We start from the raw sequence: 72,089 nt of genomic DNA, 5'->3' as shown, positions 1-72,089 counted from the left end.
TTGGGTCTGTCTTGTTGTACCGAGTCAGTCTTATTTTGTTAGAGTCAGGTGATTCCGGGGGTGTTACCTCGGGCATCACTGTTTTGTTTTGTGTTTGTCGTTTTGCTTTCTTTTGAGTCTGTTTCTATCTTGGAGCCAGTAATGCCAACAGATTTGAATGAACAGCAGTGATTTTCACATTCTTGTGTTCGCTTCTGCCTTGTGCCAGTTGTGCCAGAAGTTCTGAATGAAACGACAGTGTTTTTCACCTGCTTTTCTGTGCTTTGAAGATCATTGCATTGACCTAAGTTTTTCAAAACCTTTTGAACATTGTGATGAAAACAAAGAGGAAGGAATTCCTTGGGATTTGTAAAACTTTGATCAAATTGAGAGAAAGAGAGGCATGCTAAGCCCTTAATGATTGAGATTATGCTTGTTAGTGTGAGTACTGGGAAGGATCCTAGCTTGATCCAGATTGGTTCTACACTGTCTTCGGCGCGAGCGACTGGTCGCTTTCTTAAAAGATTTCAAAAAATGTTTTGCGCGATCCTGCGAAGACCTGTGTAGAATCGCTCTTGAGATTGTGCAGCTTAGGATCGCTCTCAGCCTCGAGACTCGACCCCTCTGCTTTCAAAACCTTGAACTTGAATTCAGAACGTTCAACGGTCAACTACAATGTGAGGCCTGAGTGGCCAGAGTCGAGCAGCCCATGAATTAGCGGCAGGGAAGTCAGATCAAGAAGATCAAATGTCATCAAAAGAAGCTTGCAAAGCTAGATCAGAAGCACCACTCGAACTAGGGGCGAAAGATGCCAGATTGTGCTCGAAGAGCCGAAGACGGATCTTTCCACAAATCAACGAAGATCAACAAGAATGCCAAACCCCAAAAAGGAGGAAAGAAGAAGACATTGCTGAAGGACAACCAAGTTCCTATCCACAACACTTGGGGCAAATTCAGCCCCCGTTGGATGGACTCCTATATCGTCAGCAAACAGCAGCCACTCTCTTGGATTCAGACGGATTCGAGATCTCAGAACCATTTGACATGGACCAAGCTACACTTTTACCCTTGAGAGGCTCGTTGGGCCGAAAACCCGGAAGGGCGACCCATGCAAAGGTTAGAGCAAGAAAAAGAAGAAAAAGAACAAAAAAAAAGAAAAATGCAAAGAACAAAAAAAAAAAAAAAAAAGAGAAAAAGAAAAAAAATGAAAAGAAATAAAAAGAAAAACAAAGCTCGCAAGGTTGAAAACCCGGAAGGACGGCCTTGGCAAAAGTTAGAGCGCAAAATGAGAGGTTAATACCCGAGTGTACCTTAACCCCCGAACTACGTAAGGCTTGATTCCCATCTTTGGGATACGTAGGCAACTTCATTTTGAAGTCCAGCCGTAAAACAATCCAAATCGACTGTGTCCATGTAATGGTTTTGATCATCTTTGCCTTCTTTGTATCCGAGGGTTCGGTTATGATCGTCACTCTAAGGACTGATTACAATGCACTGCGGCATCATCCAAACAGGGGGTAACTTTTTGTTGCCATTCAGTATGCTGCGACGTCATTCAAACAAAGGGCAACTTTCCGTTGCCATGCAGTGTCCTTCAGGCAAGGGGCAATTTTCCTTCGGATATGAGGTTGTGCATCTCAAGAGTAGGTTCCGTGCTCGTTGAGCAGTGGTCGTTTGCAAAAATAGTTTTTGAAAATTTTTACTGAGGTTGACTAATTTCTCGAAAATTATTTCATTTTCCCAAACTAGACCATTTCTTGGACCCAAAAAAGGAAAATTTTCAGTGCTCATAACCCGACTTGCATGATTTCAAATCAAAAATCGAACAAGTGTGTTAATCTAACTCTCATGTTGGTCAAAATTGTTTTAGCAGAATGTCAAAAATAAAAAATGGTCAAAATAATGAACTAGGGGCACAGTTGAGTCAGGCTTCCTGTCTTTCTCCCCCGTTGTCAGTGCATTTGCCAGAAAGGGCACCATACTGGCCAAGAAGGGCACTCTCTCTGCCAGAAAAGGCACAGCTGAAACTGTCAACAAAGGAGCTAAAAGCTCTCTTATCCTCCAAGCAACGAGGTATCAAGCCGAGTGCGAAGCACGAACTGGAATGGATCAAGATATCCCACTCCCTCATCTGGGCAGATCTAACCACATCCAAACTCCCCGGCAGAGCATCGACAGCCGATGTCAGCTGCAGATTTGCTACATACCCAGTTGTAGCGCAATTCCTTTGTGGGAGGAATTCACTAGCTGTGCGTAGAAGAAAGAGAATCTAGCAAAATGGTAGGGGCAAGAGCCCGCAACTTCTTGTTTATCCATCAACCACCCAGGAGAGGGATAAAAAATGAGAGATTAAAGAATAGAGAGATGTGCGTTGAGAGAAAAAGTGAGGAAAAGGGTTTTGTGAGAAAAGTCGAGCCTGAGGGCCGAGTGATGTGAGAATCACAAATAAGAAAGGGTGGGAAACAATACCCGGAGAAACTGGCTCCTCGCGAACTGAGAGGTCTCTCGTCTTGGTAACAAGTCTGTGTGTCGCGTCTTTTGTTTTGTTTATCTCAATTCTTGCTTTTAGTCGTTCCGAGTGTGTCTCGATGTGTTTAGGTTGTTTACCTTTTGTTTTTCGTTGTTCAGTCTTTTTGGCTGTGGTCAGTTGTAGGCTCAATACCCGATTAAGAATTCATTTCTCAATTTCAAAATGAATCGTTTTGTGCTTAGGAGTGCCGTGTCGTTCTCTACATTTGTGCAAAACAAGATTTTGTTCTTTCAAAAAAAAAAAAAAAAAAAAAAACGCAGGGTTCTACCCAGGTCATGTGAGAACAGTAAAACCAGGACCAATCTGAAGCTATATGGGTTCCAGACTGCAAAGCAAAAGAAAAGAGGGAAAATTTGGAGCATCCGAGTTTGTTTCAACTTCTACAGGTTCCGTTTTTACAACCCGTCTTTTCAGATCGGACTGTCTATTCAGACTGAGCTGTGTGCCGAGTAAACCGAATACTGTGTTATGAGCTGTGTGTTCAGAATGAGCAGTATGCCGATATGAGCTGTGTGTTCAAATTGAACAGAATACTGTGTTGACTGTTTCACTGTTTCAAGCCAGAATGGTGATCAGAAGTGCTCTCCCTGAGTACTGTTCCCCGTCAGAGTAAAGCGGTTTACCGCCACTCACTCCATAAGGTGCTTTCTAGAGTGCCGCTTTGTCTATTCATTGCATTCCCTAAACATCATGCTCTACATTGCTTGTAACTTGTATTGTATCATCGCACTTGTTGCGTTTATTTGCATCTTGTGTTATTTTATATCCTTTTGCGCCGTGCTGCATTTAGAATCGTTGTCCTCCGGGACTTTCTCAGGTTGCGTTGTGTGCACACCTGGGCGGTTGTTGTTTGGACCTCCTCTCACGATTTCAGCGTGGTTTGAGTGTTCCATTCCTTACGCGTTTTCAGCGTGTTTGGAATTCATCTCAGGTTGCGTTGTGTATGCACCTGGGCGGTTGTTTTCGGACCTCTTCTCACGATTTTAGCGTGGTTTAAATGTCCCCTTCCTCACACGATTTCAGCGTGTTTGGATTTTATCTCAGGTTGCGTTGTGCGCGCACCTGGGCAGTTGTTGTTTGGGCCTCTTCTCACAATTTCAGCGTGGTTTGAGTGTCCCCTTCCTCACACGATTTCAGCGTGTTTGGATTTTATCTCAGGTTGCGTTGTGCGCGCACCTGGGCGGTTGTTGTTTGGGCCTCCTCTCACGATTTCAGCGTGGTTTGAGTGTCCCGTTCCTTACGCGATTTCAGCGTGTTTGGAATTTATCTCAGGTTGCGTTGTGTGCGCACCTGGGCGGTTGTTGTTTGGACCTCCTCTTACGATTTCAGCGTGGTTTGAGTGTTCCATTCCTTACGCGTTTTCAGCGTGTTTGGAATTCATCTTAGGTTGCGTTGTGTATGCACCTGGGCGGTTATTTTCGGACCTCTTCTCACGATTTCAGCGTGGTTTGAGTGTCCCCTTCCTCACACGATTTCAGCGTGTTTGGATTTTATCTCAGGTTGCATTGTGTGCGCACTTGAGCGGTTTTTCGGACCTCTTCTCACGATTTCAGCGTGGTTTGAGTGTCCCATTCCTTACACGATTTTAGCGTGTTTAGAATTTATCCCAGGTTGCGTTGTAGACGCGCTAGGCGGTTTGTGTTTGGACCTCCTCTCACGATTTCAGCGTGGTTTGAGTGTCCCGTTCCTCACACGATTTCAGCGTGTTTGGATTTTATCTCTAGTTGCGTTGTGTGCGCACTTGAGCAATTGTTTTCGGACCTCTTCTCACGATTTCAGCGTGGTTAGAGTGTTCTTTTCCCTCACACGATTTCAACGTGTTTGGAATTTATCTTAGGGTGTGTGGAACGCGCTCCTGATTTGATTTTCTTTGTTCTTCCTCCACTTATGAGTCTAGCATGGTTGGCGTGTGTTCACCCTTTGCATCTATCGCACCACATCTATTACATCGTATCTATTTTCCTGTCTGGTCTAGGAGACCTTAAATCCTCCGGTCTAAGGAGACCTTAAATCCTGCATCTTTATTCGCACTATCTTGTGCACTCCCCGGTCTAGGAGACCTTAAATCCTCTAAAGGTGCAATTCCTTTTGTGTTTGTCGTGCCCGAATGACTTTCGATGGTCTGGTATAGCCACCTGCCTGTGTTAGTAGTGAGTTCCTAGGTGACCAACTGAGACGGTGGAAACTAGAGTTCGAATGGCTCATGCCTAAAACACAAAGGTTCGGGATTTCCGAGACTAAAGTCTGGTTTAAATACCCAGGGGTATATCCTCGGCTTGAAATCTGTATGGCAGCCCCATAGATTGAGATAGCATGTGTATGCGCCTCAATTCTGGATACTGAACCAACCTAGTCTGTCACCCTGTTGGAGAATAGGGAAAACTGCGACCATAGTCAGGGAGAAAAGTAGTACCTACGGTTCAACCAAGGAGAAGCGAAAGATCCCCAGCAGCATGAGGTAAGTCATTGCCAATTACCCCTGTAAGGTACCTTTACCTCTTAGCTATTACATTGCATTTTAGCCACTACATTACAGTGCATTGCATGAATCCTCAATTTTCAAACCGGTTTCGCGTAGCGTATAAGTCCAATTATCAAACCGGCTTCGCGTAGCGTATAAGTCCAATTTTCAAACTGGCTTCGCGTAGCGTATAAGTCCAACTATCAAAATCTTCCTGTGTATCATTTTGCATCTTGCCCCATGCCTGCGGGCATGCCTGCGGGCACGCCTGCGGGCACATCTTTGTTATCTTGTCTGTTTGTCTAAGTCTTCGGCCTTGTCAAAAATGGGTCGTATCTGGGCTTTGACATTCACTCCCGTCACTTATGACTTCCGAGTTCTGTCAAAGAGGGGCCAACTGTAGACACCCCATTTTTGACCGACCTTAAGACTCAGACGTCACCGATTGAGCGCTCGGTGATGGTGCATATTGTGCTCGTTCTGAGGTTTCAGAGTCTCGACTGCGAGCCTTGTCTCCGGACTTCCGAACTCTTTCATGTTTTGTCTCGGTTTGCGAACCAGGCTCTGTTTTCTCTTCCCGAAGGGAGGGAGAGGTCTCGTAGATCATCTCTCAGTGGCCGTAGGCTACGTTTCGTGGTCGTAGGCCATTTTGCCCGTTTGGAGTCCGGTTTTCGATTTTTCAGAGCCGTTGGCCGTGTGCCTCGGTTCGGGACCGTTTAACCACCTCCGTTTGCTCCGGTTTTTTGGCATGCATCTTATTTGCTCCCTTTTGAGGGACACTGTGGCCTGAGAGACCAACTTCGTGGTCGAACACTACTTTCGGTGCCTAACAGTCAGTTTTCAGGACCTCGGGCTGCGCGTTTCGGCCTCCGAACCTTCATTTTGCATCGGTTTGGGCTCATTTTTGGCAGGGACCTCTGTTTCATTGTTATAAAGGTCGTAGAAGGGTGGGAGGCCAGTAATTGTTTTGACAACCAGTTTTATTCCTCCATCGCCCTCCGTCGTCCGTTTTTCTCACTTGAAAGCGAATGTTGACCATCCTAAGGCCACTTTTTCCAGCCCTAAACCACATATTTGTGTTGTACACACCTGGGAGGCCACCAATATCACATGGCCGGCCAATAATTGTGTGTGACCCTTTTGAACCCCTCCTAAAAGTGGCCCTTTCTCTCTCCTGGTTCACTTTCTCCAGTTTTTGACCACATGGTTGTGTTGTGCACACATGAGAGGCCCTCTTTTTGGCATGGCCGGTCACTAATACCTCTTGACCCTTTTGACCCTTGGCCGGCTGGCCATGGGAAGGGCCAGTCGGCCACCTGCAACTTCAATAATCGACCGGCCATGATCCTCTCTCCAGGTACATTACAAATGTGTATTTTGTTTCCCCCCAGATTGTGTATCCGGGGGGCTGCACTTGTTGGGAGAAACTTGAATTCATTTCCCCCCCTTTTTCCCCCCCCTCTTTTCCCACACTTTTGCCTATATATCAGGCCCTCCAGCTCCCATTTTAGGGGTTACAAATTTTGCTTTAAGGCTCTTGCATCATATCTCTCTCTCTCTCTCTCTCTCTCTCTATTCAAAGCTCCAAAACCCCAAATCCTACACCCCTTTCTACACCACCACATAGCACCACACCACCACCATCCTTTCCAACACTTGGAGCTGGTTTTCCAGAGCTTAGGAGCACATTTTCTCAAGCCAAAAGCTGCTGGAGCTTGGTCTACAAGGGTGAGTCCTCATTCTCCCTCTTTTGTGCTTTATTTTGTTCTATATATTAGCTCCTCTTGCTTGCATATTTGGGCTCCGACCTTAACTTAAAATAGCATTTTTTTGAGGTCTTTTTCATGTTTGTTTGAGGGCCTCTCCCTGTTTGAGGCTTCCTTTTTACACTTTGTTCTTTACCTCTCTTGTATGCCCTTTCTTGCATAGTATTTTAGGCCTATTTATAAACTGTTTTGAGCTTGGTTATAAACTGTAAAGTGGCTTGTTTTGAGCTCTTATTCAACATTTTTGAAGGGCTCTTCACTGTTTGAGGCTTCCTTTTGTCACTTGCCTCTTTATCCCTCTTTTGGCCTTATTTTTGCATGTTTTTTTAGCCCCTTGTGCTTGTGTTTTTGGGCTCTAGTCTGAACTGTAAATAGTCTTATTTTGACCCCCTTTTATGTTTTATCAAGGGTCTTTTGCTGTTTGAGGCTCCCTTTTTACTCTTTGTGTTTAAACCTCTTTTTAGGCCTTATTTTTCATAGTGTTTTAAGATTGCATGTGCACTGTTTTGGGTTTGGTCACTAACTGAAAAATACCATGTTTTGGGCCCCTCTTCAACTTTTTTGAAGGGCCCTTCTCTGTTTGAGGCCAACAATCATCACTTGCTTCTTTGTCCCCCTTTTGGCTCATTTCTTGCACAATGTTTTAGGCCTGTTTGTGTTTAGATCTGTGGCTTGTTGTAAACTGTAAAGTACTTCATGTTGAGCCCCTCTTAAACTTTGTTGAAGGGCTCTTGGCCATTTAGGGCCAGAAGCTGCTATTTGCTTCATTACCTCTCTTATGGGGCCATTTTTGCATGCTAGCTTAGTCCTATTTGTGTCCATTGTTTGGCCTTGCTTAAAACTGTAAATATTCTTGTTTTGGGGCTGTCTCGATTCTGTCTTCACACTTCATGATCAAATAGTGCATGCTTTGCATAGCCATAGGTCATTCCATGTACCTAATTCCATGTTTCGGGTCTCATTCTATGTATCGGGTGCCATATTGCCATGTTTCGGGGCTGTTTTGCATCATATTTTGGTACTGAAATTTGCATGCTAGTATGCCATAATCCATGCCTTGCCATGTCTTGTTAGAGTGGCATTTGTGCCTTAGGTTCGGTCCTCGGTTTGCGTGCATACATCTCGAGAGTCTCATTTTCATCTTATGGCCTCCTGTGTGAGTGTGGCTGAGGTCCACTCACGTTGGTGTAAGCCCATGTTGCATTGCATATGCCATTTCATTTTCATAGCATTGTGTATGCTAGGCCGTATGTTAGCGCATTGTGTATGCCATGTTATCTCGTGCATCGTGTATGCCATTTCCTAGCATTGTGCATGATAGGTTGTATCTTAGTTGCATTTCATGCATCTCATGTATACTGCATTGTGCTTGGGATAGGAGTTAGCCCGAGCACGGGAAATGAGGTACGTTTCATACTCCGAGTGACGGAACGTGTCTCAATTCTCGATCGCCGACACTCTGGATTATCCATGATGGAGTCTAGGCCTTGTTGTGTCCATATGTGCATTCATTTCATATTGAGTTATGCAATTCGACTCCTCGGCCATCATGTATCGAGATGCGTGATTGGTGGCACAAGGATCGAGGCATGCATACATTTGTGAAAATACATTGCCATGCCCTTTTCCTGCTCTCTGTTGGAGCAAATCAAGAATCAGTAGCCTTTCAAAGGCCTTGCACAGCATTCCGGCATCAATCGCAAACAGAGGCTAATTGGGGCATCGCAGTGGATTTCCGTGCCAAGCAACCCGAGCATGCATCATTCATCATCCGGAGCGGTGTCGAGGCAGTCCCTAGCTTGCCTGCTAGTTTACAGCTTTCTTAGTTAAATTTGTAAATTAATTAGGGTTTTGTACATATTTGGACTGTAATTATTTGGGACTGTATATTATTTATTCGGACCCTCCGCGCGAGGGCAATATTATAATAAGTGTGCGTGTGTGTGATGTATGTCTTCCAACCCCACGTCTTTCTCCCTTTTATTTACCTGCTTATGATGGTTAGATTAGGGCATGTTTCAATTAGCATACAGTATGATAGCATGTTTGCATTCATTCATCTGTTTTGCATGCACCGGGCTCGGCGCATCATACTAACTGCATTGTATTTTCAATTTCAAGTTGAATACATGTTAGCTGTAGCATTTCATATGCCATGTTTAAAATAGCCGAGCCTATCTTAGTTGCATTTTACATGTGTTGCATTAGGCATTTCTGTATAATTATGATCATGCATGGATTTCTAATAAGCTTCTGTTTTGACTTGGAGTACTCGGTAAGTTTTATGCTGTAGCATCCTTGCATGCGTGTGAGTGACTGCCATGAATAGCATGTTTACCATGAGGCTATATGCTTATGTGATATAACTGCTTGAATGCCTGTGGGTGAAGGTTGGGTTATTTGGATTGGAACAATTCATCAAATGTGTGTTTTAAGCCTACTAGATAGTGGCAAAATCATATTTTCTAAGCCTACCCGAGGGTGGCAAATCCACGTCTTAGCCTACTTGCGGGTAGCACCATCAAACCATTTTCAAAGAAACAAACATGAAATGTTTTGTTCCAATTCAGGCGATCCAGTCTATACTTGTATGCTGTGCGCATCACATAGTAAATCTAGGCTAATAACCGGAATAAGAACGCATAAAGTTTTCAAAACTAGATATCATGGTTAGTAGAGGCTGATCTTTGATCGGGCGAGCGGGGGTGCTCACGAAGTGACCTTCCCCAATCGTACCCAAGTTCCCGAGCCGAGGCAACTTTGGTAATGACGGACACGTGGCCTTAGGCAAACGAGTCAGGGTTTCCTAACTTTCCCCAAAATAAAATATTTAGGTGGCGACTCTGTATCTGGCAAAGCAGTCCATGTTTGGCACTTCTTTCAAAAATCTGTTTTCTCAAAACGATTTGTCGGATTTGGACTCTTTGGTTCAGACTTAGAACCGTGACAATTTTAGAGTCCTGAACTGTAGTGAGCCCAACATCGAACGGAACGGGGGACTCGTTTCCTCCCGGGGGCGTTCGGGGACGTCTACACATCCCAAGAGTGGTATCGTTCTCTATTGATAACAAAAACAATCTTGGAAATAGCTCTTTAAAACTTTTTTCACCAGCCCAATTGTCTTTCCAGAAACTAATTCTGCCCCCATTACCAACAGCAATTCTAATTTGTGACAAGTAAAACCTTCCCAATTGAATGTTACTAGCAGCAACTGAAAGGATATCACCCCAAACTCTTGAGACTCTACTAATATCATCCACAAATGGCTGCCAACCCCCACCCGAAGAACCATACCTAGAACAAATTACTTTTTTCCACGAGGCGTTATCTTCATTGCCAAATCTCCACCACAACTTAGCAAGTAAGCAGTCATTAAACTCCCTGATTCTCTTGACTCCCAACCCTCATTGAGACTTACTTTTGGTAATCTCTGCCCACCTAATCATATGAATTTTCTTCTTAATATCTGCACCACCCCACAAGAATGTAGCTTGCACTTTATCAATAATTTTTTCCACACTCTCTGGCATTTTAAATAATGAAATATAATACACAGGCAAGCTTGAGAGTACTAACTTAATCAAGGTGAGTTTTCCCTCAAAGGACAAAAACTTTCTTTTTGAAGGGGCTAACTTGCGCTTAAACCTCTCAATTACCGGCTTCCATGTGGCTACTCTTCGGGGACTCGCACCCAATGGCAACCCAAGATAAGTAAAATGAAGCTTCTGCCTTCTACAATGAAAAGGATCTGCAAATTCAGATACCTTCGCATCAGTCACTCCAACACCACACACACTACTCTTATGAAAATTAATCTTAAGCCCAGATATAATCTCGAAACATCGGAGAATTCTTTTGATGGTTAACAGTTCCCCCCTTTCAGCTTCACAAAAAATAATAGTGTCGTCTGCAAACTATAGGTGGGTGATAGCTTCATCATAATCTCTAAATGTTATTCCTTTGACCAAACCCAAAGACTGTGCTCTTACCAACAACAAATTTAGTGCTTCAGCCACTAAATTAAACAAGAATAGGGACAGAGGGTCACCTTGCCTGAGCCCTTTTTCAGGACAAAACTCCTGGGTAAGGGATCCATTAACTAGAACTGAAATCCTTGCTGAGGACACGTATTCCTTGATCCAGCTAACATATCTATCCCCAAAACCAAAGCCCCTCATCATATGCAACAAAAAACCCCAGTTCACTGAATCATAGGCCTTTTCAAAATCAATTTTTAGTATCACCCCCTTCTTATGCTTCTTTTTCCATCAATCCACAAATTCGTTAGCAACCAAAACTCCATCTAGAATATTTCTTCCTTTTAGAAACGCGGATTGTACATTGCTAACCACCTTAGGAAAAACTTTCTTCACTTTATTTGCTAGCACCTTAGATAGTACTTTGTACAAAGAACCAATCAAGCTAATAGGGCGATAATCTGCTAAGGACTTAGGACAGTCCTTCTTAGGAATTAAAGTAATGAAGGAGTTAATAATACCTTTTGTTAACTTCCCATGCATATGGAACTCCTTGAAAAATTGCAGAATATTTGGTTTAAACATATTCCAACATTTTTGAAAACATAACAAGTTGAACCCATCAGGGCCTGGGGCCTTATTGCCATCACACCCCCTTATTGTAGTCTATATTTCATCATTTGAAAACTCAGATTCAAGTTCGGCCACTGTAGCTACAGCCCCAATAGACTTAAAGGGCCCATCCAATGAAGGCCTAACCTTCCAATCATCTGTGAACAATGTTTTGAAAAACCTATGTACCTCCCTTCTGATACTTGCTAGCTCTTCATACTGAACTTCATCTATGCATAAAGTGTTGTTCAAATTCTTACTTTGCCGACTGGATGCCATAATATGAAAAAATCTAGTGTTTTTATCCCCCTTCAAAGCCCATGACATCCTTGACTTTTGTAACCACAACCATTCATCTATTTTCCTCCAGAGCCACACCTCTCCCTTCAATGCTTGTCTTCTACTTTTTTTACCGTTATCTAGATCTTTGTACTCAGCACATAAATCAAGAGAATGGAGTTCCTCCTCAGCTTCTTTCAAGTTATGCTTCACATTTCCAAAGACTTCCAAATTCCAAATCTATAACGCTATTCTGAGTGCTTTCAACTTAGAATAAATTACATAACCAGCCCATCTAGTCATTGCAGCTTCCTCTCAAGAATAATTAACAACTGATAGAAACTGAGGATGCAAGGTCCATGCATTAATGAACCTAAACGGTCTAGGCCTCCAATCCTTAATATTCTCCATTAAGATAATTGGGCAATGGTCAGACACAGACCGTGGGAGCCCCTATTGTTTGAGTTTAAACACCTCTAACCATTTAAGTGAAATGAGAAACTGGTCTATTCTACTCCACTTATCCCCATCTGTTGCATTACACCAGGTAAATCTCCTTCCTAACATGACAAGGTTTGTAACTTCCATAGATTCAATAAAAGAATTAAAATCTCACATTCCCCTATCCCTTCTCAAACGCCCTTTTCTTTCCCCGATAGATTTGATTTCATTGAAATCACTACCTAAAATCCAAGGGTAGGCAAAATCTAATTTCAGTCGAAGTATAGCTTCCCACAATCTACCTCTTTTGGCCACGTCATTAGGGGCATACACATTCATCAAAACACACTCAACAGAGGGAATAATAGTACCTGATAGCAAGATAAAGCTTCTACTGCTGCAACAACTCCTCATTTTGAACACTCCAGGATTCCAAACACAGAGTAACCCACTTGCTCTCCCTTCAGGATCGACAACCATAAAATCAAACTCCTCTCCAAGCCAAATTGCTCGAATAAACTCCCCAATCACTCTAACCTTCTTAGATTCTTGGAAAAATGCTATATCAACACTTCTATCTTTGAGCACAACTTTAATCTTCCTTCACTTCCTACACCTACCAAAACCTTTGATATTCCATGATAAAATCTTCATTAAACAATGCTTAAACTCCCAAGCCTTTTACTTATGGTGCTCAAGGATGAACACCCACCCGTCGAATTGCTTCCCGATCTACATCATTCTGTTCTAATTCCACACATCTCTGAATTACTTTTTGCTCCATCCTATTACAATTAAGACCTAATATCCTTCCAACTCCAATAGTTTCTTGAGCCTTGGACACTAACTGCTTCTCTTTGTCATTATCATGGCGATCCGACAAAGATGAAGATACCGTATTCAATGCTGCCCGAAAGAGAACTCCCCTATGCCAACTCCCAATTGGCATTGACCCTCGAATCTTCGAGATTTTTATGCACCTAGCAAGCCTCCTAATCACATTCATCTCTGTCTTGCTCATCTTTTTCCTTTTTCTGGTTCTCCTTACTATATTCTGCAAGTTAGGGCTCACAAATTTGTCCCTCATACGTTCTACCCCAGTACCTGACTTCACAGCAACTCTGTCATGGATTTGGGCTGAAGTGCTAATAATATCATGGTTGTCCACTTCATTGCTTCCTTGTGGGCTTCTATATAATTGATACAAAGGCCCAGTATGTAGAGGCCCACTTGTTTGGGCTATACCCAGTGAAACTTCCACATTAATTTGAGATCTATCCACCTCAAGTCCATTAGCATTTGTAATGAACCCAGGTGTGATAATTTCATCCTCCACCTCCCTAACTGACTGTTGCACATTAATTCCCGTGATTACGGCTGTTTTAAGAGCATCACTGTACGCCAACTTGTTATTTGGATTTTTAAGATCACAACATGCTGTCTCAGCCACCACTGATAGAGTAGCCGAACCATCAACTCCATCCTCCTCAGCACAGCCTCCACCATTATGCCGGTCATTGACTGCCACCTCGTTCGAGTGCTCCACTTCACGGTCCACAGAGGCTTCCACCTCACTTGTCTTCTCAGAACTCTATTCTCTATTCACAGTACTGTGAAGCTCTTAACCGATAGAGCTGCCATCATCGTCACGAATATGTAATAAACATTTACAGACTTCCTTAATCAATTTTGACACCACCACTTGCTCCTCACAGACTCGCATTGGGTACAATGACCCCTTACAATTCAAATTAACCATTTGGTTGATAGGATGCATGTGCTTTGTGACAATATGAATCTTGCCACTCCCAAAGGACTCCATTCTCAATGTTGCCTTATCAATTTGAATCACATCACCCCATACCTTACCAATATTTCTAAACGTGTTATAGTTCCATACATTGAGCGGCGCACCATAACAGGTAATCCACACACTTAGCTTCTGGGCCAAATAAACACCTTTGTTCCACTCCGTAACATAATCACACCACTCCTTAAGAGTATCAACAAGTTGGACAAGCATTTCCCTCATGATGGCCACCGACTTGAACGTTAGCACCGCACACTTACCTCATCCATTTCTTACCACTATATCATCCGCTCCTCTGAGATGAATCACACTCTCAAACTCTGTAAACGTATAATGGCTTTTGATTTGGACAATGATACTTTCATACAGCCACCCATTGCCTTCCTTATGTGCTACCACAGTCCTTTCACCCATAGTCCTAGCTCGCACTACTTCTGCAAAAGACATCCTGTCTCCATCATCAAATGATTGATGATTTTACGCCCTGATACACTCTTTGGGGGGACCATTAGCAAGACCATTCGCAGTACCTTTCCTCACATTTACAGCAGCACCATCCTGACCTTCCACTTGATCTTTTTCATACTCTGCCATCTTTACTTTGATTTGTTTATCATCACACCATAACCTATTAGCTTTTTGGATTGCTACCTTTTCCGCCTCTGTACAATCAAATCTGATAAATCCAAATCTTGTCCTTGTAAATTTCTTGACCTTATTGGGGATGAAAATGTCTTTAACCACTCCAAACTTTGAGAACAAGAGGAAGAGTCCCTTGGGGTTCATGGACACAGGCAGATTGTCCACAAAAATTGTGACAATCTCAGCCCCAACTCTTGCAGAAACAATCCTTTGTGCTTTGATGACTTTTCCCATAAATTACTGGCTTCCAACCTCCTTGTTCAAGAGTCTTTGTAGCTGCCATCCCAAACCCTTTGTGTTTCCCTACATAAATTCCCTTATGCTGGTTGTAGCAACAAGCACAGTTTTTCCCTACATAAGATTGAGTCCTAATAATTGTATATGGAGGTGTGTACCATTGCATTTAATGGGCAATATTTGAACCATAGGAAAATAAAGTAGTTTGGTCTCAAACTATGACCAAACAAAATAAAATTTTCACTTCGTAATATTTTGGATTAATTACAGTCGGAGTCCCTCAACTATTTGTGAGCATCACTTTACTCCCCCCATCTAAGAACCTGTTCATTTTAATATCCTCAACTATGAAAATATATCACTTTTATCCTAAACTATCTTCAAAAGGGGTGTATTTTTATTAATTTCATAATTGAGGGGATTAATATGTACACTAATAATTAAGGAGTCTTGGTATAATGAATCTATTTTTTTTCTTAAGCATAATTAATCCAGTTTTCAACGTATACCAAAAAAGAAGTCAAAGATACTTTTCAATTCACTAGACTTTTTACACATAACTTTATAAAAATTAATACATCATTTCTAAAATTAATAATTAAATTTATAAGCGCCTTCATTAATCTGTAAATATTTTGTACAACTTTCATTGACGTGTAATTTTTCCATATTGTAGTTAAAAAATAAAAAAAAATTATTAAAAAATTCACATCCCAAACTACCCCTAAATTGAGTTTTTGAATGTTTGCTTGGCGGTTTATATTTTGTTTTAGGATAAATTATAAATGTATCTTTTGAGATTTTCTTAAAATACAAATTACCTCATATGATTTTAAAAATTACATCCCACCCTTCAAGTTTCTAATCACATAAAAAATTATATTTTTTATTAATAAATTATGAAGTCAATTAACAGTTTTTAATGATATTACAAATATATTTTAATTAATAATTCAAGTAATTTTATAATTATATAGGAGAACAAATAGAAAATTTATTTTTTTTTTGCAAATTTAGCTAAATAAAAATTTTGACAAAAAAAATTTTAATTTTCAAAATCACACGAGATAATTCATATTTTAAGAAAATCTCAACATGTGTATTTGTAATTTACTCTTTATTTTATTAATATTTATTTTATGATTGGATTAAGGATAAATTACAATATGATTTATTCTTGTAATTTTGAAAATTACATTCTGTCCCTTAAAATTTCTAATTCATAACAAATGGTCATTTTTATTAATAAATTATCAAGTCAATTAACAGTTTTTAATAATATCATAAATATAGCTTAATTAATAATTCAAGTAATTTTATTATTGTAGAGGAGAGCAATTATGAATTTTATTTTTCAGTCAATTATGTTAAATAAATTTTTTTAATAAAAAGATATTTATAATTTTTTAAATTATAAATAACAATTTATATTTTTAAAAAATGTGTATATTTGTAATTTATCCTTTGGAAAAATTGGAGAGGAGAATTTGGGATTTTTTTTTAAATATTCTAAAAAAAAATATTTAAAGAATTGATTCACTTTTTAAACTATTTGGGATACTAGTCTGCTTTTCTAAAATTACATTTTAAAAATACAATTTTAAATTAAAATTGCATTTGAAATCGTATGTTGAAAATATAATTTATGATGAGATAGATTTCACTATTTGAAATTGCATTTTTAACATGCGATTTCAAGGTGAAATTGCATGTTGAAAATACAATTTTAATTTTAAATCACATTTTAAAAATGTGATTTTAAAAAGTAGGTTAATTTCTTAAATAGTTTGAAAAGTAAGTCAATTCTTTAAATTGTTTTTTTTATTTGTTTTTTATTTATTTTAAGAATATTAAAAAAAAACTCGGGAATTTGGGTGAACAAGGTCAACCCCACGCGCCATAGAAAGAGAGTGGGAACGGAGGATGAGAGAGAGAGAGAGAGAGCATGAGCATGTGAAGTGGGGTCTGCAATGCAATCCCCATTCGGAGAAAAGCCTCATGTATACCTGTTCGGTTTCTCATTGGTCCATCGTGTACGACTGATGGAACGTCTTTCTAACATCGTACGGACCACTCCCCCCATTTTTAACAACTCATTTATGCTGCCACAATGATTTAAATCATTAAAAAATATATCATTAACAACACTAATATATTGTGAATGGTAAAAAAAAAGAAAAAAAGAAACAAGACATAGAAAGTAGAGGGGCTTACTGTCACATCATTAGTGCTCATTCTAGTATTCCATTTATAGTGCCCCAAGCATTTTTTTTATGTTATTTTTATTTGGCAGATTAGGTTTGATATAGTGCCGTTTTGGGAACCAAAATAAAAAAGTTATGTTTTCGTCAAAATGTCCAAAAATGTAAGTGGTAAAAACATAACAAAATTGGTTTGGGAAGTACCAAAAACGCAAGTGTGAAATTACAAATTGGGGTCTATGACAAAAAAATTAAAAAAAAAATTTCTTATGTTGGGTAAGGCTATTTTGGTCATTTTAATTTGATTTGACACCATAAACAAATATGAAAAATGTTTGGGGGCCCTAATTCTGTGGCTCAAATGTGGCTCAAATGGCCAAAACGACGTCGTTTTGGCCATTTGAGCCACATTTGAGCCACAGAATTTGGGCCCTCTACCATTGCTCAACAAATATTAAACTAAAAAGTCAAAAGTTAGATTTTTACCAACTTCCCAAATCACTTTTTAAAAAGCTAAAAAGTTTGGTAAAAAGTCAAAAGTCAACTTTTTACCAACTTCCCAAAATGAAAGAATAGTTAGTGAAAATATTATTAATGTAAAAATTATTAATGAGGGAATTAAATAAAAATGTATTCACCTTGCTTGTTTCCACTTTTCAAAAAACACTTTTCAGAAAATTTTATTTTCTTATTTTTTGTGTTTTTTTGTTTTTATTGATTTTTTTAATATTTTAAGCAATTTTTTTACTTTTTAGACACATTTAACATAAATGCATTTAAAAAGTAAAAAAATTGTAAAAAAAATCTTTTTAAAATTCACTAAATACCAAAAATACAAGAATTCAGTACATTTTTTTATATTTTTATGTATTTATTGATTTTTTAAAATATTTTTTCAAATTTTTTTTACTTTTTAGAGACATCTAAGTAAGGTGCATTTAAAAAGTAAAAAAAATGTTTAAAATTTTAAAAATATTCACTAAAAATAAAAAAATACGAAAACCAAAAAAGTTAGTTTTCAAAAAACTTAATTTAGAAAACTCAAACTAAACACACTGATTTGTTTTGATGATAATATAAGAAATAGTTAGTTATGAAATTATTAAATTATTTTTACATAAAATAAATAAATAAATTATTTTCATATTAAAAAAAATAAAATAAATATTAAAATAAGCGAGTGTAATTGGTAAAAAAAAATAATATTTTATATAAAATAGACTCAATCTTATTCCTATTTCTTAATCCTACATAAAACCAACCAAATTAATCTCCTTACTGAGGGGGAGTAATAAGCCCATTGGATTATCAATTCGTCTCTCATTTCACTACCAAACATGTCGTGGGTGGGACCCACCGCCATGATAGTCCAATCCGATCACTCAAACAAACCACGAAACAAACATGGCCTTCATACATATATTCCTTTTTCATTTAATAATAATAACTAATATCTCCTCTCAGATTTAATTAAAAAAATAACAAATCAATGATATTTTGAAAAATAATTATAAATTCATAAATTTTAATTATTAAAATTATAATTTTTTTATAAATTTGTAATTTTTTTGACAAAGTACCATTATCTTACAATTTCCCTTTAATAAAAGGGGAAATTACCTTTAAATGGTAATCTATAACAATTATTACACATTAGTTAAAAATTTATAATTTTAATTATTAATATTTACTTTTTTTTGTAATTGTTATTATTTTTAAAAATTTCACTGACAAGTTATTTCCCCTTAATAAAATTATAGAAATTATTATGTGAATTTAGAAATTTGTACAATTTTATGAAACTTAAGAAAAATTCAGTGTAATTATAATTAATTTAAAATTTTATTAAACCGAGGAAGGTCAATGTATTTTATCTTTTTTTTTTAAAGTAGTTTTTTTTTTTTTTTTTGGGTGATAAATTACACTAATCATTCTTAATGTAAAAGAAAAAATTACAGTAAATTCTATAAATTAATATTATTGTACTAAACTTTTTTTAGTTGGTTAAAGATTATTTTGGATATGACTTATAAATTATTTTTATTACTTGTTACGAAAATACGTATAAAAAGTACAGAGATGATTTATGATGGAAATAAACTAATAAGTCAATAAGAAATTTATTTTTATTGTCTCCAAAATGCAAATAGTGTATCGTTTTGAGAATTGGCTATTTTATTTAGTTTTTTTTAATTTTTTATGAAAAGACAGACAAAAAAGTAAAAAAGAATAATTGACTTTTTGTCTATATAAGGCCTCGTTTGGGAATAAGTTATTTTAGTAGCTTTTTGATTTTCTAACTAAAATATAAGGTAAAAAAAAGTATGTTTGGTTTGTGTTTGAGAGATGTGTTTTAGAGATAAAAAGTACGAAAAGTTGTTTGGTTTGGTTTTTTTCCAAAGATGTTTTGGAAAATTATTTTGAGAGAGAGTTTTAGAAAAAGTGATTGATTTGATGTGTGTGAGAGAGAGATTTGTTTGGAAAACTTGTTTGATTTACAAGTTTTGAGAAATTTTTTTGGGAAAATTTGTTTGGTTTAATTACTTTTAAAAACTTATTTGTAGAGAAAATTTCTCAAAAATTTTTCAGAAATACAAACCAAACGAACCCATTATATTTGGATTGAATTTTTGATTTTTTACGAAAAAATGTGCAAAAAGTAGAAAGAAAAGAGAATTTTTTTTATATATATAATTGATTTGTTTTTTTGGCTTTTTAAATATTTTTTTGACTTTCAAATTAAAATTAAAAGTTGTCAAACGAGACCTAAGTGATTGCCAGACCAACTCTTAACATATACATTTGAGTGTGATAAAGATGTTAGCATAATTTTTTCCCCCCGTTTATATGACTGATCAATTACTCATTAAAATGAATTAAAATTATGTGGATTAAAACTTTAAAAGTACTCATTATAATTATGCTAATTTAAAGGGACTCAATATCTGTGTATATATATATATATATTTGAATGGGAAGGAAAGTTGAATTCGTGTAATTTATTTATTTTTATTGGACTCTTTATCAACTTGAAGGGTTGAGTTAAGTCTTGGTGCTTCCAAAAGTCCCTACATAATATCACTCAAACTTTTATTATTATTATTTTATTTTAAAAATTAGGCCGCACCTTTTTTAAAATTAAAATTGGCTAAATATACTCTTGAAAGACTCATTTTGATCAAAGTACTTTTAACAATGTGTAGAATATCAAAATGACAGACCATAAAGTTATTTATTTATTTTATTACAATATCTAGAATATCAAAATTTAACAAGTATTTTTTCCCAAATATCAAATACAACTGAAATTTGAACTGCATCAGAGAGAAGAAAGAAGATTTTTATAAAAAAATTGATAATAATATGCGTAAGAGACTTCTACATTTGTAGGGAAAGACATATTAATTTTTGAATTTTTTTGATTTTTTTTGTGAGAGAGGGAAATAAATTAAAAGTTGAAAAGTGACTTTTAACCCACTTCCCAAAATAGGCCTAAATACAGGTTGGACAGCTACATTTGTACCTAATTATGACTACAAAAAATTAAAATTTTAGAAACTAAAATTTAGAAATAAAATTATTTTTTAGGGACGGAATATTTTTGTTACAAAAATTGTTGTTATTATATTTTTAACAACAAAAATTAGATATTAGTGATGAATTATTATCCTTTTAAGACCAAATTTTTTTTCTAAAAAAATAAATCTTTTTGAGACTAAATTATTTTGTTCCTAAAAGTCTATTTATTAATGACATTTTCAAAATTTTATCAGTATAAGTCTTATTTTTGACTTTTCGGGACGACCTTTTAACGACTATCGTCCTGACGATGAAAATTGATCCTAAATGTCTTTTGCAACAAAATTTTCACTTTTAAAAACTAAAATATTTGGTTTTTAAAACTTTTTATATGTTGTAGTGTATATAAAAAAATCAAATAATAAATTTAATTATGTATAGCATTTTTTTTGTGTATTACATTTCTGTTTTACTTTTTTCACAAAATAATTACATACCAAAACACAAGTACATAGACTGCAAATATCATTACAAGGGAAAATTATACCTCAATAGTATCAGGATTTTTTTTTAAGAAAATAATAAATATTATAAATACAAATAATTCAAATTAATTTATTTTTTATTTTTTATTAATGTGGAATAATTTTTCAAAATCTAACCTTAATGGTAAGTTTCCCTTATTACAACAACAACAAAACCTTGACCCAACTTTGGAAACATTTTTACCCCCTCCAATTGGACAGTAGCCAAAGTCTCTCTCTCCTTAATTTTTCCTTTTACATCTAATATTTCTCTTTTGGCTTTGTTCGTTGCGCTTACCAAAACAAGCAATGGATGAGGTTTTCCTCCCAAAACGATATATTATTATTTCTTTCCCTTTTCCTAGTGGGATCTTTTTTTTTAAGAAGTTAAGAAAAGTTAGTGAGAGAGAGAGAGAGAGAGAAAAAGAGAGGGAGAGAACAAGATAGAGAGAGATTGTGTAGATGAAAAAGGAAAGTTGGGTGTGTCATGTGCTTGTGAAGTCTTTACCCTTCCACTGATTGTAAGCCAAAAAAAGACTGAAGAATCATTCTATCCCCACTTCACCTACTGTCCAACACCCTTTCTGTATAGAACCTTTTTTTTGGTATTCTTGGTAGAGTCTTGTTCTCACCAGATCAGACCTAAAATCACTTTTTCCCCATATTTAGCCCTATTGTCCTCACCTCGACTCACCCCTATTATCCCTAAAACCTTTTCTGGGTTTTTTTGCCTATTTTGTAAGATCTCCTTCTTTCGTTACATACACATACACACACACACACACATATATATATATATATACAGTATTGTTTTTCTTGATGTTCTTCACTGTTTATGTTGTGGGTGTTGAAGATTTTTGACGGGTTTTTTTTTGTTTTCTTGATGATTTCTTGAAAGGTGTGTTTGTGTGTGTGGAGATATGGTGAGAGGGAAGACTCAGATGAGGAGGATAGAGAACGCTACAAGCAGGCAAGTCACCTTTTCCAAAAGGAGAAATGGGCTTCTGAAGAAGGCATTTGAGCTCTCGGTTCTCTGCGATGCTGAGGTTGCTCTCATCATCTTCTCTCCTAGGGGAAAGCTCTATGAATTTGCTAGTTCAAGGTATGATTTATATACATACATATATACATATATATCTATGTGTTGAATTGTTTTTTTGATGGTATGTATTTCTGTTTGTGTGTTGATTTTTGGTGATTCCTAGGTTGTGAGAGCATTTTTCAATATTTATTTATTTATTTTTGTAAAAAGATTGAAATTGTTTAGCTAAATGTTGTTGGTTTAGCGAACAATTTCATAGATGAACTCTCACCTCTAGTTTGCATCAATATAATCTTTATTTTGCCCATAAAAAATTTTACAAAAAATGTTGTGGGTAATATCATGCTTTTGAACTGAAGTTATGCATCTGGTTCAAAAAAAAAAAAAAAAAGAACTGAAGTTATGCATATTTAATCCCAAGGGTTACATGATCTGTGACAATCTCTCTCTCTCCCTCTCTCTCGTGTTGAATCAGATCTACTTTTGTTTCTGAGAAGTATATCTTTGTTCACTGGGGAACTGACAATCTTACAACTATTTTTCGCATTTCTAAGACAACCTCATCAATATGTTTTGCTGTTCTTCTTTCTTTCTCTCTTTCTTGCCTTTTCTTTCTAATTCACTTTGATGTGAAAGAAAATTAGTGATATCTGTTAGAAACTACTTACGACCTTAATCAACAATAAGCTTTGATTGATTTTCATGAAATGGGTCCAATGTCATTCATGGGTTTTGTGTCTTTTTTTGTGCTCATTTCGTAACGCCTTGCGATCTTTGTAATGATGCGATATAGTCAAAATTATAATAACAATCACATTGAATCGTTAGGATCATGATTTTAAATATCGACTGTTATGTAACAGGGTTTTAAGATCATGATTTTAAATATCGACCGTTATGTAACAGGGTTTTGAACTTTTGATGTTATTCACTGATATATATTGTTTGATATTCATTGATATATGACCGTATCTTGATATCAATATTTAAAACGATGATTACAAATTTATGGCTCAATATGATTCAGTTATACTTTTGAACACATTGCGTCATAATTTGAAGTACATCACATCATAATCGAGGAATGTACACTAAAAAATTTTGCTTTACATTTGTTCAGGGGTATACTGTGGATTCATACATTGAGTTTAAAACTTTGGCTTTTATGTTTGTGGGGGTTCAAAATATTGTACATGTGAGAAGAGACTTGAACTTGATACATAGGTTTGTGAGTGAAAAAAGTAGGCAAAAGAAAATTGTACTCCAATTTGAGTATATGGTGGAGCTAAGTGTGAATAAAGTGGGACACTGACATATGGGTCAGTTGGCAATGGTAACTGAGCCATTAGTTACATTTTAATTGTACTAATCTTCTGTTCAGTTTTATGCTTTTCAAAGTCCATGCTCTTCAACTTCTCAATTTTCAGATTCTCTCTATTTTTAGGTGAAATAGAGATCTACATTTCATGATCAATAGTAGTAAAAAAAAAAAAATCACATAGTTAAATCTTTATTTTAAGTAAAAAAAGGGAAGATTTTGAACTTACAATGATGTGATAGACGATGTTGATTTTAAATTTTGATAATCTATTGCAACATCATAAAATGAAATGAAATCTCTATTAATCTATAATATGGAGAAGGTCAAAATCCCATACCCATGGAAACATTTGGTGGAATTAGACATACAACCATTGCAGTCCCAAATCACCATTGCAGTCCCAAATCACAGTTCCTCGTGACATTTTCAGTGAGTTAAGACCCATGTCCTTTCACTTGAATAATTGTCTTTCCAAACAGTTCCCTAGAGAGAGAGAGAGAAGTCATGGAACTCTAGGTTAAAACTCCGTCCTTTTTGGTGTAATCTAGATTAACTATTTCTTCCCTTGGTTAACTGTTGTAGTCCAACTCAAAAATCATGAAGATTTGGTTAAATCCTTTGAGCTTGATTTCCTAATTCTTCTCTCCCCTTTTTGGAGAGATTGCTTATATTCAAAGGCTAAGGTTTTCTGGTTAGCATTTTGGTGATGTGGGTTTGAGTAACGAAAACAATCTTTTAAAAAATAGAGTAAGACTTTGTATATATTGTACTCCATTAATAAAAAAATTCTTTTACTGATAAAAAAATAATTATTGTACTCCACAATCTCATATTAGCAGAAATCTCGTGCATTAAATTGTTTTTATTATGTCATTACTTGACCCCTCTTGTTCATGCAATGCATTCAAATTAAATCAACTAGCTCTTCCTTAATTACTAGGGTTGTGTTTGGCATTCGCCATTATTGCTACATTCCGATTAAGGTGGGGTTATTTGGTGGTATTAGAGTATTGTTACACACTATTCTTTGTTGAAAATATGTCCATTTGTCTCCCAAGAAGAAACATAAAAGTGTTAGGACACATTGTTTCAACCAATACCAATCAAATTGGGGCACCAAATGTACTTGCACCAGGAGCACAATATAATTTTCCCAAGACACAACCGATGAATAGAATTTACTAGAGCATCATACAAGCTTTCCTTTTATGTATTTATTTATTAATTTTAAGGTTTCCTTTTTGTTTATTTGAATTGTACCTTGATTGTTTTCTGTGTCAAAATGCAACTTATGTGTTACATATTTTCAATTGAAACTGTGTTTTAGGATGAGTTATGAGGAATACATATTCTCATGTTGTAGGCATACATAATTTTCATATATAGAATACCTAAACAAACTTTTAATTAGTGGGTTCCAACATTAGGTTTTTGAATTGGAACTTTGAATATCTGAAGTTACAACATGTTTCCAACTTAATGTGGATCAAAATGATGCATGACCACATTTTTAAGACCTAAATATATGTTAGTTTTATGTTATAGGCATTTTTTTTTTATATAGAAAATCTATTTTAGAAGATTTCTCGCAAAAATTTAAAACAACAAACTATGAAATCCATTATGGATGAATGAGATAAGTGGAGGTAGTAAAACATTATAACAAATCTAGTGCAATAGGTATCGTTAGATTTGCAAGTGGTGTTTGGAACATCAATGGTAGTTGGCCACCATGACTCTCCTAAGGGTTAGTCCTAAGGGAGAGGTCGTGAGTTCAACTCTCTCCAAGGATGAATTAGGAGACAAGCACTTAGTACTTTGCAAGGATGGAGAGGCTAACTCTCATAGGTGTTAATTTAACAACGAATAGCTGACTTTTGCCGATCAAAACAAAAATGTTGGTAGTTAGAGAAATGCTATATGTCGCCAATTTTGTATCACCCATTCTGCACTGTTGCCTACATGGATACTTATGATTAGTTCCCCTTGTTTGAATATAATATTAAGTAATTAATGCAAACAAATGATATCTTTTCATGTAGGACGATGATCTAAAATGGTGAAAAATAGGTGATATGTTGCAGTCTTGTGGTAGTTATTATTGGAACTAACTAAATTCAACTTTGCATTGTCTAAACTGCTTAGGACCAGTTAGATGAATCTTGTTTCGCCAAGATTTCATAAGCTAACACTTCTTTTATCTAACCCATTTAATTTCAGTGTTTCTTGTCTCTTATTATTACCCTCTGTTAGGTCCCTACTTGTTGTCAATTCTGCGAACAAACTCAGTTTTATAGAGTTGTAATTTTTCCTTGGTTTTGGTCTGCCAGCTCGAGCGGGAACATTTGCGCTCGAGCGGAGGATGCACCTTCTCAATAGTTTGGCTTGTCTGCACAAATAGTGGGAGGCGTGTTTTTACGCTCGAGTGTGAGTTCTAGCGCTTGAGCAGAGACCTGTTTTATTCGCACGCGTTTTAGTGACTCCGCTCAAGCAGCAAGTTCTGCGCTCGAGCGTGGTACGCGGCCTTGTTTTCTATATATATGTGTTTAAGTCATTTTTTAGGGTTAATGCTTCTAGATTTGCTTTGGGGGGCTCTAGGGATTTCTTTTGAGACTAGTTTTCTAGTTTTTCTTTGATGCTTGCTTGAGTATTAAACTCACATGGTCGGATAATACACATCAAAGGGTTGTTTGAGTGATCATCTTCAAGAGTGTGTTTCTTTGGTGGAATCCGGAGATTCAAAGCGTTCGAAGGAGTTCGAAGCTATGCGCGGTCATTGAGTTGACGTGGATGTTGTGGAATCAACATCAATCAAATCAATCATGAGACGAAGGTTGCGGTGGAAGATATACAAAGCGTTGAAGACAAATTGACAGAATTTGGATAATTTGTTTTAGTATTTTGTATTCTTTGTTTCCTTCATAGTGGATTGTTTTGAGTTGTTTCACCCGTGGTTTTTTAATCACAATTGGAGGTGCTCTAATAGTGATTTTTTCCACGTAAAAATCGTTTGTATCTATTTATTGTTTCTGAAATAACAATCTAAATCACTTTCCTACGTGCCTAATAATTAAAATTGTTAGTTTTAATAGTTTGGGAATTGATACAATTAATTCTTGATCTAATCATGAATCACTTAGGTTTTTCAATTGGTATCAGAGCAGGTCACTCTTTATTTTTATCAAAACTATAGGAGTATGATTTTGTGTGATTGGTAATATGGATTCAATTCGTGAAAGTAACTCGACCCATAGACCTCCGTTACTTGATGGTACAAACTATTCTTATTGGAAAGCTCGTATGAGAGCGTTTTTAAAATCTATCGATGAGAAAGTTTGGCACTGTGTGATCTATGGGTGGAGTGAACCTGTTGTCACCATTGATGGTGTTGATATTCCCAAACCTCTTGATAAATGAGACGCATTCGATTATCAAAATTTGAGTTGGAATAGTAAGGCTCTCAACTCCTTTTGTTCCGTCACACCTAAAGAGTTTCGACGTATTTGTACTTGTGATGTAGTAAAAGAGGCTTACGATATCCTTGAAACTACTCATGAGGGTAGTACTTCTGTTAAAAGGTCAAAATTTCAACGTCTCACATCTGTTTTTGAAACTCTTTTTATGCGTGATGATGAGATGTTTAATGATTTTTATGCAAAACTTAGTGACATCGTGAATTTCTGTTTTACACTCGATGAAAAAATCCCTGAAGCTATGGTTGTTGGGAAAATTTTGAGGTCTTTACTCGTGAGGTTTCAATCAAAAGTTACAGCTATCGATGAGGCTTAGGATGTTGATACCCTCAAGCTTGACCAGTTGGTTGGAAACTTGTAAACTTATGAAGTCCACCAGATTTCTAAGAAAAAAAATAAAATGTTAGTGTGGCTTTTATCAGTGCTCATGAGACTGCAAAAGCTTCTGAGATTGAGTTTGATCTAGAGTCCGAGATGACGGCTATGTTTACTAAACAGTTCAAAAAAAATTTAAAGAAAAAAAAGCTTAATTTCAAGGACCCTATTTCAAAAGAGAACAGTAATAAAAAATCTAAAATTTTTCCACCAAAAATTGCTTTGAAAACTAAAAAGAAAACTATGAAGGGGCAATGAGTCAAGTGTTATGAATGTCAAGAGTTTGGACATGCTGCTCTTGAATGTCCATCGAAAAAGGACCAGAAGAAAGTTTATACAGTGACTTGAGATGATGAAAGCGAGTCAGAGCAAGAACCCGAAGAAATCGAATCCAGTGAAGACGGAGATAGTACTTACATGGCATTCTAGTCTACTGTCACTCAACCTTCTCCAAAGCCAGTGGAATTTGCTCGTGGTCATAATCTGCACCGTGCTCCTACCTTTGATGGGAGTAATTACTTGTTTTGGAAGATCAGAATGAGGATGTTTCTAAGAGCTAATGACCTTGAGGGCTAGGAAGCCATTGAAGAGGATGTTGAGAGCACTAACAATCCGAGCAATCATAGAGTTCTATCTACAAGTTGTGAAGCAATTCTTGACGAAGAACAGCAACAGATTGCTCATTGCGCAAAGGCCAAAGATGCATGGGACATTATGAGTCAATTTCATGAAAGAGAAGAGTCATCTTCACCACCATCTATTTATCTTCATGCTTTAGTTGCTTGACTAGATGAGGTCCAGGAGAAAGATGAGCAAAAAGAAGATGATGAGACCTCGGAAGACAATGATGAGATTGATAGTGATGACCTACAACAAGCTTATGAAAAGCTTTACGATAAATCTATGAATTTGTCCAAGATTAATGACAAACTCACTCTCAAGCTCAAAGCATGTGAAAGCGAGAATGTCAAGCTAAAAGGAGAAATTGCAACAGCAAAGCAGAATGTCATCAAGATCTCTAATGACAGGCAAGACCTATGTGGGAAACTTATATCTTGTGAAACCGAAAGGAATGAACTTCTGAAAATATATGCCACATGTGAAGAGAAGATTGAAAATCTTGAGATGTCACAAGCTACATTGGAAGAGATGGTTGGTCAAAAAGATGATGAACTCAGAGATGCTAGAGCCACAATTGCCATGTGGAACAAAGGTTCCAACACATCAGAAGACATCCTTGGGTCTCAACAAATGGGTTGTGACAAAAGTGGTCTAAGCTATGGTAATGCGACAGTTCACAAGGGACAGGCCCCTACATCACATGACCTGAAGACTCAAACAAAGGGAAAGGTGAAGGTGCAACAGGGTGATCTCTCTCTTCATCTGCCTAACGGGGTAAGATCAACAAAAGGGAGGTAAAACCTGCTTTTGTTTGTCATCATTGTGGTAGGTATGGCCACATTCGTTCTTATTGCTTTGATTTGTTTGGTAAGGTGTCTCAAAAACGTAGAGATTCTAATACTTTTTGGGTTATGAGACAACCTTACATGTCTAGGCGGAACACCAAGATTCATGAGGGTGTTCACAACGCTAAGACATTTACTAAGACCGCCAATCCTGATTTTGTTAAGACCAAAAAGATATGGGTGAGAAAGGGTGACTTGACTTGTTTTGTTGTTCATATTGCTCTAAAAACATGTGACTCACACATGTGGTACCTTGATAGTGGGTGCTCTCGTCACATGTTAGGTGACAAATCGTACTTCACCTCCCTTGAAAAATATGAAGGAAGAATTGTTCCTTTTGGCGATGGTAGCACTTCTAGAGTCATTGGTAAGGGTCTAAAAGTGTGACCGGTCTTCCCAAGCTCGAAAATGCATTACTTGTTGATGGTCTTAAAACAAATCTTTTGAGCATCAGTCAAATGTGTGATTCTCACCATGAAGTATTATTTTCAAAAAATAAATGTGAAATTTTAGATAAAAAGGGAAATATTGTCATGCATGGCGTTCACACATTTGATAACTGCTATGGGATTATTACGACTAATGATCTCACTTGCCACTCAGCCATCATAAATAATATTGATTTGTGGCATTAAAGATTAGGTTACATGAATTTCAAAGACCTAACTAAGATAGCCAACAAAGAGCTTGTGAGAGAAGTACTTAAATTGGATAAGAATATGAACCATGTGTGTGGATCATGTTAACTTGGGAAGCAAACCCGTGCCCCTCATAAAAAGGTGAACAACTTTATTATAACCAAATGTCCTCTTGAATTGGTTCATATGGATCTTATGGGACCTACTCGCACTGAAAGCATTAGAGGTAAAAGATACATTTTTTTAACCGTTGATTTTACTCGTTTTTCATGGGTAAATTTTTTAAGAATCTGATATGTTTGATACTTTCCAGGCCTTAGTCCTTAAAATCCAAATTGAATAGGGTGTTTCTATTGGGCGTATCATAAGAATTTGAACTAATCATGGTTGTGAGTTTGAAAATAGTTCGTTTTCGGATTTTTGTGATATGCATGGAATTAAGCATGATCGATTACTCCACAACAAAATGGAGTTGTTGAGAGGAAGAATAGAGTTGTTCAAGAGATGGCTAGGGTCATACTCCTTAGTAAGAAAGTTCCTCCAAAGTTTTGGGTTGAAATCTTAAATACTATTGTTTATGTCATAAATCGTGTGTATTTAAAGCCCGACACTTTACAAACTCCATATAAATTGTGGAAGGGATTGAAACTTAATGTAAAATACTTCAAAACTTTTGGGAGTAAATGTTACATTTTCAAAGATAGAGAGCCTTTGGGCAAATTTGACTCCTAAAGTGATGGAAGTATTTTTTTAGGGTATTCAACCACTAGTAAAGCTTTTCGTGTCTATAACCTGCGAGCTTTATCTTTAATGAAAGGGTAAATTACACTGACACCCCTTGAGGTTTATGTTTATTATAGTTCCTCCTTTCATATTTGGAAAATTACACTAACCCCCCTTTTAATTTAATTTTATGTATGATGATCATTACGGTGAGGGGGAGAACTGTTATGAAACTTTAAACCTGAGGGGGCAATTTGTAATGAAACTTTAAACCTCAAGGAGGGGGATGTAATTTCCAAAAGGTGAGGGGGGAACTATAATAAATATAAACTTATCAATGTGGTTATAGATCACACAGGTTCTCCTACTTCAGCAATAAATGAGGAAGAAAATGATGAGTCTCCAAGCCTGGATACTGAACCACAAAGTTAAAGAGAAGTTGAGGTCCAAGCACAAGAATGTGAGACAGCACCAACTTCTCAGGTAAGTCAGAGTCCAAAGAGTACACAAAGAGACACCACTCCTGATGCCTCTGTCACCACAAGTCCAGAGTTCAAACCATCAACAAGGGTGAAACTGAATCATCCGGCTCAACAGGTGATTGGAAGTGTCTCAGATGAAAACCCGAAGACAAATTCGGGAGGAGGTATCTCATATGTGTTATGTTTCATTAATTGAACTTAAGAATATAAAAGATGCTTTACTAGATGATAGTTGGGTCAATGCTATGCATGAAGAATTAGGTCAATTTGAACGTAACAATGCCTGGACTTTTGTTCCCAGACCTAGAGACATGAATGTGATAGGTACCAAGTGGATCTTTAAGAATAAATCTGATGAGAATGGTACTGTAGTTAGAAATAAAGCTTGGTTGGTTGCTCAAGGCTATACACAAGTAGAGGGTGTTGACTATGATGGGACGTTTGCCCCAATTGCACGTATCGAATCTATTCGTATTTTACTTGGTGTTGCATGTTTTCTTGGTTTCAAATTGTTTCAAATGGACGTGACAAGTGCCTTTTTGAATGAGTACTTGAAAGAAGAGGCTTATGTTGAGCAACCAAAGGGGTTTGAGGACCCTGAATGTCCAAACCATGTCTACAAGTTAGACAAGGCTTTGTATGGGTTGAAACAAGACCCTCGGGCTTGGTATGATAGACTTACTACATTTCTTGTTGATAATGATTTTCAAAAGGGTAGTGTGGACAAGACTTTATTTTTGAAACATACTAAGTCTCATATCCTTGTTGCGCAAATTTATGTTGATAATATTGTGTTTGGATCTACTGCTGATCATCTTGTTAAATACTTTTCGGATTGCATGACACATGAGTTTGAGATAAGCATGATGGGAGAGTTGTCTTATTTCTTAGGTCTTCAAATTAAACAGCCTTCTTCAGGTATGTTTGTTTCTCAAACTAAGAATGCCAAAAATCTTGTGTTAAAGTTCGGTCTTGAGTCGGCCAAACATGCACGCACTCCTATGAGCACCAGTCTTCACCTTTCTAAAGATTCCTTTGGTACTGATGTTGATCTTACCCTTTATAGGAGTATGATAGGGAGTCTCTTGTACGTCAGCGCCAGTCGTCCTGACATTGCATTTAGTGTAGATGCTTGTGCCCATTACCAAGCTTGTCCTAAAGAGTCTCATCTGATTGCAGTCAAACGTATCATTAAGTATGTTAATGGGACATTGGGTTATGGGATTTGGTTCTCGACCGACACTACAGGTAAAATCACTGGTTTTTTTTATGTCGACTGGGCAGGTTGTGTTGATGATCGTAAGAGCACATCTGGGGGGGTGTTTTTCCCTTGGGAATAATTTGGTTGCCTGGCATAGCAAAAAGCAAAATGCCATTTCTCTTTCGACTGCTAAGGCTGAGTACATTGCTGGAGGGAGTTGTTGTGCACAAATGCTGTGAATGAAGCAAATGCTTCATGATTATGGAATAGACCATAACACTCTCACTCTTTTCTATGATTACACAAGTGCCATTAACATTTCTAAAAATCCTGTCCAACACTCTCGCACCAAACACATTAACATTCGTCATCATTTTATTCGGGAGTTAGTGAAAGAAGGCCTTGTTCTTGAACATGTACCCACTGAGCATCAAAAACTGATATTTTTACAAAACTCTTTGATCTTCTTAGGTTTGAGTTCCTTAGAAAGACCTTGGGTGTCGTGCTCAGTCACTAGAGTGTTACTTGTTACTTGAGTAAGTGAGTGTGATTGGCTTTATGTGTGGTTGGATGCTATAATCTCTATAATTGATTTCTGTCTTTTCTGCATTTAGATTCATATGAACACTTCTCATGCTGCTTGCAAGATTTCATTCTTCTTTGTTCATAACTCATTCTGAATGCCCATGCTTATTGACTTTATGATCTCATTCTGTGCACATCCCTGAGTCAAACTGTTGCAGAGGTTTCCGCACAAGTGATCAAAGTTCTCTATGGACCACTAATAGTGTTTCTTATACATTTTTAAGAGGAATTGACCTAAACTGGCATATTATGGGTGATGTTGAGTCTTTTAACCATCTACCATTGTTTTTCACTTTCACGGTTCCTCTCTCAGTTCATTGAAGTCTGGGCATTAGGAAAAGGCTACCTTAAAGGCACCAACCAGGCCATTGTTATTGATTTCATGTTTCTCTGGTTTGGTCTCCATACTCTTGAACATGCATGCCACCAGTGAGTGCCCACAAGAAAGAAAAGTCAAAAATAAAAACAATAATAAGGGACTGATTGATTGAGGGGGAGCCTCTGCATTTACTTAACAAATGCTCCGTGATTCCTAGTCGTTTGACTTTTCTCTATGATGTTTAGTTACTCTTGCCGGAGGTCCAGCCATCCGATCACTATGAGGATTAACTCTAGCTCTGTGGCCTCTCAAGGATTGCACACACACTTTCATTATGTGAGTTCTCATGTTTGTTTTTGAGTTGTGCATTCTCATGTTGCTTATACTCATTGATCAATTTTTATCGGATTTGCTCATGATTTTGTGGCTCATAATGTCAAAATTTGTGAGTTTGTAGGCTTCATGGTTTGTGGATTATCTCATCTTAGTGTCACATACTTGATATTGTGCTCACTTCTTTTTGTTTCAGGTCCCATTTGGTAGTGTGAGCTGGTTTTAACTGCTCAGAAGGGTGTTTTTTGGCCTTTGATTTTTTTTTTATCCGCTCGAGCGAACCTCTTAGCGCTCGAGCGTGTTTTCACTTCATCTAGCACTTTTGTAGCATGCGCGAGATTCTGAGAGCAGTTTCTTAACGCTCAAGTGTCCTTTACTTAGCTCGAGCGGAGGGACGCGCATAAGTGAATCCGCTCAAGCGTTGAGTCTCCCGCTCGAGCGGCATGCCCTAGTATAAATTTCTTCCCCGTCGTTTTAGACTCATTTTTTTCCCTCTTTTTGCGATTGTCTCTCTCTCTCTCTCTCTCTCTCTCCTAGGGCTTCTCTTGCGACTCGTGTGGACTGTGATTTGGGGTTTTTCTTCTTTTTCTTCTTCGATTCACCTTTGGTAAGTTTTCTCACCCTAAATTTCTGTTTTTTTCTCTCTTTGCTCTCTCTTTCTTTCGGTCTGTGATAGGGGTTGTGTGTTTCTTGTGCTTTGATTAGTTTGTGTTCTTCATTAGTGGTTTGGTCATGTGCTCATATGTTTACACAGTAGGTTTTTTTTGATCTAAGCAATGCCATTATGTTCTATTGGTGAGATTGGTCTTGTTTTTTTGATCCATGATCAGCTTGTTTCATACTTGTGCTTTTATTTTTTTTTCTGTCGCGTGTGACTTGATCATGTGGTTTTATCTTATTCACTTGATGCACACACATTCATAGAGGTGCTTGAAGCTTGTTGGTAGGTCACACACTTTATTCACTTGGTTCAATTCTTTCTCAGTTGTGGTATTCTCTTTTACCTAGGGGTGGGCGCGGGTCGGTTGCGGCCACGGAACCTCCAATCCGCCATCCGTTTGCCAGATTGGCGGATTGGAGAAAATCAATCCGCATCCGTCTGCCAATCCGACGGATGTGGATTGAGTGGATTGACGGTTTGGCGGATGGATGCGAATCGGTTTGGCGGTTTGAAATTTTATTAATTTTTAACATAGTACAACTTGTGCACTTCTTTAAAAAAAAAGAAAAAAAAGAAGAAAGTATTACAGTCAATGACTTAAAAAAGTATTACAATTACTGCATGCCACATCCAAAGAAAGAAAAGTTTGAAACTTTAGAATATCACAATCACTGCATGCCTCATCCACATATTATAATCATAGCATGCTTCATCTACATAAAATATTACAATCTGTGATTCTTAAAATATAAAAATAATTCAAACCACCAAAACTATGAACAGAGCAATAGTAGAGATTGTATGTCTCTGTATTGTTACATTTATATATGTTTATGAAAACAAAAACTAACCAGCATATATCATATTTTCTATTCATTACTTTTAGAGTTAGATTTAAAAACCAAAAAATATAGATAAATAATACGTTTATTTTTTTCATTTCAAAAAATATATTCAAGTTGAAAACTTCTTTTCAACAGAATATTTGAACTCTTTTTCAATTGAAAACACAAACAAAATATTTAAACAAATTGAAAACACAAAGTCTTAGAAATTACTAAGGGTGTTCGCGGTTTGGCGGTTCTGTTGCGGCCAAAGGAATCTCAAATCCGCCATCTGTCTGCCAAATTGGCGGATTGGAGAAAATCAATCCGCAACCGTCCGCTGGTCATCATGCATCCGTCCAAAATGCGGCGGATCGATTCGGTTCGGTCGGTTTTGACGGATCAGTATATCCGCTGCTCACCCCTACTTTTACCTATGTGCATCTCTTATTCTACTGCCTTGGTCTCTATTTGTTGGTCTTATTTTTGGTTATAGATTTTATTTCATTGTTTTTCTATCTAACTTGGTTTTTGGTTACTAATGTTTTTTTTTTCTTAACTGTTTTGGGTTTGGTTTGGGCGGTGTTCAATTTGGTTAGTGTACTTTTTGACCCTATGTTAGCCATGTCCACTGCCAAACGTAGGAAGTCCACAGTGTCTCGCCCCTCGTTTAACACCGATAGATTTCCATCTGATAATAAAGCCAAGTCTTTTAGAGAGTCCTCCTCTAGGACAGTTCATCTAGAACGCCATGTCCAGCCAAACGCTTTCGAGTTCATTCCCATTCGCCAATTGTTTGATCCATTAGGAGGTGACATAGTTTTGTCCTTCTCTGGCCGCCAAAACCTTGATTGGGTCCGCGAGTTTTATTGTAACATTGAGGGTATTGATGATATTGGCCCTTCCTTCCAGACATGGGTCTGTTCTAAGTCTTATCTCTATTACACTTGATCTTATTAGAGAGCTCTTAGGCATTGATTGTGTTTTTCCGGAGCACTATCCTTTTCCTGCCCGCCCCACATATGATTTCAACGAAGTGGCCATTGCCTTGTGTGGTACATTTCGTAATTGGGTCAAGGGCACTTTGATTAAATAGTTTTAACTCCTTCCCTAGTTTCGTCTGCTTAATCTTATTATTTGTGCAAATATCATAGTCACCACTCATTCTTCTGAAATTAATTAAGAACAAGGGTTTATTCTCTTCTGCATCGCTTGCCATCTCTCCATTAATCTTGCCACCCTTATCCTTTGTAAAATGATTGCCGTTTTTGGGAACAAACAGCCAGGGTTGCCTTATGGCTGTTTGATCAACCGACTTCTGTCTTGCCTTGAGGTCCCGATCTTTGAGGACGATGAGTATGCCACCCCTGTTAAACCCTTCACTAAGAAGACTATTCCTCAGAGTCGGGCACATGTTAAGGGGGAGTTTTCTCAGGCTGGTCCTTCTACAGGTGCTGAGGATATTCTAGTCGAGGAGGCGGAGATTGATGCAGCGACAGCTGGTTCAGAGGAGGCTGATGTTCATCCCCAAACCTTTTGTGGCCAACTTCACCGTTTTGAGAAGTCCGTGAATCAGCGGTTGGATCGCGTGGATGCTCCCCTTGATGCCTTTGATGGCCGTCTTGGCCATTTGGAGCAGCCCGCCGTCCAGACTACTCTTTAGCTTGCTCAAATTATCTCCTTGCTTCAGCTACAGCAGCCTCATCCACTTCTAGGTGATCCTTGATTGTGATTTTACTTGCATTTGGTACAATTGGCTATATTTTTGATGTACAGTTGGGGAGTTGGCTATTTTGCTATTTTGTTTTAGAACTGCTTCGGTTAGTGTTTTGGAATTGATACCATGTTTCATCTATTTTAGAATTGCTGCAGTTATTTTGTTTGTTTCATATCTGTTGCGTTTTATTATCTTATTGAGTTCCATAGTTTTGTTTTTATGTGGTATGTTGGAAATTGTTTCACAAGTGGATGGTGGATTCTAAATTGTTCAAGTTCAAACTATTTGTCCACCAAATCGGTTTTTGTAGTTTTTGCGAATTCTGTTTTGCGTCTGATAGGTTGTGTTCATGAGTGTGTCTAGTGCATGTGTTTTTAGGAAAAATTGTCAGAAAAGTTTTGTCCAGGAATCTACAAAGGGGGAGATTGTTAGGTCCCTACTTGTTGCCCATTCCGCGAGCAAACTCAGCTTTATAGAGTTGTAATTTTTCCTTGGTTTTGGTTTTCCCGCTCGAGCGGAGAATGCACCTTCTCAATAGTTTGGCTTGTCTGCACAAATACTGGGAGGTGTGTTTTTGCGCTCGAGGATGAGTTCTAGCGCTCGAGCGGAGACCTGTTTTATTTGCATGCATTTTAGTGACTTTGCTCGAGCGGGGTACGCGGCCCTGTTTTCTATATATATGTGTTTAAGTCATTTTTTAGGGTTAATGCTTCTAGATTTGCTTTGGGGGCTCTAGGGTTTTCTTTTGAGACTAGTTTGCTAGTTTTCCTTTGATGCTTGCTTGAGTATTAAACTCACATGGTCGGATAATACACATCAAAGGGTTGTTTGAGTGATCATCTTCAAGAGTGTGTTTCTTTGGTGGAATTCGGAGATCAAGCGTGAAGCGTTCGAAGGAGTTCGAAGCTATGCGCGGTCATTGAGTCGACATGGATGTTTTGGAATCAACATCAATCAAATCAACCATGAGACGAAGGTTGCGGTGGAAGATATACAAAGCGTTGAAGACAAATTGATAGAATTTGGATAATTTGTTTGAGTATTTTGTATTCTTTGTTTCCTTCATAGTGGATTGTTTTGTGGCGTTTCGCCCGTGGTTTTTTAATCACAATTGGAGGTGCTCCAATAGTGATTTTTTCCATGTAAAAATTGTTTGTGTCCATTTATTGTTTTTGAAACAACAATCTAAATTACTTTTGTACGTGCCTGATGATTTAGATTGTTAGTTTTAATTGTTTGGGAATTTGTACAATTAATTCTTGATCTAATCACGAATCACTTAGGTTTTTCACCCTCAATGTGGAGTATGTAGCTCATGCTATTTGGTTCACATCTTCGTTGTACATGATCTTACTATCTTAATCTTCTCATTTTATCTTCAATAGTTGATATCTCTACCATCTCACTAATTTTTTCATATCTAATCTTATCTTGCCTAGTTTTTCACATTTCCACTTTAGTATCTTCATCTTGGCTACACTCATTTTGTAAACATATTATTATTTTTATTGCACAACATACTGTACTATAAAACACGTCAAGGCATCATAACTTTGTTTTGTTAATGATATTTTCTAATGAATAAGCAAAGAGTGAGCTTAATGAGGATTTTTTTTTTAAAATTGTCAATGAGGAGTATAAAGGTTTTTACATACGTATACTCTAGGTGGGAAATGCAGATTACTATGAATAAGGAAATATATATGGTGAATATTCTTTCTTTCACTTTGATAGTGTAAATGGTCATTTATTTGTAAAGCATCTTTCTTTAATTGTCTTTCCCATACCATTTGCATTTCACCATTGTATTAACATTATAATTTCCTTTGTCTACTTGCATTGAGAAGATGACTTGGTTAATTATTTGTTTTGTGTAAATAAGTTAGTTCTCAATATTTCTAGTGCATGCAAATGTGTCCATTCATTGTAGATTGTCATAATACTGATCAATGTGGTGGTTCTATAGGTTGTAAACAACAATAATTAGGTTCTTCTCATTTTTGCATCATAGCAATCTTTGTTGTCCATGGATATTGGCTCTTAATGCAACATATTGGATTTATTATTGATTGTAATCTTACTTTATCTGGTACTAAAACATCTTCTAGACCATTCCCAAGTTCCATATGCACCTAAATAGATGGATTGTAATACATGAAATGTCATAATTGGAGAACATAGTGATATAAATTTATTCAAATTTTTGGATTACCATATTGCAAATGATCGGGAATCTTCTGCAGTGAATTCAAAATTATCTTGGGCATATTTTGAAAAGATTGTGAATTAAGGAGGGTATTAGAAAAAGGTCATCTACAATTTTCTACAATATAATTAATTTAGGTGAATGCATGTAAGTATTTAATATAGATGCATAGGAATATGAAATGCTCATCTAGGAGTGTGAGATACAATTAGTTGAATATTTTACATAGTCCTATATAATGACATTCTATGATGATTATTGCAAGTGAAAGAAAGAGGCTTAGGAGTCATGCTAAGAAAAAGGCACAATTCAAAATAAAATAAAATAAAAAGTTTCTCCCACACCTCTAGCCATGAGATTTAGTCTATTTATACAAAGCTTGCTTTACAAACAAGGATTAGGAGTCATGCTAAGGATCTACATTATTACGTATATTGGGGATATACATTAGCAAGTGTAACAAGATGTTGTTAGTGATAAACACGAGTTGACATATGCTTCAATAAGCCCCCTTAAGCTAAAGGAAACTAGAGTGTTAACTTAAGCTTGCTATGGAGAAAAATGATGTGGAGGTGAGACCTCTTGTCATGATATCAATAATTTTATCATTAGATGACATGTAGTTTTAAATCCTTATGCACGATCTTATCGTAGACAAAAAGAAAGTCAATTTTGGCATGTTTAGTGCATGCATGAAATATCGGATTCGCTAAGAGGTTAGTGGCCCCAACATTGTCGCACTACATAATAGGAGCTTTAGGAAGAAAGATGCTAAGCTCAAATAAAAAAATATTGAATCCAAGACAACTCGGTGGCAATGTCGGCAAAAGCTTTATACTCTGACTTAGTAGACAAGCGAGGAATAGTTCGTTGCTTAAGAGAAGAGAAGGATATGAGATACATTGTCTTTCTTACACAATCATCCAATCTCTAGTTATGGAAAAAAAGAAGAGAGAGAATACCACTATCTTTTTGTGCCAACCTAATTAGGATGAGGGGGGTAACACTTTGATGCTTATAGAACCTCGTAGGCTTTTGTCTTTATTGATGTAAGATGTAAGGATTTTCCTTAATTCTTATTCGATAAAGTTCTTTTTTCGTCGATCAAAAGAAAAGAGGACTGACCAGCTTCCCATTATTGTGAAAATGTTTCATGAACTGCATCAGGTGACCTTTAATTATGTTCCAATACTTCGTAAGGAAAAAAAAAGTTGAATCCATCTGGTCCCAAAGATTCATTCCCATCACAATTCTTAATTGCTTCGCATATTTTTGCTTCAAAGAATTCCATCTCCAATGACATTGAGTCATGTGGGCTAAGCACCACTTCCAATGAACCTCAGATTTTTGGCCTATCCTTTCAAGATTTGTTGAAACCAATTTTCTATATATATATATATATTTTTTTTTTTGGGGGTGTCTCCCTTATGCCGTGAGTTGAGATCACTATGATGCAGTTTCTTTCCTTTCCTTCCCTATATTGATGTTATTTTTATGTCATTAATAAAGGGCCTCTTCTTTTGCTGATCAAAAAAAGGTTCCTAGAATCCTGCAAATTTTGTACTACACTGGTCGAATGGACACATGGAGAGCTAGTGAGAAGTCCTTTTTGAAAGAAGAATCCGTGTTTTCATTTGAATTAAATATGATTTCAGACAACTCCACTTAGAGCACTATTACCCGTACATGGACTATTATGATTTCATTTGTTTTAGATTTCATAAATAAATAGCACCATTACTACTCATTTTTGAAACCTTTGTTCCCTTTTTCATCACAACTTTGAATAAAATAGAAAAATTGAAACACGCAAATAATTGAAAATTTGAAATTGAATCCAAATTGATCAAATGCAAGAGAAAGCAGAGATATCATGTCATGTTCATCATCAAATGGGTTGAATGAGGAAGATCAATGAGGGAATAAACTCTTACAAGAAATGAGGCAATTAGTAAGGATTGACAATTCATCGTGAGAAGTACATTTCCTAGAGTGAGGTCGATTGGGACTGTTCATCGTCCAACTCACTTACGACAACCAATCTATAATTGTTCATGAGATGGGATGCAATGACAAATCAATCTCAAAAAATTATAATTGTGGAATGCGGACTTTACACATCAAAATTTAGAAAGTAAAGGACTTTATTCGTTAAAAATTATTGAAGTATCCTTCTTCAATGATAAAACTAACATAGATTTAAAAGACTTGATGTTTATAAGATGTTAGACTATATATAACAACACTAGCTTAACTACAACTTCTTGTTTTCTCTAAAAAAGCACATAATAATACCATAATGTAATTGGTCCAAATTATAACCATAGATCACTAATACAACCCATTCCTACAAGTCTTAAGATTTCTCAAATAAGAAGTTTAAAGAGAAAATTTCATTTTAACCCTATACTTTACCTTGATTTTCAATTACACCCCCAGATTTCTAATAATTTCAATTTTACCCTTAAAGTTTTTGAAATCGTATCAATTTTGCCCCTGTGGTCACATTTGAAACTGAAAAAATTAAAAAAATTACATTTGGGCCCCAAATTGCAAAAGAAAGATGCAAATCCACCGCTCCTACCCAAACTCACCCCCTCTCTCTCTCTCTCTCTCTCTCTCTCTCTCTCTCTAACTCTTTGAAAATGTGAAGCTGAACCAGTAAAGATGCAAACCCACCCACGAAGCTGAACCAGTAGAGAGAGAAAGAGAGACGAACTCACATCATACACTCTCTCTCTAGAACTCTATGAAAATGTGACGACCTTCAACGCCATTAATGTGGCTTTGATTCCTTTTCCTTCGCTCCTCTTCATTATCATCTTCAATACAACAACGTCATCGTCTTCTTCATCCTCACCTCTCTCCAAAACCTCATTTCTCTCTTCTCCACAACCACCCATTTCGCCACCTACTTTCTCTTTCAACCCTTCTTTCCCTCCTTTTCTAGACCTTTATCATCCACCTCTGACAACGATCCAAAAAACCCAGAAATAGAGATCGCTCAATCTCTCTCCTCCGAGTTTCTGTCTCGTTCTTAGAGTGTGTTTGCTATGGAAGTCTCCAAAGCTATCTCCCTTGCTCAGATGTTATCCAAGACCTTTAGTGCCAGACTTCAAGGCTGTGGCAACGGTGGTGGTGAATCCAACCCTAAGGACATCGTTGGAGAAGTGGAGAAGGCAGCCACTATCTCCGGCAATCCTTTCTCGTTTGCTTCTTTTAAGACTACTTAGCACATAATGGAACGCATAATGTCACAGTCTGTGAGTATATTAACAGAATCATTAAAGCCATGTATATATAGACAAATTGTGAGTGTTTTGTTTGTTGGGTTTGTGCCAAACTATCTCTCTTTCTAAAATGGTTCCTATTTATGGGCAATCAAATGTTAATTTGGTGATTTCATTGCATATTTCATTGTATTTGCTTGTGGGTTCTTCAAATCTTCTGAAAATTTTGAAGTTTAAAAATAGGCAGTTGCACTATCGTATTTTTTTTATTTTGTGTTTTTGGGGTTGAAGTTCATGGAAAAGCCAAAGTGTTTCATAAACACACTGGTAATCTTGGCAATTTCTCTCTCTTCAAAACCCAATTGCTACTCTGTTTTCTCAATAATTTATTTACTTTTAAGTAATCCACAAGCCTCAATGAAGTCTATTTGCATCTACAGTGCATATATATAATAACATGAAATGATAGGTGGTGTACAGCAGGATGTAGAATCGAGTGAGTGAATTTGGGTTTGAGAGAAGTTGGGTTGGAAAATTAGAGGAAGAGGAAAGAGGGTGAATTTGGGTAGGACATGGTGTGTTTGCATCTTTCTTTTGAAATTTGGGGCTAAAATGTAAATCTCTTTACTTTCTCTGTTTCAAATGTGACGGCAGGGGCAAAATTGATACGATTTCAAAAATGTTGGGGGTAAAATTGAAATTATTCAAAGTCTGAAGGTATAATTGAAAATCGAGGCACAGTATAGGAGTAAAAATAAAATTCTCTCAAGTTTAAATGTATATAAAGATTTCACTGAATGGGACACAAAAGAAAGATAGATGGTATGTGAGTCTCACCATTTGTCTCTCATATGTGAAATCTTTCTATACCCTTTGTGTCTTCTTTGTGTCCCATTATGTGAAATCTTTGTGTGCCTAATACAAATGTTTTTAAAACTGACCAGCAGGATACTAATATCCTTTTTTCCCAAAATGAAAAGTTGAAAGCTAAACATCGCTAATATGCAAATGTGTTCTGAAATTATTTTTCATTTTTTCCTATCATTATTAATGAGATGTTAGTAATGCACTATATTGATAATGCACCCATTTTATGACTATTTACTTTGATATTAAGCTATAATTCATCTTCATGGCACTCAATAACATAATTCATCTCCGTGCTTTTTGCTCTTTTTTCCCCTTTATTGATGTATCCTCAATACTTTGTATGCTTCATTTCATCAATAAAGTTTTTATTTTGTTGATCAAAAAAAAAAAAAAAAAAAACACAATTTTCACCTTCCTTATTATAATTATGAATCTGGCTTCTCTCCAGTCTTTTATCGAACTGAAGAGGTACTGTTGGGCCTAGTGGGTCCACCTTTAGGTCTCGTTTCGATAATTTGAACCGTTTACATCTTAAGATTTATTGAGTACATCATCCTTGCAAAAAATCAAGTCAATCGAGTAATGACAACCTTGTATTCGGATCAGTTTTGTATGAAAAAAATGGACAGTGAGAATAAACGATTCATACAAATTTGATTCAAACACGTGATTTTTGTTATTCAATTCACTTGATTTTACGCTGGGATGATATACTCGATGAATCTTGAAATGTGAACAGTTTGGATCATTGAAATGGGCCCAAAAATGGGCACACTAGGCCCAACAATACCTCTCTAGTCTAATAAAGGACTAGAGAAAAGCCAATTCTATAATTATCCATGACTTTTGTTAACATATGCCTTAAGAGCATATGTTAAGAAAACATTAAATGAGCACATTTATATCAACTTTTGTAGAAAAATAACACAACTTTAAAAGTTGTCTTAATTATTATTTTTTATATATTTATAATGAGACCAAAATACCTTTTTTGCTTTGCACCCTTCTCGTCCTTTATTTTTTATTGAGTTTTTTTTTAATGTTTTTCTAAAAAAAATTAAAATTTAGTTTGGTGATTTTTTTTTTTTTTTTAAATCAAACACTTATTTTCATATGATTTTTTCTTAACATAAATAATATTTAAAAATTCAAATATATATTTATATTTAGTTTTGTCAAACTTATTTATAATTTTTTAAAATAAATTCTAAATACAAATTCTAAAAATTCAATCGAATAAAAATATTTTCCAACTAAAGTTTTCCAATAGTACCTTGATAAATGTTGGTTGGATTCTCACCATATTAAAACCATTTTAAAAAAATATACATACAGGATAGTTTTTATTTTTTTAATTACACTATGTAGTAGTAGCAGTTAAAGAATTTTTTTCTTACAAAAACAACGGTACTTATGTCCATATATGAATAAAAAATTTAACTCTTCCTTTACATTCCTGTACAAGTGGAAGAAGTTGAAATTCATTTATTGCTTAACAAGACCCATTATTCACTTAGGGTTTTGTTATGCATTGCATTAAATCCACTTTACAACCTCTACTACCATAGAAAATAGAAAACATTATAAATAAATTTTGCTTGTAGATTACACTACTCTTTTTTTCAATTTCATATATTTTAGGGCAAATTACAAACACCCTCTCGAGGTTTGGTGAAAATATAGATTTCCCCCTGAAGTTTGAGAAATTACATCCTGCCCTTTGAGGTTTATATTTTCATAACAAATTGCCTCATGAGGTTTTAATTTTCATATAGATTTTTTCCTAATTTTCCCTAATTTGTTATGAAAATTTGACCCTCAGGGAGCAATTTGTAATTTCTCAAACTTCAGGGGGAAATTTGTATTTTTACCAAACCTTGCGGGGGGTGTTTGTAATTTGCCCTATATTTTAACATTCTATACTTTTCAAAATAGAGTTTTTTTAAAAAAATATTTTTTTAATATTTTTCCTTTTGGTGACTACCATGTTTAGTTGTGGAATGTGACAATTGGTGACTAAATTTTTGGTCATGGAATGTGATAATTGGCGACCAAACTTGTTGATCACGGAATGTGACAATTGGCGACCAAATTTTGTGGTCATGGAATGTGACAATTGGCAACTAACATGTTTGGTTAGGAAAATATCACTTTTTGCAGCTAAAGTGTTTTAGCTACTAAATGGATTAGTTGCAGTAATGATATATTTAGCGACTAAAAATTTAGTCGGCAAAAGTGCAATTTCTTGTAGTGAATGTCCGTTATTTTTAAGTAAAATTTCATAGTTTTTTATTTTTATTTTAAATATTATATATTTTCAATCATAAATAAATTATATGGTAAAAAAATGAATTTAAAAATTATAACAAATATAAAAAGAAATTTATAAGATCAATCAACAAATGAATATGAATTTATTTAAAAATAAATGTTACAACATTGTCATTCAATATCACCATTTTATATTAAGGTTCTAAGGATTCAAAATAAAGAATATTTATTAAAAAAACAAATCTACAAAATGTCATTTAAAAATAAAAGAAATTTACCTTTATGATAAAAAAATATTCAAAAAAAAAAAACTCTATTTTGAAAAGTATATAATGTTAAAATATATGATATTGAAAAAAATGGTAGTTTAGTCTACAAGCAAAATGCATTTATAGTATTTTATATTTTCTATGATAATGGAAGTTGTTGAGTAGATTTAATGCATCTTAACAAGTGCTTGTTAACAAAATCATTCATTTAAAAGTTATGCTATGACCTAAATAATTTATCAAATTTTTTACTAAATCTCTCACATGGGTATGAGACCCACACACCTATGAGTTTGTATGGGTTCCACACCCGTGTGAGAGATTCGATAGATTATTTGAGGTTCATAACATTTTCCTTCATTTAAACACTTAGTAGGCATAAAGTTACTAGCATGAATTTGTTAAAGACTTAATTAATCATGACATATGAAAAGAATTAGTTGGCTTACCAATCAATGAGGTAGAGGCTATGAACATATAATATATTCATGATACAATTTAGGAATCATTTTACACAAGGTAAGATTCCTATAATCAAAATAATTTCTTATTCTAATTCCTATTATAATTTCCATATTCAAACATAACATTTTGATTTCTATATTCAACACTCACTCTCAAGCTGGCGTGAAAATATTCAACAAACGTAGCTTGTCAATGGAAGACTGGAGCAAAGTTGGTTCTATAGATTTTGTGAATGTATTTGCCAACTGCTGAGAAGAAGAGACAAATGGTGGAGGCACAATGCAGTCTAAATCTTTTCTCAAATGAAATGTATGTCAACCTCGATATACTTGGTACGCTTATGAAGTACAGGATCAGAGGATAACATAATGGTACATTTGTTATCACAAAATAAAGAGGAAGGAACAGTCTCCTTAAAACCCAACTCTGCCATAATAGAGCGAATTCAAAGAATCTGACATGTCCCATATGCCATAGCCCGATACTCAAACCTCTACAAAAGAACTAGAAACCACTGCTTGGTTCTTACCTATGAAGCACGGGTACTCCAAAAATGGTGCCGTACTCGTACCGGGTACTTACCGGGTGCTGGTACGCGTACCGGTACGGCTGCACGCGTACCGGATACGGCAAACAGTGTCTCGGTACGTTTGGGAGAACTGGTACGGCTTGGGTACGCCGTAGGTACGCCGGGGTACGGCAGAACTTAGCTGTTCCAAACACGGAAGAGAAGAAACAGAGAAGAGAGGAGAGAAGAGAGGAGTACCTGGTTTGAAGCTCCGATGGCTCCGACGACCTTCGATCGACCTCGACGACCTTCGATCGACCTTTGACGACCTCCGACGACCTTCGCCTTCTCTTTCTCTCTCTCTCTCTCTCTCTCTCTCTCTCTCACTTCGCCTATTTCTCTCCTCTCTCTTCGACTTTGTTTTTCTCTTCGACTTTGTTTGAAACCTAGATATAGATATTATATATAGATATATATATATATATAGTATAAATTATAATTTATATTATATTATTATAACTTTTTATTTTTTTATTATATATTTTTATTTATGTTTTTATAAATTATACTTATATATGTGTATGATATGTTTTTATTTATATATTATATATATAGCCTTTATAAATTATTTTAAAAAATAGATCAAAAAAATTAATAAATTAGAACACAAAAATTAATAATCAATCATACTTATATAATGTTAATAATCAAAAAAATTAATTAGATCAAAATTATAAAAATTAATTAGAACAAAATTAATAATCAATCATACTTTTTAGTTTTGATATTTAATTTCAATTTGTAGGTTGGATCTTTTAAACATAATTATAAAAAAAATAAAAAAATAAAAAAATATCGGCGTACCGCAGCCGTACCCGTATCCTACTTTTTTGAGGTTTTGCCGTATCGGCGTACCCGCACTCGTACCCGTACCGTACTCGTACCCGCACCCGTGCTTCTTTGGTTCTTACTTTTCCATGAGATAAGATGATTACCATAGAAAGTACAGAAACCAGAAGTGGAACGCCGATCAATCCTAGATCCTGCATAGTCTGCATCGGTGAAACAGGAGAGCCTAGATTGGAGACTAACAGTAAAGAACAATCCCAAGCCAGGACAAGTTTTTAAACACCTCAAAATATGATGAACCGCGTCAAGGTGCTTTTTAAGAGGTGCATGCATGAACTGCCTCACAACTCTAACTGCAAATGTCAAATCAGGTTTAGTGTTGGTTAAATAAATGAGGCATCCAACAAGACGCTGATATATGTCTGGGTCATCTTATAACTCACCAGACTTTGATGTGAGTTTGACAATAGGATCCATAGGAGTAGAAGTAGGTTTATACCCTAACATATTAGTATCTTGAAGCAAGTCAAGGGTGTACTTTCTTTGAGATAAGGAGACACCCTCCCTTGCCCAAGCCACTTCAATTCTTAGAAAATATTTGAGACATCTCAGATCCTTAATATCAAAAGTTTGGCCCAAGTTCTTCTTTACTTGACCAATGTCGACAGAGTCAACACTTGTGAGAATAATATCATCCACATAAATTAACAAGACTATAAACAGACCTACAGAATTTCGGCGAATGAAACAAGTGTGATCAGAGTGGCACTAAAACAATCTCATAGATATAATAACAGAACTAAAGCGACCAAACCATGCTCGTGGAGATTGTTTTAGACCATATAAGGATTTGCGTAATTGGCACACTTTCCCTGAATACTCCCCCTTAGCCCAAAAACTGGGTGGAGGGGCCATATAAATCATCTCAATAAGATCTCGATGGAGAAATGCATTCTTGACATCAAGCTGATGAAGAGGCCAAGAATGAGATGTTGCAAGGGAGATAAGAAAACATACAGAAGTAAGCTTGGCGACAAGGGCAAAAGTGGCACCAAAATCCTTGCTAGGAATCTGTGTGAAACCTTTGGCCATCAAGCTAGCTTTGTAATGGTCAACTGAACCATCAGTGAGGTGCTTTATAGTGAACACCCATTTGCAGCCAACTGTGCTTTCCTAAGGAGGTAAAGGTACAGGATTTCAAGTGTGATTCTGTTCTAAGGCCACCATCTTAGTCTGCACGGCCGCTACCTATTTGGGATTCTGAGAAACCTCTGATACAAAATGAGGAATGGACTCCGACTCAAGCTTGCCAAGAAAAGAATGATAAGAAGGGAAAATCCTCTCATAGGAAAAATACTAGGAAATAGGATGATAAGTACTACTCAAATAACTCAAACAATTTGGAAGATGTCGATCCCGATGTGGGGTTACGACGATGAGATAGAGGAGAAGCTAAAGGAGAAGAGTTACTTGACCAAATACCGAAGAGGCGACAGGAGGGGCTGAGTGCGTAGGTGACGAGAGTATACTTGCAATAGAGGAGGCGAAGGTTGAAAAGAAGGAAGGGGAACAACCTCATTCTCAACCTCGTCCAAAATGGTCACTAGGAGAACAGTGGAAATAACAGGAGAAGCCTGCAAGGAAGGGTCAGTACCCAAGAAAGGAAGATCCTCACAAAAAGTAACATTCAAAGTGTGGTGAAAGTGACGAGACACCAGGTCATAGTACTTATACCCTTTGGACATGGAAGAGTACCCTAAGAAGATACAACGAATAGATTTGTCATCTAACTTTGTGTGAGTGAGACTCTAATTTTGAAGAAATATGTACACCCAAAGACACAAGGTAAGAGTGGAAACATAGTGGTGGTAGGCATAAGGGTATGAAACGGAGTGAGTCCATGCAACACATGACTAGGGGTCTTATTAATGAGGTAAACAACAGGCACCCTCTTGGACCACAACATACAGTAGCCGGACAAACAACACACCAATCACAGGTCTAACCAAACTTTGATACCAAAAAGAATGAAAAGAATTAATTGGCTTACCAATCAATGAGGTAGTGGCCATGTATATATAATATATTTATGATACAATTTAGGAAACAATATACATAAGGTAAGATTCCTATAATCAAAATAATTCATATTCTAATTTCCATATTCAAACAAAATTTTTTGATTTCTATATTCAGAGTTATAGGTTAAGCTCTTGGTGTTTTTTTCCTTACCAGTAGGCGGCAACCTTGCCTTGACCGTCTGCGGGACCTCAACCTATTTCGCTGCTATATTTTCCTTTCAGTATTGCATTATGGTGATCTCTTCCTTTGTCCACTGGTTTATTCATATCCCAAATATCTCAATTACATATTTTTTTACTTGCAATCCATTTTTTTTTTGTGCTTCTGCTCCACTCTATCTTTCCCTCTGCTTCAACCTGAAATAGGTTTCTATCTTCAAACCTATTTGAGTTTGTGGGGGAATTATACCTATATCATGGTGAGCATGGTTATACACCATGTGAACCACCCAAGCCGATCCATTAGCGCACTATCTCAGCCACCCCCTATCGCACTTTCTCATAAGCAACCCCCTGGCGCACCAAAGTTATACACCATGTGAGCCACCCAAGCCAATCCCTTGGTACACTATGTAAGCTGCCCCCTAGCGCACTTTCTCATAAGCCACCCATCACCACCGACTGCCTTTTTTCTTCTCTCCAGCCTTCGACAACCCTTTCTAAATCCTTTTCTCCTTCCGACAGCCTCAGCCCAGCCTTCGCAGCTCCTATCCTTCCTTGTCTTCACCTTGGTAGGCCTTCTTTATCCTTATCAAGGCTCTGGTTATTGCCAACCAAACTTGGTTCTGGTCTTATGTGCTTCGGTTGCCTCTTTAGGTGGTCTGTGGTTGTTTTTTTCCCCTTCTTGGGGTGATTGGATTAAGCCCCTTTGTCTGTCCTTTTATTCTTTTAGGTTACTGGGTTTATTCGGTAGCATCAATTTAGATAAGCCATTGAGTTTTTTCCGTCTTCTTAATACACCCTCCTGAACCACAACATATAGTAACCAGACAAACGACACACCAATCACGGGCCTAACGAAGCTCTGATACCAAATTGAAAAGCCCAACCCATATGGAGTCCCATTGAACTTGTGGAGTAACACTACATTCAGTAGCATTGGGAAGGTTTGGAGAGTAGTGATTGGTATGGATGATGCTACTAGTAGACTATCTTCTCTCAATCGTGGAAAAGTGAAGATAGCCACAAGATGTACGGAGGCCATTAACCAAGTCATCAAGTTAGGGTGCAAAGGTATAATAATATACCCAGTTAGGGTATGTGAAGATCAAATCATAGTTTCTAATGCTACGAAGGAGCAGTGTGTAGAAGAAGGGAAGTTTGTGACTACTCGGAAATTGGGGGAATCATCACTAAATTTGAGAAAGGGAGCTATTTTTAGGTCAGCTGTAGCTGCCATTTCATTATCAATGACTAGTGGAACCAGCAGAGGAAGGAGAGTGCTATCGGAGGATGAAACTTCACTTCAAATTGGCAAAGCTCTTGGTCTTGATTGTGTAGGAAAAGAAGATGAGGTGATTAGCAAATTGAATGAATTTGAAGCCAAGGACAAAAGAAAGTAAGGCAGAGGGAGGGTGATGCTATCTAGACTAGCAATCCGGGGTGAGTAAGAGTGTTTTGGTGTGATAATGTAGATACAATCATGGAATGTGAGGGGGTTAGGTAGATCAGAGAAAAGAAGGAAGTTAAAGAAATGCATTGCTGATAGAAAAGTGGACATTATTCTCCTTCAAGAAACTAAGATCTCTGCAATCAATTCTGATTTGGTTAAATCTATGTGGCTTGGGGATCAAATTGATTTCATGGCCGTAGATGCAGTCGGTAGAGTTGGAGGATTGCTATGTATTTGGAAACCTGAGGTGTTTCAGTTGCAGGCTTGTTGCTGTAATCACAATTTCATCGTACTTTCAGGTACATTGTTCTATAGTTTTGATTGTGTTATTATTAATGTATATGGTCCTAATGAGGTGGTGAAAAGAAAAGAGTTGTGGGATGTTCTAGTAAGACTGAAGTCCAATTTTCTAGGGCCATGGTGCTTGGGGGTGATTTTAATGAAATTAAGATTATATTGGAAAGAATTGGGTGCTCCAGAAGGGATAGAGGGATGAAAGACTTTAATGATATAATTGAAGAACTTGAGCTGATAGACATGCCTATGCTTGGGAGAAAGTTTACTTGGTGTAATTCCCAAGATAGGGAGAAATGAAGTAGACTGGATAGATTTCTTCTTAATCATGCGTGGGTGCAAAATTTAATTTCAAATTATGGGGCTTTCCCAGATTGTTTTCTGATCATAGTCCTATCATCTTAATGGAGGAAAATAAGGACTGGGGGCCCAGGCCTTTTAAGTTCCTCAATGCTTGGCTACTTCATCCTAATTTCTTACCTTTTGTGAAGCAATGTTGGTTTGGTTTTGTAGTGGAGGGTTGGGCTGGTTATAAGTGTCACATGAAACTTAAAACCCTGAAGCAAGCTTTAAAACAGTGGAATGTGAAGGTTTTTGGAAAGGTGGAAAATAATCTGAAGAGTGTTGAAGAAGCTCATGCTCTTGATCTGTTAGTTGAGGTCAGACCTTTTCTTCATACAAAACTGATTAGAAGAAAGGAAGTGAGGGGTGAAGCTTGGAGGTTAAGTAAGATGTTGGAGTGGATCTGGCTGCAGAAATCCAGAGTGAATTGGGAACTTAAAGGGGATAAAAATACAAGGTATTTTCACATTATGGCTTCTAGCAGGAATAGTAGGAACTCTCTGTGCTCCATTGTTGTGAATGGCTCAATGACTGGGGAGCTTATGGTAATAAAAGTTGAGGTGAAGGCTTACTTTCTATAGTATTTCTCTGAGTCTTGGAAAGACCGACCTAAAATATCTGGTCATTTCAAGAACATTGGTGGGCCTCATGCTGTGGAACAATTGGAGGCAGAGTTTACTGAGGCTAAGATTAGTAATGTAATCAAGTAGTACGACGGTAATAAGGCACATGGGCCTGATGGTTTCAACATGGCTTTTTTCAAGAAATGTTGGAAATTTGTGAAATCTGATGTGCTACAATTTATGAGGGAATTTCATCAGAATGCAATTTTAGTTGGTGGGATTAATAGCTCCTTCATTACTTTAATCCCGAAAACTAATAGCCCCTCTTGTTTGGATGAGTATAGGCTCATTAGTCTGGTTGGTTCCTTGTATAAAATTCTAGCAAAGGTGTTATCAAACAAGATGAAGCAGGTGATGCCCAAGATTATTAGTGAGGTTCAGTTAACTTTTCTGGGTGGAAGGAATATTTTGAATGGGATTCTAATAGCTAATTAAATTGTTGATGGGTGGAAAAGATCCAATAAGAAAGGTTTGATACTTAAATTGGATTTTGAATAGGCCTATGACTCAATTAATTGTGAATTTCTTTTTAACATGTTATCAAAATTTGGTTTTTGATCTAGATGGGTGCGTTGGATGAAAAGCTTGTGTATCTTCTGCTAAGATCTCTATTGTAGTAAATGGGTCACCAACATCTGAATTTTGCCCACAAAGGGGCTTTAGACAAGGAGATACATTGTCACCATTTGTATTCAACATTATAGCAGAGGGACTCAATATCTTGGTTAGCCCAAGGAGTTAAACTTATTTAATGGGACATAGGTGGGGTCAAATGGCCTTAGAGTAACTCATTTGCAGTTTGCGGATGACACGATTTTGTTCTGTGAAGCCAAGAGGGAGAAAGTGTGTAATATTAAACGAATTTTAAGATGTTTTGAGATTGCTTCACAAGAAGCTACCTATTATGTATTTGGGACTGCCATTGGGGGTCAACCTGAGTAGGAGAAGTACTTGGAAACCCGTTCTTGTCAAATTCAAGCAAAAACTGGCTACCTGGAAGAGAAGATTGCTTTCTTTTGCTGGGAGATTAACCTTAATCAAGTCTATTATGTCTAACCTGCCTATTTACTATTTGTCATTGTTCAAGATACCTGTAGGGGTGGCTAAGGAGATTGAGAAAATGCAATTAGCTTTCCTGTGGGGTGGATCAGATCTCAGAAGAAAAGTGCAATTGGTTCGTGGGGATTTGATTGCAAAGAATAAGAATCTAGGTGGTTTGGGCTTGAGGAGGATTAGAACATTCAATGAATGCATTTCGCTAAAATGGTGGTGGAGGTTTGGAGCTGAGAATAAAACCTTTTGGAGAGAAGTGATCTGCTCAAAATATAATGTTGAGAATGGGAAATGGTTTCCAAGATTGGAAGGCAGAGGATTTAAGCTCTGGACTGATATAATTAATGTAGTTTTGGTTAATCCTGACTTGCATAATTTCTATATTCATAATTCTCAGATTGCTTTGGGGGATAGAAGAGGAGCACACTTTTGGCTGGACAAGTGGACTGGTAATGTCTGCTTTAAGGAGGAATTCCCTAGATTTTTCTCTCTATCTAATGACAAGCATGGGGTGGTAAGGGTGTTTTTTGAGAGAAAGGGTGCAGCTGGTGATTGGAACCTAGAGTTTTAGAAGAAATCTTTTGGCCTAGGAGGAGGAGGAAGTCCATCGTTTAGTCTGTTTGCTTCGGAGGTCACCAGCTCTTTGTATTGATAAACCAGATGAATTGAAGTGGGCTGCAGATTCATCTAGACTGTTTAGTGTAGCATCAATTTATAAATAGAGTGAATCACTTCTTGGTCCTGCTCTGGAAATGCCAGGCTCTATTTGGAATAATTTTGCTCCTCCCAAAGTGTAATTTTTTGGGTTGTTGTCATGGCTTGGTAAGGTTAAAACTTCTTGTTTCCTCCACTGAATTGGCATACTTGATGGGAGTGTTAATCTTTACTGTGTTCTCTGTCATAATGAAGTGGAAACTGTAGAACATATTCTTCTTTTCTGTCTTTTTGTTTGGAGGCTGTGGTCAAACATTGTAAGATGCTAGGGTTCTCAGTGGGTCTTGCCAGGTTCTATAGATGGGCTGCTGCAGTGGTGGTATTGATGCAGAATGAAAAAATTGGAGAAGAAAATCTGGATGGTCTTCCCTTTGGCAACTCTTTGGTCTACATAAAGGCATAGAAATAAGTGTGTTTTCAATGGATCTTAACTAGACTTTGAAGCTTTATGTGAAATTGTGAAAGTTAGAGTAGCTTTGTGGGTCAAGGCCTCCCCAATACTTGTGGAGGTTTCTGTGAATGACAATCTGCAGCAGGTCAAGTTTTGTCTCAGGAATGGTGTGTATGATCTGTTATCTGTCTCTAGGAATGATCTGGTTTACAAAACAGATTAAGTTACGGCTGATCTTTTGCATCAGGAAGAGTGGCACATTGTGTTCTGTTAATCTTTCTTGGCTAGTGTGTCCTCCCTTTGTGTTCAATTGTTCTTCTCTGTGTGGTCTTTCTTGGTTGTTGCTCCCTTTTGGGGGTGCTTAGCATATGATAGGATGGGTTTTTTGGTACCAACCTAGTTAGGATGATCTATTTCATTGTGATGCTTTGTGCACCATCTTCTCTTAATTGATTTTTTTTGTGTGTACAACGTAATATTTTTGTGTACAACTTGTACTTTTTATCGTCATCAATAAAGTTTCCTTTTTGGCCGATAAAAAAAAAGGAAAGCCTAACCCATATGTCTCCTTAAAACCTAAGTATTAAGGAGAGGGAAACTGGAGCTTTATAACCAGCACAGATGGGGCAACAACAGGCGATGTGGGACACATTCCAACAATATGCGTCTTTGTAGACTGTAAGCATCAAAATCTCTTCCCGATGGAAAATGGTTTGGGTGTCCCAAGACACTTATTAAGGTGTAATTAATGACTTAATTTATGTCAAAAAGTTAGTGAAACAACATTTTAACTTTTAATGATCATTAAAGGAGTTAGATATGATAAGCTAAGAAGTATATATATATATATATTTTTTTTTTTTGTTGTTGACAAAATAAAATTTATTGATGTGCGAAAATACAAGGGGTACAAAGAAGCACATATACTTAATATGATAAGCTAAGAAGCATATATACCTTTTTTGTTTTTATTGGTGAAATAAAATTTATTGATATGCGAAAGAACAAGGGGTACAAAGAAGCACATATACTTGAGGTGTGTGTTTGTGTCGTGTCTGTGTTTGTGTCCATGTCCGACACTTAGGTCTCGTTTGGGAAAAGGTTATTTTAGTAACTTTTTGATTATTTGGTTAAAATATGAGGTAAAAAAAAATTAGTATGTTTGGGATGATTTTTTGATTTTTTACGAAACAATATGCAAAAAGTAGGGAGAAAAGAGAATATTTGACTTTTTTGTGTAGTTTGTTGGATTTTTGATTTTTTTAATGACTATAATTTTTAAGCTAAAATGTGATGTTGTCAAACGAGGCCTCAATAGACACCTCCTAACATGTATCGAACACGCATTCAAATGTGTCATTATTTTTTAAACTTTTTTTTTTTTACTCAAACACGTTTCTAACACTTTAAGCACTTGGAGATACACATGTCTATTGCTAAGACATACATAATACACATTTTAAGTTTAAACAAAATAATTTAAAGGATATAATGATAATAAATAAACAAATAAAGATTTATACTTATTAATTCCTATTCCTTTAACCTTTTGGAATTACTGTTATGATGTAATTTTTATTATCTTTAATGAAATAGTCATATCTATAACATATAATAAATATATAAAATTAGATGTCGTGTTCTACACTTTTTGAAAATTGACGTATCTACTTGTCCGTATCCTGTTATATATCCACATACATGCTTCTTAGATGATAAATTTCCCCAATCACTTGTATTTATTGTAGAAATAATAAATAAATAAAAATTAGTATCAAATTTACCCTTTCTTAGATTTTTTATATATATTTATAGTGATGATGAATACTTCAATTATAGATGAAAGGGTTTTGGGTTTTTAAAGAATAAATCGTAAGGGCATGGGTTTTATTTTAACATAGTAGAAGAGTAATATTGAAAACTACAAGAATTTCTAACATTTTAATTAAGAGTTGTTAATTTTGTTTTGAAAAATTGATTGACATTATTAGATACAAATATATTGCATTAATTGTTGCTAAACAAGTGTTGCTAGAGCATTTGTTAGCATGACCAATTCATCAATAAAGTTCATTTTCTTTGTTGACCAAAAAAAAAAAAAAGATTCACTTAGGAAATTAGCAATAGAAATCATTCCAAATAGGTTGTACTTTATTGGGATTTTCCAATAGTCTATCAAATGAGATCAAAATGATTAAGTTACTTGGCTTTCAATGTATAATAAACTTGTTAATTAGGTTAATTGAAAATCAAGGGTGATTAGAAGGAGCGATAAATATCTTTTAGTGTTGCTAAAAAAGAAAATTGGCAATGTTTGATATAGGAAAGCCTTAGAAAACTTGGATTAAATTTAAGACTGCGTACTATCAAAATTGTAATAATGGGTAATGGTTATGGAAAAGTTTCCTAGGTTATTAAAAGATAGAAGAAAATTTCTAAGATTTGAAGATGAATAAATGTGAGATTTGGCTTGAATTGCAAAAGGGCAAGTTTCAGAATTTTCATAATAGTAGTTGATGAAAAGTCTAGACAAAATCCAATTAGTGTTAAATGGTTCAATTGAAACCTAGTAGGTGGATAAGGTTAGGTATGATTTATGTTTGAAAAGTTGACTTCTTTATGTTGGGTGGTAAATTTATCTTTTACAAAAATGCGTCATGTTAAATATATTTGCATAGGAATATGAAATGGTTATCTTGGGGTGTGACCTAGAATCTTCTATGCAGTCCTATATAAGGGACATGGTAATGTGATTATTATAAGCTAAGAGAGGAAAGATTAGTAACATAGAAAATATTTTGATTGTGCTCCAAGCCTATATTGAAAGAGTCTTCTACTGCTCCTATAGTTGTACATCTCCATATATTTGCATCATTTACCATACATTTTTGTTTTTTTATCTTCTGCCACCCCTAACAAATTTGGTATCAAAGCCAACATACAAGTCAAGATTACTTTCTGAGCAACCCTAAAAAAAGTCAAGACTACTTTCTGAACACCCTCAAATTTTTCGAAACCTCCCAAATGTCTTGTCAAAGCCATTTTTTAAAACAAGTCAAAAAATGTATCCATGATCCAAAATCAAATTCTTGGAGGCTCGTAAGTGTTATCCATTGATCGAAGAAGCAAAGCTAGGAGGCAAGAAACAAATCAGGAAACAAATCGGCTATCTCAGTGCCTTGTTTTGAAACTTTTCATATCATAGTCAAACCATAGTGACTGTGTACGTAACCTTAGTTTTTTGTGAATCACATAAATCTTGTGCTCTTGTATATGTGATTTACAATTCTTGTTTGTTGTTATTCTATGTTCATGTCTCACCAATCCTGATTAAGTGTTTTGTAATTTTTAACAATAAATTCCTCATCATCTTTCCTACCAGTGACCCTAATAGGATTGCAAAATATCACTCAAACCGACAAAAGGACTACACAAATTTTCTATAATTCGATTTTAAGGCTACATGATTCTCTTAATTCTGCTAAGGTTATGACTAAGGAACTATGTACTATTTTCCTACCTAGAATGTTCAAAACATAGCAAAGACTATATAAGACTAAAAACAATATTTGACATGTAATACAACTTATGGGCAACTACTATAGTTTTGTAGTAAAGTTTAAAATTATCATAGTACTGTTAGCTTTTGATAGGAATTTTCTCAAGATTCAAATATTATTTTTTGTTGTATTGATTTACTTTGGCAATAGGCTTACAACAATTTATATAGAGCGTCATAAATAAGATACATGAACAAAGAATCACAAACATAAACGACCTTCAAAGAACTAGGTACATGAATAGAATCTAGATAATGTATCTAATATTATGTATCTAACATTAGAGACATGAATACAAAGAATGCAATGTATCCAGAGTATCCAATGCATGGCATTAATTTTACAATCCCCCCTTAATGCCATATTGTTGACACTCAAAACTTCTTCCTTGGTACAGCTTTGGTGAAGATGTCCGCAACTTAATCTTCAGTCTTGCTTTGTTCTTTTGAATAGAGCCATATCCGAGTTGAACTTTGTTTTGAAAATCCAATTCACACCCATTATTTCTTTTTCTTCCAGTTTCTCCACTAACTCCCAAGTCTTGTTCTTCTCAATTACATGAATTTCATCTTCCATCGCTTTCTTCCATGCTTCATCTTTAATTGCCTCTTCTAAGTTCTCAAGTTCAATAATGCATAAATTGCATCTTGCATACACATCATTTAGATTCCTCATTCTTCTTGGAGTTGAGCTTTGAGATGAAGAGCTTGAACTCAAAGTTGGAGAAGATTGTGAACTAGCAATGGGTGACAATCTTTGTGGAGATCCAAATGCTTCAACATCTTCAATTTGTTGACTTTTTGAATTTTCATTGGAAATAATGCCTTGATTTTGAACTTTCTTTTATTTCCAATCAAAAGATGCATTCTCACCAAAGAGAGCATCTCTAGAAATAATCACTTTCTTCTTGTCCACACTATAGAGTCTATAGCCTTTAGATTTATCAAGTAAACTGCCGTATACATAGCCTCAGCCCCAAAAAGTTTTGGGTATCTCCTTTTCATGTAGCATAGATTTGGACATCTCCACTATGGTTTTATTCTTCCTTTCCGCCACTCTATTTTGTTGTGGAGTGTACCCAACGGGAAGTTGCCTTTTCATGTCAGTATCCTCACAAAATTTCATAAATTCATTTGAGTTGTATTCTCTGCCTCTATCACTTTTCAAAACTTTCATTAAGTAACTACTTTGCCTTTCCACAAGACTTTGAATTTTTTTAAGATAAAGAAAACTTCACTCGTCTCATAAAATACACCCAAGTTGTTCTAGTAAATGATAAAGTACTTGTTATCTCCATAAGTTGGTGTATCCATGGGCCAGAACAACATCCGTATGAACAAGTCTAGGAAGCACGGATACAGGATACGAGTACGAACAAGTCTAGGAAGCACGAATACAGGATACGAGTACGATACGATATGGATATGACGATATGGCAACACTTAAAAAAGTATGATGCGGGTATGGTGATGATATGTTTGTAAAAAAAAATTTAAAATAATTTTTAGTAATGTAGTATGTATAAAATAAAACATGATGCAAGAGTACATTCATAAAATATTTAGTACTAAATTCCTTAATATCAAAAAGAGAATTTTATTTTCATCAAAGAGCAATCAATTAATAACCAGGCATACTGACAAAGAATTAACAACAAAAATAACAGAGGATTCGATCAAATATTCAAGGAAATTTAAAGAACAACAATAAGCTAACAAAATTAAGCAATAATAACAATAGCACTAAGTCATAATATCTAAAATTTAAAAATAAAATAAAACAACAATAGAAAGAAAATAAAAAATAGAAACAATGTGATTTTTTTAACACATGAGTGAGTAGCCCTTATAGCAAAGCTAACAAGGTAGAAATTGGTTTATCACAAGGGAATAAATAATGACAATATAAGCCCCATAGAATATGAAGAGACATAGAGAGGAAGAAACAAGGAGAGAGCATTGACCTTTGAAAGAATATAAATATAAAATAAGAAAAAAATTGAAAAAAAATTTAGATACTCATTTGGCGTGTTAAAATATAAAATATAAAAAATAAGAAAAAAATTAATTTGGATCCTTATTTGGCAAATCCCTTGCGTATCCCTCAGGTATCCTGTCGTATCTCTCAAGTATCCTTCGTGTATCTCTCCTATATCCAAAATTTTAAAAAATAAATCGGATATTTATTTGCCATATCCAATACGTATCCTGCCATATCAAACTTGTATCTGTATTTGATAAGTATCTGATATTCATACAATACCTTTTTTGGAGTATAGGTGCTTCATAGGAACAAGTTCTATTGGTTCTTTTGCTCTCCATGCTTTCTTCCTTGGAAATGACTCTCAGTGATGCTTTCCAAGAGCACAACCTTCACAAACTTGTTGCACTTCTAAAATAGTCAGCAACGCAAAAACGATATTCTTTTGTTGTAGATTCTTTAAGCCTTGAAAATTCAAGTGCCCAAATCTTTTATGCCAAAACCATGAGTTATCAACCACATCCATCTTCAAGGCCACATTTTTGTTATATCGAAAATGAGAGGAAAACTTATATTCTTCTCCATCTTAATTTTTGTAACAACTTGACTTCTTCTCTATTTTTTATAAATCTTGCAAGAGTCTTCTTTAAAATGAACAAAGTACCCATGCTCCATAAGTTATTTAACACTTATCAAATTTGCTCCAAATTTGGAACTAGGAAAACATCGGAGATGTATTTGGTACCCATCTTGGTCTCTATGGCAATAGTACCATTTCTTTTTGTTTGGACTAAGGCGTCATTCCCCATTTTTACTTGAGAATTGAAGGAAGCATCCATCTTCACAAAAATGCTCTCATCTATGGTTATGTGATTACTACATCCACTATCAAGAAACCATGTATCATTCTTTTGTTCGAATGCCGAATGACAAGCATAGAACATGTGCCCTTCACTTTCTTGCTCCTCAGAGAAATTGGCTTGTTGATTGGTCTTGACTTGGCAATCCTTTTTTACATGCCCAAATTTGTTGCAATTGAAACATTATGGCTTTCCTCGAATCCAACAATCTTTATCAACATGATTGCTTCAGTTACAAATTCCACACTTATGTGAGTGGACTCTTCATTTTCCCTTCTTCGAGAATTATACCTTCCTCTTCCTTGGAAATTAGAAGTGCCAACATTGAGCTTGGATTGAAAAGCACTTTCAATTGACTTTTCAAATTGGTTACTCAACCTTTGCTCAAATGTTTTAATTGAATCTATCAATTCTTCAATACTCAAATTAGTAAGATCTTTAGTTTCCTCAATGACAACAATAATAGGATTATATTTTTTCAACAAATTTATCAAAATTTTCTCAAGAACTCTTTGATTAGAAATATCATCCTTATAAATTTTCATTTAATTCACAAATATCATAACTCTAGAAAAGAAATCTTTCAACAATTCCATATCTCTTATCTTTAAATTTTTAAAATCTCTTTATAATTATTGAAGTTGATTGTTCTTACCTTCAAGTTGCCTCTATACTCCTTTTGAAGAATATCCCATGCCTCTTTTGCTTTTGTAGAATTGATAATCCTTGAAAAGATTGCTTTTCGAAACTCCTTGTTGAATCAATAAGAGAGCCTTTGAATCCTTCTTCCTTTTTTTTTTTTTTTTTTTTTTTTTTTTTTTTGATTGACAAATCTTAGTTGCTAGTTGTTAGATTAGCACCTATGGGAGAAAATCTCTCCACCCTCCGCAAAGCTCCTAAGTGCTTGCATTCCTTTAATTCAACCCCCCTAAGGGGAATTGAACCTATGACCTCCTTGGGACTAAGCCCTAAGGAAGGCATGGTGGCCAACTAGGTTAGGCCTAGTTGGTTTGCATCCTTCTTCCTTTGTTCTTTCAGTTGTCCCTTTTGAGCATTTGTCAAAGCTGCTCATCTTCAGGTTCACCAAATCCATTTTCAACTAGATCCAAAGATCCATATAAATAAAAATAGTTCCCATTTTCACAGACCAAAAATCAAAGTTTTCACCATCAAAGGCAGGAATAGGCACATTTTGGTTGTTGGAATTCTCCATGGTAGTTGTCCTTTTTGGGGATTGTTTTTCCGTATCCGATCTCTACGCCTAGCTTGTTCTTGACCCAACCAAGCCCTGATACCACTTTTGCTAGCTTTCGATGGGAATTTTCTCAAGGAGGAATTATTATATTTTATTGTATTGATCTTGTATTGAGAGGGTCATAAATAAGATACATGAACAAGAATCATGAACCTAAACAACCTTAAAAAACTTGGTACATAAATATAATCTAGGCAATGTATCCAATATTATATATCTAACATTAGAGACATGAATACAAATAATGCAATGTATCCAAAGTATCCAATGTATGGCATTAATTTTAACAAGTACAACTAAGTAATAAAAACTACTTAATGTGCCCAACACCATTATACCTTATGAAATACAAAAAAATAAGATATTAATGTCAAATTAACCATAAACATGATTATATAAAGCTATTGGCATACTCCGTATAAAGTTCTAGATTTGTCTGTTTTCTTCTTGGCTTGATTTAAAGCAAATTAGTTTAATTGTTGCTAAACAGGACTAAAATAATGAAGAATCATCAACTTTTATTATCTGTCATTATTTCTAGTTACTAACTTTAGTGTCACCTTATTTTGTAATGTGCTTCAGAAACTTTGATAATTTCTTTTGATGATCCATGAAAGTCCAGCTTATAACTCTTCCTTGGTTAAAAGGCCAGCATGTAAAATTAGTTGTCAAATTCTTCACTGTATTATCTTTCCATTTCTTTTTTGGCAGATTGTCTTCAAATTTTTGTTTAGAAAATATAACGGAGACTGTGTTGTGAGGTACCTTGAATTTTTACTATACACTTAAATTTACTGTAAGGGGTTTTTTAAGGAGGTGGGATTCCAAGTGCAACAGGCTTGGCCTGAAGTTTTTGCAATATTTATTGTTATTGTATTTTTCAGCTAGGGTTTAGTGTGAGATTGTGACAGCACTGTAGAGTGATAGAAGTGAGATTCAAATTTCTGTAATCTGTATTATGCATAGTGGATTTGATCTCCTCCCCTTTGTAGACTTAGACACATTGCCAAACCACATATATCTTGTATTTAGTGTAATTATTTGTTTATGTTAATTGTTTTTTAATTGGAACCGTTTATTTTTTGCATAACACTTTGAATAGTATAGGCTCTAGTCTGCTGGTTTGGTTGTTTGATTGGAGTCATGGCAGCATTGCTTCTGAATGCAGCATTGCCGCTGTTCAGAGGCCTAGTTTGTTATTTTTTCTGCTCTGTCTCTGGCTTGGCTTCTCGCCAACGATGATATTGCTTCCTTATCGGTGCCAACCTAGTTGGGATTGCTGAGGTTAGCGGTGATGCTTTTTGCACTTCCCTCTTTGTTGATGTAAGTTTTATGCTTGTATTGCTTTCTTCATCAATAAAGTTCTTTTGCTTATCAAAAAAAAAAACACTTTGAATAGCATGACAAATTTGATTGAAGAAACATTCTCAAATTCAAAAAAACTGAGTAATTCAATGACTTGGTTATTGGCATTATGCTGCATTGGCCATTTCTTTAACGTCATATACATCAAAATATATATATATTATTTTCATCTTTATTATCATCCTTATGGTTTTGACTCTTTTGAGTTAATTCTTTTTGTTATTTGATAATTGAGGGTAAAAATAGTGACTTCATTTGCGTTGTGTTCAATTTTGAAATTACTCAGCATGCAGGAGACGACACAGCGCTATCAGAGGCATACAAAAGATGTTCAAACTGACAACTCATCAGTGGAAGAAAACATGCAGGTTATACCCCCCTCTCAAACTAACTTCCTCTTCACAATTGTTGACGATTTTAGATAATTAACTGGAATAATTTTATTTATTTATTCATCTATTTTTACTTCATGTAACTTCAGTACTTATATTAAGACACATATATATAGCTTAATTTTGTCGCTCCATATTCATCAAATCACATGGCAGATGTCATTCTATTAAGGCATTTTTGCTGCCTTCCCTGGGGACAGCTGATTTTATGTTGGAAAAAATAATCGACAATCTTCTAAAAGTTTTATGGTACATTTAGATGTTAGTAAAACGCATGAAAGTAGTTAATAAAATTGCATACGAATCTGAAAAGTTCTTTTAAGAGTGTGATTCGGAAATATATATCTAGAATGTTATATGAAGCAAGAGTTATTCTGATTTCTCAAAGCAGCTCTGCTCGGTTTCTATAGCCATATATCTCCATAGATTCTTATGTGCACTAACCTTTTTTTTATGTTACGCTTCCACTATCCAACAATTTGTTTTGTACCTAACAAATGTTTTCATGTTGTGTTTGTTCGTTTGTTCTTTCTTCCCTTTGGTAGAGCATTATTAATGAAACAACTCTCTCTCCTTTTTGTCCATCCTCTTGTGGGAACCAATTAATCTTCTTTTTTTCTTTTTATCGGAAGATGAAACCTTATGTTAACTATTAAAACCTTAATAACTAAATTTTCTGGCAATTATTGATCCGGACTGGCAGCATTTGAAGCATGAGGCAGCAGACATGGCAAAGCAGATAGAACTTCTTGAAGTTGCAAAAAGGTTGGATGGAAGGCCTAGCTAGTTCGAATTTGTTTGGCACACTAAACATATGAACTTTTTTTTATTTATTTATTTTTAATTTGAAGCATTTCTAAACTCTGAAATTGGAAAATTTGTATTAGGAAACTCTTGGGAGAGGATCTGGGGTCATGCACCATGGAAGAACTGCAGCAAATTGAACAACAGTTGGAGTGGAGTGTAAGCAGAGTCCGGGCTAAAAAGGTAGTTATTATTATGTAGTACAAAATGTAATTATTTCCTAAAATTTTGTAATTACTTGGAAGTCTAATTTCTTTGATTATTGTCTGTGCTTCAGATGGAGGTTTTCATGGAACAGATTGATCAACTTAAGGAAAAGGTAAACTATTAAAATTTGTGATATTAGGTTGAGTGTAACACGTTGTTCCACTAAAAGTCATTTTTTACAACTGCTTCAAAATTTTGAAATACCTATGTCAGACACTTGATACCTTTGTATGAGCTGATTAAGTGTCTGATGACATTTCTAGTCGGATATGCACCCAACAAATATGCATAAATAGTCAAGTTACTAAATTCCATAAGACTTCCATTTTATGGATAACATGCTCTATATTAGTTTGTAAATAACATTTACCCTAAAAATATAAAATAATTATTTAAAAATTTGACTTTAGATTGTAAATACCATTTTACTTAAATTATCTCACTAATTGCTGATGGTGTATGTCTTTTGGCTTCAATTTAATTTAGGAGAAAGTCCTAACAGCTGAAAATGCAAAGCTCTGTGAGAAGGTGATTCTCTCTTTCCCCCTTTTTGGGCTTTATTTCTATTGTTACCTTTATTATTATTTTTTAAAATATTTCTTGAGTTTTTTTTTTTTTTTTTTTTTTTTTTTTTTTTTTTTTTAATGCTAAATATGATCTTTATTATTTTGTGATTACCCAAATTTTGATTGTTTGTTGTTTGTACTTTACATGCAACGCGATGTGATTTAATTATACGATATGTTTATTTTTATATCATAATATATCTTCTAGGATTATTATGTGAATTGGTTTGCTTTATAATTTGGGGTTTTACTATATTCCAAGGTTGTGATCATATGGTATGGCAAAACCACTAACACATTTTTTAGAGTCGCATTCAAATATAAGAAATTTTTTTTGAAGTTTTTGACAAAACAAATTAAGTGTAAATTTTGCAACCACATCAGTCTTATAGACGTGTATGTATTTTTTCTAGTATGGCTTGTTACCGCGACAAGAATCAAACGAAGAGAGAGAAGTTGTGCCATACACAGAAAGCAGTGAGATTTCAGACGTAGAGACTGATCTGTTTATCGGACCCCCAGAAGGGAGAATCAAGCGTGCTTCGCCTCAGAAGTAAACAACGACTTGCAATTGTGCAGCATATATACATCTACATATTTATGATCATAGTCATTTCCATAATAACTGTAAAATTGTTGCTGCCACTGAAGTATTTTGGCGTTGCTCAAGCAATAATGTGCTTTATATTGAGTGCAGCATTTTGCTCATTGCAACTTTAATCTATCTATGTATCTATGTCATTGGATATGGTCCAAGAATAATACTGCAATATCATATCCTGATGTATATTTTGCAGCACTATGCTTCCTCAATAATCTTTTATTTTTATTTTATTTTACTTATTTATGTATTTATTTTTTTGTGGGAAGCATGCAAAAATATGTTGTAAATGGAATATATAGGTAAATTGCAACTAAATTTGATGGTTCATGGTTATATATATACAAGACAGCCACTAAATCATGGTTGATGGCATGGAAGAGACTTGATCGGGGTAGAATGTTTGAATTCTATTGTTTGTGTCTTTGTTTTCTGTGTTTCTATACAATATATAAGCTATTTGATACAAAAATGTACCTTCAAGGATCTGAATACAGAGAAAGGCTTCTTCCAATAGATTTCTTCGTTTGCTTTTATTTCCCGAGGGAACAACAACAAATGGAAGACTTCGCATTTCTTTCCAACTTAGTGCATTTATCCCTGGATATCCTGTCCAGCCAGTGATTGTTCACTATCCCCATGTACACTTCGACCAATCCTGGTAGGAGTTATCTTTACTTGAATCCAGTTTGGTTTAATCTTTTGACATATCTTACCAAACTGCTTTGTATGGCCTGCCATTTTGTGTGGGGGGAATGTTACTTTGGCAATGCTCATGTTTAGAATGGTCACGCAATTTCACAATTTCACGGAGGTATACTGTAGCTGAAGGCGTCCCCCATTGCCCCTGTGGCTGAGTGATTAATTTATTTATTTTTCTGTAGTTGCATATTCTGAAAATGTAGTTTAGCGTGTATTTGATTTCTTGTTAGATTTTTGTATAATAAGGTCTGAGGTGGCAAATCATTTATTGTAATGCCCCAATTTGCCATATTTTTTTGGAAAATTAGTAAGCATATGAAATTTAAAAAGGAAAAAAAAAAAAGGAAAGAAGTTCATATATGATTCTCTTTATGTTTTTCCTTATATTTCTGTGTCATGTTAATAATTTATATATATATATGTATATATATTTTTGGTAAATGAGGAAATATTATTAATAAAGATTTAGAGAGGCACCGAGGGAGTGCAACCTGTATGCAAAGGAATACCTATCTCATCCATACATATAAAGCCTATTCAAAGGCCTTTACAAAATAAAAAAGTTGCTTCAAGGATGGATTGACCATCACTGAAAGTAATTATACAAAAAAAGACAATACCTATCTCATCTATACATATAAAGCCTATTCAAAGGCCTCTACAAAATAAAAAAGTTGGTTCAAGGATGGATTGACCATCACTGAAATTAACTATACAAAAAAAGACAATATTCTAGTCTTGATGCCCAAAATAGCTCTTCCCTTCCTTCAGAAGTTCTTCTATTCCGTTCCTCCCTTACTAACTGTAGACGTCCCCGAACGCCCCGGGAGGGAGAGTCCCCCCCCTGGTTCTGTTCATTCGGGGTCACTATAGTTCGGACTCTCAAATGTCACGGTTCTAAATCTGAACCAAAGAGTCTAAATCCGACAAATCGTTTTAAGAAAACAGATTTTGAAAGAAGTGCCAAACATGGATTGCTTTGCCAGATACAGAGTCGCCACCTAAATATTTTATTTTGAAAAATTTAGGAAACCCTGACTCGTTGCCTAAGGCCACGTGTCCGTCATCACCAAAGTTGCCTCGGCTCGGGAACTTGGGTACGATTGGGGAAGGTCACTTCGTGAGCACCCCCGCTCGCTCAATCAAAGATCGGCCTCTTGTAGACGTCCCCGAATGTCCCCGGGAGGAACGAGTCCCCCGTTCCATTCGATATTGGGCTCACTACAGTTCAGGACTCTAAAATTGTCGCGGTTCTAAATCTGAACCAAAGAGTCTAAATCCGGCAAATCGTTTTGAGAAAACAGATTTTGAAAGAAGTGCCAAATATGGACTATTTTGCCAGATACAGAGTCGCCACCTAAATGTTTTATTTTGGAAAAATTTAGGAAACCCTGACTCGTTTGCCTAAGGCCACGTGTCCGTCATCACCAAAGTTGTCTCGGCTTGGGAACTTGGGTACGATTGGGGAAGGTCACTTCGTGAGCACCCCCGCTCGCCCGATCAAAGATCGGCTTCTACTAACCATGATATCTATTTTTGAAAACATTATGCGTTCTTATTCCGGTTATTAGCCTAGATTTACTATGTGATGCGCACAGCATACAAGTATAGACTGGATCGTCTGAATTGGGACAAAACATTTCATGTTTGTTTATTTTGAAAATGGTTTGATGGTGCTACCCGCAAGTAGGCTAAGACGTGGATTTGCCACCCTCGGGTGGGCTTAGAAAATATGATTTTGCCACTATCTAGTGGACTTAAAACACACATTTGATGAATGGTTCCAATCCAAATAACCCAACCTTCACCTACAGGCATTCAGGCAGTTATATCATATAAGCACATAGCCTCATGGTAAGCATGCTATTCATGGCAGTCACTCACACGCATGCAAGGATGCTAAAGCATAAAACTTACCGAGTACTCCAAGCCAAAACAGAAACTAATTAGAAATCCATGCATGATCCTAATTATATAGAAATGCCTAATGCAACACATGCAAAAATGCAACTATAGCAGGCTCAACTATTCTAAACATGGCATATGAAATGCTACAGCTAACATGTATTCAACTTGGAATTGAAAATACAATGCAGTTAGTATGATGCGCCGAGCTCGGTGCATGCAAAACAGATGAATGAATGCAAACATGCTGTCATACTGTATGCTAATTGAAACATGCCCTAATCTAACCATCATAAGCGGGTAAATAAAAGGGAGAAAGACGTGGGGTTAGAAGACATACATCACACTCACGCACACTTATTACAACATTGCCCTCGCGCAGAGGGTCCGAATAAATAATATACAGTTCGGAATGAATATTACAGTCCAAATAATTACAAAACCCTAATTAATTAACCAATTAATTAGGAAAGCAATAAATTGGCATGCAAGCCAGGGATTGCCTCAAATCTGCTCCGGATGATGAATGATGCATGCTCGGGTTGCCTTGCGCGGAAATCCATTGCGATGCCGCAATTAGCCTCTGTTTGTAATTGTTCTTGGGATGCGTGCCAAGCTCCGGAAGGCTGCTGATTCTTGATTTGCTGCAACAGAGAGCAACAAAGGGGCATGGCAAAATGTTTTCACATATGTATGCATGACTACTCTTCAGAGAGTGTAGTCCTCGATCCTCGTGCCACCAATCACGCATCTCGATGCATGATGGCCGAGGAGTCGATTTGCATGACTTAATATGAAATGAATGCACACATAAACACAACAAGACCACAACTCCATCATAGATAATCCGGAGTGTCGGCGACTGAGGAATTGAGACACGTTCCGTCACTCGGAGTACGAAACGTCCCTCGTTTCCCGTGCTCGGGCTAACTCCTATCCCCAACACGATACAATATGCATGACATGCATGAAATGCAACTAAGATACACCCTATCATGCACAATGGTAGGAAATGGCATACACGATGCACGAGATAACATGGCATACACAATGCGCTAACATACGGCCTAACATACACAATGCTATGAGATGAAATGGCATACACAATGCAATATGGGCTTACACCAACGTGAGTGGACCTCAGTCGCACTCACATAGGAGGCCATACGATGAAAATGAGACACTCGAGATGCGTGCACACATGCACGCAAACCGAGGACCGAACCTAAGGCACAACATGCAACTCTAGCTAGGCATGAAATATGGCATACTAGCATGCAAATTTTAGTGCCAAAATATGATGCAAAACAGCCCCGAAACATGGCAATATGGCACCCGATACATAGAATGAGACCCGAAACATGAAATTAGGTACATGGAATTACCTATGGCTATGCAAAGCATGCACTATTTGATCATGAAGCATGAAGACAGATTCAAGGCAGTCCCAAAACATGCATATTTACAGTTTTAAGCAAAGCCAAAAGGTGAACACAAATAGGGCTAAGTTAACATGCAAAAATGGCCCCAAAAGAGAGATAATGAAGCAAGTAGCAGCGGCTGGCCCTAAATGGCCAAGATCCCTTCAACAAAGTTGAAGAGGGGCTCAAAATGAAGTACTTTACAGTTTACAATAAGCCACGGATCTAAACAAAAACAGGCCTAAAACATTGTGCAAGAAATGAGCCAAAAGGGGGACAAAGAAGCAAGTGATGGTTTCTGGCCTCAAACATAAGAGGGCCCTTCAACAAAGTTGAAGAGGGGCCCAAAACATGGTATTTTACAGTTAGTGATCAAACCCAAAACAGCGCACATGCAATCTTAAAACACTATGCAAAATAAGGCCTAAAAATAGGTTTAAACACAAAGAGTAAAAAGGGAGCCTCAAAAAGCAAAAGACCCTTGATAAAACATGAAGAGGGAGTCAAAATAAGGTTATTTATAGTTTGGACCAGAGCCCAAAAATACAAGCACAAGGGAATAACAAAACATGCAAAAATAAGGCCAAAAGAGGGATAAAGAGGCAAGTAACAAAAGCAAGTCGCAAACAGTGCAGAGTCCTTCAACAATGTTGAATAAGGGCTCAAAATAAGCCACTTTTCAGTTTATAATCAAGCTCAAAAAAGTTTACAAATAGGCCTAAAATACTATGCAAGAAAAGAGGCATACAAGAGAGGTAAAGAAGCAAGTGCAAAAAGGAAGCCTCAAACAGGGAGAGGCCCTTAAACAAACATGAAAAAGACCTCAAAATAATGCTATTTTCAGTTAGGGTCGGAGCCCAAATATGCAAGCAAGAGGAGCTAATATATAGAACAAAATAAAGCACAAAAGAGGGAGAATGAAGACTCACCTTTGTAGACCAAGCTCCAACAGCTTTTGGCTTGAGAAAAGGTGCTCCTAAGCTCTGGAAAACCAGCTCCAAGTGTTGGAAAGGATGGTGGTGGTGTGGTGCTATGTGGTGGTGTAGAAAGGGGTGTGAGATTTAGGGTTTTGGAGCTTGGAATAGAGAGAGAGAGAGATACAATGTAGGAGCTTAGAGCAAATTTTGTAACCCCTGAAGCTGCTGGAATGGCCTGGATATATAGGCAAAGGAGTAGAGGAAACGGGGGGGAAATGAAATTCAAATTTTCCCCCAAAAGTGCACTCCCCCGGATACACAATCTCGGGGGAAACAAAATACAGATTTGTAATGTACCAGAGGAGGGGAGCAAGGCCGGCTTGGTATTTAAGTTGCAGGTGGCCGGGCGGCCCTCCCCATGGCTGGCCGGCCAAGGGTCAAAAGGTTCAAGAAGTATTAGTGGCTGGCCACCCCAGATTGGTGGCCTCCCATGCGTGCATAACACAACCATGTGGTCAAAACTGGAGAAAGTAAACCAGGAGAGAGAAAAGCCCACTTTTTGGAGGGGTTCAAAAGGGTCAAACACAATTACTGGCCGGCCATGTGATATTGGTGGCCTCCTAGGTGTGTACAACACAAATATGTGGTTTAGGGCTGGAAAAAGTGGCCTTAGGGTGGTCAACATTGGCTTTCAAGTGAGAAAAACGGGCGACGGAGGGCGATGGAGGAATATAACTAGTTGTCAGAATAATTACTGGCTTCCCACCCTTCTACGACCTTCTTAGCAGTGAAAGTAAGGTCTTCACCAAAAATGAGCCCAAACCAATGCAAAAAGAAGGTTCAGGGGCCGAAACGCGCAGCCCGAGGCCCCGAAAACTGACTATTAGGCACCAGAAGTGGTGTTCGACTACGAAGTTGGTCTCTCGAGCCACAGTGTCCCTCAAAAGGAAGCAAATAAGATGCATGCCAAAAACCGGAGCAAACGGAGGTGGTTAAGCGGTCCTGAACCGAGGCACACGGCCAACGGCTCCGAAAAACCGAAAACCGGACTCCAAACGGGCAAAATGGCCTACGACCACGAAACGTAGCCTACGACCACTGAGAGATGATCTACGAGACCTCTCCCTCCCTTCGGGAAGAGAAAACAAAGCCTAGTTCACAAACCGAGGCAAAGCATGAAAGAGTCCGAAAGTCTGGAGATAAGGCTCGCAGCCGAGACTCTGAAACCTCTGAACGAGCACGATATGCAATATCACCAAGCGCTCAATCGGTGACGTCTGAGTCTTAAGGTCGGTCAAAAATGGGGTGTCTACAGTTGCCCCTCTTTGACAGAACTCGAAAGTCATAAGTGACAGGAGTGAATGTCAAAGCCCAGAGACGACCCATTTTTGACAAGGCCGAAGACTTAGACAAACAGGCAAGACAAACAGAGATGTGCCCGCAGGCATGCCCGCAGGCAGGGGCAAAATGCAACCGACAATGCAAGAAGCCGAAGGTAACTTAATGATCATGCAAATGCAGCAAGCTGTAATGAAGCACATATTCACAATAGATGCAACAGTTTTAAGCAAGAATGCAAAGCAACAACTACATTTCATGCAGTTAAGAATGCGAAGAATTATTCAATTCTCGCCACGC

General features: G+C 36.4%; 1 protein-coding gene across 3 annotated transcripts; it reads left to right on the top strand.

Annotated features, from left to right (window-relative positions):
* Positions 1 to 21,344: 21,344 nt before the first annotated feature.
* On the top strand, positions 21,345 to 65,739 carry LOC114271211 (MADS-box protein SOC1). Of its 3 annotated transcripts, none has more exons than XM_028212816.2 (8): positions 21,345 to 21,716; positions 21,877 to 22,080; positions 63,223 to 63,304; positions 64,032 to 64,093; positions 64,216 to 64,315; positions 64,410 to 64,451; positions 64,826 to 64,867; positions 65,319 to 65,739. In XM_028212816.2, the coding sequence occupies exons 2-8, from the start codon at positions 21,899 to 21,901 to the stop codon at positions 65,460 to 65,462; spliced, it is 654 nt and encodes a 217-aa protein (XP_028068617.2). In that variant the 5' UTR covers positions 21,345 to 21,716; positions 21,877 to 21,898; the 3' UTR covers positions 65,463 to 65,739. The 3 variants fall into 3 exon arrangements, with proteins under 3 accessions (XP_028068617.2, XP_082725769.1, XP_082725770.1); XM_082869643.1 differs by having other exon boundaries at positions 21,353 to 21,499; XM_082869644.1 differs by lacking the exons at positions 21,345 to 21,716; positions 21,877 to 22,080 and adding an exon at positions 62,753 to 62,894.
* The last annotated feature ends 6,350 nt before the right edge of the window (positions 65,740 to 72,089 follow it).

This window comes from Camellia sinensis, chromosome 5 (genome assembly GCF_055761805.1).
Source record: "Camellia sinensis isolate YWXY chromosome 5, ASM5576180v1, whole genome shotgun sequence".
NCBI classification, from domain to species: Eukaryota; Viridiplantae; Streptophyta; class Magnoliopsida; order Ericales; family Theaceae; genus Camellia; species Camellia sinensis.
Note: the sequence above shows the minus strand (reverse complement) of the source record. Positions and strands in the feature narration are given on the sequence as shown.

Coding starts and splice junctions, on each gene's coding strand:
- LOC114271211 (XM_028212816.2), top strand. CDS start 21,899: ATGGTGAGAGGGAAGACTCAGATGAGGAGGATAGAGAACGCTACAAGC. Junction 64,094..64,215: donor CTTCTTGAAGTTGCAAAAAG/GTTGGATGGAAG, acceptor AATTTGTATTAG/GAAACTCTTGGGAGAGGATC. Junction 64,868..65,318: donor ATGCAAAGCTCTGTGAGAAG/GTGATTCTCTCT, acceptor TATTTTTTCTAG/TATGGCTTGTTACCGCGACA.